Raw genomic sequence first — 71,378 nt, 5'->3', positions numbered from 1 at the left:
AGGCACACAGCAGCAGACACTCTTACCAAGCTGAAGGTAAAATCACACATCCTCAATTTGTGAAAGTTGAGAATACTTCTGCCCCCACCCCACGAATTCTCTCCCCAAGACCTCCCTATGCCCCACCCAATTATCCTTTCCTGAGGTCAATCTCATCTGATCTCAGAAGCTAAGCAGGGTCAGCCCTGGTTAGCACTTGGATGGGAGACTGCCTGGGAATCAGGCTTCCTGCACTGAGCAGGGGGTGGGACTCAATGGTCCTGTGGGCCCCTTCAGACCCTATGACCCTATGGTTCTATGAGGTTCTTCCTGTGCTGTGTGTTTGTTTGCTCTCTAGAAGCATGCCCTTCTCTGGCTACACAGGATTGTGAGTAAACCAAAGTATTACCCTTTCCTTCAATGAAAACTTAGGAAGACCTGATCCACTGTTGAATTTCACTGTCAATCCAGCGCGACTTTCCTACAGAACTGGTTCCAGCTACTCAAACAAATTCAGCAACATGGACAGCCATAAAAAGAATGGGGGGCGGGGGGTAAGGAGGCCAGGCAGAAGTCTGGACTTTTGGACTTGGGAAACAAAGGAAGAACTGTCTTAGCCACAGGCCACCTGCATCTCTTCACAGGTCTTACACGGAAACAGGGTGCTTGTTCTGTACATTAGAATTATGACACAAAGAGCCAATTGTCCTGCAATACAATACATTTCATAGGGAACGAGGACAGCTGCAGCGCGTGAAAAAGCAGCCCGCACGCTGGATGGCACCTTACTGTTGAATGTTGATGCACACCCCAAAGTCTTCCCCCAAAAGCAACACAGCACATGCTCTTTGCCTGGGACAGGCCCCAGGTAATGGGGGAAAGCCCCTGATAATTAAGGGATCACTGGAATTCATGAAATCAGTAAAGAGTGAAGAAAAAGTCAATCCTGTCACCACGCTGTAACTTGCCTGTAAAGAAGACTGCTAGGGGGTGGCTTATCGAAAAAGCCTTCGGATATAAAATCTGAACTTGTTGCAGAGAGGACCCCACTGATGAGGAGGTCTCCTGCCCTGTCGTAACTGAACTGGTCCACTCTCCCCCTTCTCAGAGCCAAGGGGCATTTGGCCTTCATCACCCCACAGCTTCCCTGGGGGAGCAGAAGCAGCATCAGCAGGAGCAGGATCATTCTTGGCGCCCCTAGTACCGCTTCCACATTCTTCCCCTCAGCTAATAAGAAGCAAAAACCCCGTTGCAAGACCAGGGCTTTAGTGGCTGTCCTAGAGATGGAGCCCAGCCAGCCACAGCTTCACTTCTGAAGGGGATGAGAGGAAGGTAACCTCACACCAGCACAGTCCTCCTCACCCACCCTCACCCTCCTCCCAAGCTCTCCGGAGGCATTTATGCACCAGTCCTTTCGGGCTGAGTTGCAAGACGTCACCTCACGTGGCTCTGGATTCTGGTGTTTATGCCAAAGGCTATCTTGGGGGGGGAGGAACCCTGGGGCACTGATGAGAGTAATAATAATAAACCATGGTGATTTTGATAATTATCAGGAAAAGGAACATCCCCTCTGCAACATCGTGAACTCTCTATGTGGCTTCCTGCAGGGCTGGTGGAAACGTTTCCAAACATTCCCAACCGGGGCTCCCTACATGGACTGCCAAGGAGGCAGTTGAGCTTTGCTAAGTTCTCATGAAAAACCACATTCACGAGAGCCAGGATCAAGATATCCTTAGGATGCAGAGTGGTACGAGTCAGAGGGGTCTGGCCAGTAGACACTTAATGGGGTGACATGCCCAGAGAGCTTCAGCTATGGGCGGTAGAGAAATGTAATAAATTAATAAATGGGTTAGGGCCATCTCCCTCTTCATGCTGGAGGAAAATCCCAACTTCACTTGTAGTCGTATGGGATCTGAGCTAGCAGTGGACAGCCAAGACAGGGAAAGAGGAGGTGGCCAGCTCAATGAAAATGGCAACTGAGTGTGTGGCGGCTGCCAAAGAGGCAAATTCCATGTTCAGCGTGATGAGGGAAAGGGTAGAAAATAAAACTGCCAATATCATCCTGCTCTTATGCAAATCTATGGTGTGACCACACTTGGAATACTGTGGACAATTCTGGTTACCATACCTAAAAAAAAGGATATAGTAGAGTTGGGAAAAGGGCAGGAAAGGCAGCTAGAGTGATCAAGGGTATGGAGCAAGTCCCATATGAGGAAAGTTAGAAGTTACAACATCTGGGACTGTTCTGGGAGGGTAAGGCTATCAATGGCTACTAGCCCTGATGGCTGTATGCTGCCTCCAGTATCAGAATCAGTATGGTTAGGCACACCAGTTGAAGGGGAACAAGAGTGAAAAGGTACTATAGCCCTCATGTCCTACTTACAGGTTTCCCACAGACAGCTGGTTGGCCAACGTGAAAACAGAATGCTGGATGAGATGGGCCCTTGACCTGATCCAGTGTGGCTTTTCTTATGTTCTGTTGATCTGTGGTTGTTGACATGATCAGTCCTAAATGTCCTCAGCAGGGATACAGAGCATGGGGTTTGTTTGTTTTTTAAGGAGTTTAGGGCAATGACATGGTTTCGCAGACAACTAGAGCAACAGTGGAGAAGAACTCAGTGTGAATCTCACTAAACATGGGTCAGTGCCTATTGGGGGGGGCTACTCCATTGAGGCAATATAGGGCAGCACAGAAGCCTTTCTTCTTTGCCTCCGTTGCATCAGCAGAGGGTCATCAAACCGAGTTGTTTGGAGTTGTTAAGGGGCATCACACTTCGATCCCCACTCGGGTACTAGGGAGGAGTTGTTTTTTTCTGCTGTTTTATCCTACGTAAATATTTACGTAAGCCATTTCATGATTTAAAAACTTCTTCATCTGACCTTCAGACACAATACAAAGTGTAGCAGGATATTTGAAATCACTGTGATTTTGATAATTATTGAGAGAAGCAGCATCACCTCCACAACATGCTGAATGCTTTGTTGGTCCAAGTGCAGCATGGGCACAGTTGGAGAAAAAACATGTTTGTGAAAACCCATTATTGAAGCTATGCAATATTCTGATAAGGGGTCAGCAAACGTTCAACAATGAAAAGCACATGAATGAAACCTTAGAATCAAGCAAACCAAATGCAATGTGCTAATAAACATACATGAAACCAGCTAACGACTACCAAGTAACGGCATTTGACCCAAGAACTGCTGGATCAGGCCAAGGAGAGTCCATGCAGTGTGTTGCTCTGTGTCCAAGAGCAGCCCACCAAATGCCTCCAAATGCTGAGAAAGGAAAGTATGAAAGCAGTGGCCAGTCAATGGCAGTGGTCAGCAGAGTGTGCACACAGCAGGAGTAAAGAGGAAAAAGCAATGCTGGGAATTATGATGGAAGGGGAAGTGGAATGATGCTGCCAGCACTGTCTAACACATTTGTTCTGTCCCAAGCTGGCCGTGCCCAGCATGGGACCTTCCCGATGTGTTGGCCTACGCCTCCAGTTATCTATAGCCATGGGTCATGCGGGCTGGGAGATGCTGTGAGTTGCAGCTGGGGATGTCCGTCACTTGGAAATCTGGCCCTTTGTGAGTTCGACAGAGTTCTGCGGCATGCCCTGCTTGGCTTGCGTTTGGATGCCACGCCACAGGTTTTCCATGAACTCCGGGGACATTTTCATTGTGCATGCATGCGTGCACGTGCGCACGTGTGTGGGCTGCAATCAGCACAAATAGAGATTTGTGGAAACTGTGGCCCAAATGTTTGCAAACTTGCATAATTTGCTGGAATTGGAGTGATACTTTGCACAGTTTGTGCAATCCATGCAAATTTGTGCAACATTCAGCCGCAATTTGTGGAACCCCCTCTCCCCGGAAAATCTGCTGCTAACTGGGTGGGTTCACTTTTTCTTTTCTTTTCTTTTCTAAGCAGGCAGACTGATTTGGGCCAGTTAGTGGGAAATAGACCAAAGTCCATGAGGGTGAATTGATGAAAACTCATTGAGTTTAACCCCCCAAAGGTATTCCTCCGATGCCCCTCATTGTAGGCCAACACAACTGGAGAGCACTGGGTTAGGGACGGGTTATGCAAGAACTTTGGACAAGACTAAATGTCACTGACTAACCCACAGTCTTGACCTGTGAAAAGAGGTATGTGAGTGAGTGCCCATTTAGTTAAGAGGAGCTACCAAAATAATCCCCTTCATGGATCACTGCCTTGTTGGGGCGAAGCGGCATGTGTAACTCAGTGAAGCCATAAGCTATGCCATGCAAGGCCACCCAAGACGGACAGGTCATGGCAGAGAGTTCTGACAAAATGTGGTCCACTGGAAAAGGAAATTGCAACCCACTCCAGTATTCTTGCCAAAAAAAACCCGTGGAATGTATCACAAGGCTAAAAGAGATGACACCGGAAGATTTGCCCCTCAGGTCAGAAGGTGTCCAATATACTACTGGGGAAGAGCAGAGAGTATTTCCAAGTAGCACCAGAAAGAGTGAAACAGCTGGGCCAAAGCCAAAAGGACACTCAGCTGTGGATGTGTCTGGTGATGAAAAGAAAATCCGATGCTGTAAAGAACAATATTGTTTAGGAACCTGGAATGTCAGGTCGATGAATCAAGGTAAGCTGGAGGTGGTCAAACATGAGATGGCAAGACTGAACATCGACATCTTGGGAATCAGAGAACTCAAATGGACAGGCATGGGCGAATTTAATTCAGGTGACCATCATATCTACTGCTGTGGGCAAGAATCCCTTAGAAGAAATGGAGTAGCACTCATAGTCAACAAAAGGGTGGGAAAAGCAGTACTGGGGTACAATCTCAAAAACGATAGAAAGATCTCAGTACGAATCCAAGGCAAACCATTCAACATCACAGTAATTCAAGTCTATGCCCCAACCACTGAGGCCGAAGAAGCTGAGGGTGATCGGTTCTATGAAGACCTACAACACCTTCTAGAACTAACACCAAAAAAAGATGTCCTCTTCATCATAGGGGATTGGAATGCTAAAGTAGGAAGTCAAGAAATCACCGGGATGACAGGCAGACATGGCCTTGGTGTACAAAATGAAGCAGGACAAAGGCTGATAGAGTTTTGCCAAGAGAACACGCTGATCATAGCAAACATGCTTTTCCAACAGCACAAGAGGCGACTCTACACAAGGACATCACCAGATGGTCAATATTGAAATCAGATGGATTATGTCCTTTGCAGCCAAAGATGGAGAAGCTCTATACAGTCAGTAAAAACAAGACCTGGAGCTGACTATGGCTCAGATCATGAGCTTCCTGATGCAAAATTTTGGCTTAAATTGAAGAACGTCGGGAAAACCACTAAACCATTCAGGTATGACCTAAATCATATCCCTGATGAATATACAGTGGAGGTGAGGAATAGATTTCAGGGATTAGACCTGATAGACAGAGTGCCTGAGGAACTATGGACGGAGGTCCGTAACATTGTTTAGGAGGCAGCAACTCAATCCATCCCAAAGAAAAAGAAATGCAAGAAAGCCAAGTGGCTGTCTGATGAGGCTTTACAAGTAGCTGAGGAATGAAGGGAAGCAAAAAGCAAAGGAGAAAGAGGAAGATATATCCAACTGAATGGAGAGTTCCAGAGAATAGCAAGGAGAGACAAGAAGGCCTTCTTAAATGAACAATGCAAAGAAATGGAGGAAAACAACAGAATGGGAAAGACTAGAGATCTCTTCAAGAAAATCAGAGATCTCAAGGGAACGTTTTGTTCCCAGATAGGCATGATAAAGGACAAAGAAGGGAAGGACCTAACAGAAGCAGATGAGATTAAGAAGAGGTGAAAGAGTACACAGAAGAACTATGCAGGAAAGATCTGAATGTCCCTGATAGCCATGATAGTGCGGTCACTGAATTTGAGCCGGACATCCTCGAGAGTGAAGTCAAGTGGGCCTTAGGAAGCATTAGTAACAACAAAGCTAGCAGAGATGACAGTATTCCAACTGAGCTATTTAAAATCCAAAAAGATGATGCTGTTAAAGTGCTGCACTCAATATGCCAACACATTTGGAACACTCAACAGTGGCCACAAGACTGGAAAAGGTCAGTTTACACCCCAGTTCCAAAGAAGGGCAATGCCAAAGAGTGTTCAAACTACCACACAATTGCGCTCATTTCACATGCCAGCAAGGTTATGCTCCAAATCCTACAAGCTAGGCTTCAGCAGTATGCGAACCGAGAACTACCAGAAGTACAAGCTGGGTTTCGAAGAGGCAGAGGAACTAGACAGCAAATCTCCAACATTCGCTGGATCATGGAGAAAGCAAGAGAATTCCAGAAAACGTCTATTTCTGCTTCATTGACTATGCTAAAGCCTTGGATTGTGTGGATCACAACAAACAGTGGCAAATTCTGAAAGAGAAGGGGGTACCAGACCACCTTACCTGTCTCCTGAGAAACCTGTACGAGGGTCATGAAGCAACAGTAAGAACCAGACATGGAACAACCAATTGGTTCAAAATTGGGAAAGGAGTACGGCAAGGCTGCATATTGTCGCCCTGCTTATTTAACTTATATGCAGAGTACATCATGAGAAACGCCAGGTTGGATGAATCACAGGTCGGAATTAAGATTGCTGGGAGAATTATCAACAACTTCCGATATGCAGACAATACCACCCTAATGGCAGAAAGCGAAGAGGATCTCAAGAGCTTCTTGTTGAGGGTGAAAGTGTAGAGTGCAAAAGCTGGTTTGAAACTCAACATTATACGAAGAACATGGCATGTGGCCCCATCACTTCCTGGCATATGGAAGGGGAAGAAATGGAAGCAGTGACAGATTTTACTTTCTTGGGCTCCAAGATCACCGCAGATGGTGATTGTAGCCATGAAATTAAAAGATGCTTGCTCCTTGGGAGGAAAGCTATGGCAAACCTAGACAGCATAGTAAGAAGCAAAGACATCATCTTGCCGACAAAGGTCTGCATAATCAAAGCTATGGTTTTCCCAGTAGTAACGTATGGCTGTGAGAGCTGGACTATAAGGAAAGCTGAGTGCCAAAGAATTGATGCTTTTGAACTGTGGTGCTGGAGAAGACTCTTACGAGTCCCCTGGACGTCAAGGAGGTCAAATCTAGGGATATCAGAGAATTTCGCCACGAATCTCGGGAAAGGCCGAATGCCGGCGCATTCAGCCCCCCGAAATCGGTGCCGAAACGCTCTGCCCCCCCCGCCCCCCCGGGACGGGACTTACCTTGGGCGAATCCTCCTGGTAGCGGCAGCTCGGGCGGCAGTTCGGCGGCAGTTCAGCGGTGGTGGTGGCGGCAGCGGCGGCCGGTCTTCCGACCAGCTGCCGCCACCTCCATTTCCAAGTTTAAAAATAAACAAACAAAAAAGACGTGATAGGCTATGTAAAGATTTACATAGCCTATCATGGCTAAATTTTAAAAAAACATCGTGATAGGCTATGTAAATGTTTACATAGCCTATCACGGCTGAGTTAAAAAAAAAAAACCGCGCCTACGCAAATGGCGGTGCCCATGGGCGCTGCTATTTGCGTTCCTTATTTTGGCACATGTAGTCTACGTAAACATTTACGTAGACTACGGAGTCACGTCCACACTATTTGCATTCCCCTTATTTTCTCTGTAGTCTACGTAAATGTTTATGTAGACTACATGTGCCAAAATAAGGAACGCAAATAGCGGCGCCCATGGGCACCGCCATTTGCATAGGCATGGTGGGTTTTTTTACTCAGCCGTGATAGGCTACGTAAACATTTACGTAGCCTATCACAGCTGACTACAGGCATGCAAACGGTGGCGGCTACAGCCGCCGCCTTTTGTGTCCCTGCTAGCCAGCGGCCAGGTGTCCAGCTGCTGGCAGAGCTGGCCGGCGGCTCCGCAGAATCCCTGCGGAGCACAGCCAGCCGGCCAGGATTCTGGGGGAGGAGGAATGGAGCACCTCCCCCCATCCAGGATTCCAGGGGGAGGGACGGAGTGCCTCCCCCCCCACCATCAACGTAATCCGCGTAAGGTATGTGACTTTCGTACATCCCTAGAAGAACAACAACACTATTTGCATTCCCTTTTTTTTTCGCCGTAGTAGCCTACATAAACATTTATGTAGGCTAGAATGGTGAAAAATAGGGAATGCAAATGGCGACCGCCATAGCCGCCACCATTTGTGTACACCATTTTTTATTATTATTATTGGCTTGCTGTGAGAGGCTACATAAATACTTTCGTAGCCTATCACAGGAGCCTGGCTGGACACAAATGGCGGCCACTACGGCGGCCGCCATTTGCGTCCGCACCAGGCAGTCCGTGGCCGGAACTCCGGCTGCGGACGAGCCTGGCTGGCTGCTCCACGGAGTCGCTGCAGAGCAGAGCTGGCCGGGTAGGATTCCGGTGGAAGGAATGGATCACCTCCCCCCCGTCAAGGATTCTGGAGGGAGGGACGGAGTGCCTCCCCCCCCCACCGTGAACACAATCCATGAAAAGGTATGTGACTTTCGTATACCCCTAGTGCCTGGATTCAGTGACAGACTGGATGAGGGTCAATAAACTGAGACCCAAGACAAGACGGAGGGACTGTTAAGGGGTGTTTTGTCTCCCTGGCTAAGTGATGTTGGGAGCTGCGTCTTTTCAGCATGTAACTCCTTTGCTGAGGGAACTGCAATGGCTGCCAACCAGCTACTGGGCCAGGTTTAAGGTTTTAGTACTAGTGTACAAAGCCCTAAACAACTTGGGACCAGGATACCTGAGAGAGCGCCTCCTTCCCTACCAACTGCCCGGTCACTGAGGTCATCAGAGGTCTTGCTCCTGGTGGTTCCACATGGACCTCTGGCCCAATTGGATTCCACCAGGAGAAGAGCCTTCAGTGGGGTGGCCACATTTCTTTGGAACTCCCTGCCCCTGGAGGTCAGGCAGGCACCTAAACTGGGTTGTTTCCGGTGCCTCCTGAAAACAGCACTGTTTCAGGAGGCATTCCTTAACTGACCAGTCATGGTTTCTATTTGCATTCTGTGTGTGTGTGTGTGTGTGTGTGTGTGTGTGTGTGTGTGTGTGTGTTTAAAAAGCATGATGTTTTAATCTTTTTATTCTTTTACTGGTTTATCTTTTGTGTTCACCACCCCAAAATCTGTTTTAGATATGGAGCGATATACAAATATTTTAAATAACTAAAAATTAATACACCTGTTCTGGAGGGGGTTGCAACCCCCCTAAAGGATCAGGTTCATCGTTTAAGGGTGCTCATGGATCCAGAACTGTTATTTGAGGCATGGGTGGACTCAGTGGCACGCAGCACTTTTTTCAGCTCAGGCTGTTATAGAAACGACACCCTTCTCTGGACAGAGATAGCCTAGCACAGTCATCCACTCTCTGGTAACCTCTCATCTGGATTACTGCAATGTGCTATGTACAAGGCTGCCTTTGAAAACAGTCCGGAAACTTCAGATGGTCCAAAATAGGTAGCTAGATGGTTACTGGGGACTGGCAAATGTTATCATATCATGCCAGTACTTTTCCATCTGCACTGGCTGCCAGTCTATTTCCAGACTCAATTCAGAGTGGTGGTATTAACTTTCAAAGCCCTGAACTTCTTGGGTCCAGCTTGCCTGAAGGATAGTCTCCATCCATACGGACCTGCTGGATAGGGGTGTTGGAGGAATTTATCGGGGGGGGTGAAGCTCGCCAAGTTTTAGTCAGGTCAGCCCCCCCCCCCCCCGAATATCAGCTCACTTTCCTGCAGGCTGGCCCGACATGAGCTGCGTCAAGTTAGGCCAGCTCATTGATTTTCTTTTTTTTTTTTTTAAGTGCAAAGCAATTTGTGCAAGTCATGGCCACAATTTCCATAAATGATACTACTTTCAGTTGTAATTTGTGCAAATGTTACAAATTGCAGGCATAATATGTGCAATTTGAGAAAATAACTGTAATTTGTGTAAATTGCACAAATTGCAGTTGCAATTTGCTCTAATTGATTTTATGGGTGGGGGGACCTGAAAAAGTTCCTGGATTTGGAAACATCCCCCTGGCTCAGTTCACAAATGCAAGCTGAAATGGGGGCGCCACGGGAAGATGTTGGGCCCCCAAAGGGCCGGATATCATGAAGACAGACATCCCTACTGCCAGACCCTAATATTTTCTTCAGCAGTCCTTCTCCGGGAGCCCCTGCTGAAGGAATTGAGGAGGGTAGCTATGAGGAAGAGGGCCTTTTCTGCTGTGGCACCCAAGATGTGGAATGAGCTTCCCAGAGAGGCTCGTCTGGTGTCTACGTTGTTTTCTTTCCAGCATGAGGTGAAGACCTTATTTTCCCAGCTATTTTAGTCTTTTGGTTTCAGTTTTAAATATGTTACATATTTAAATCTTTGTATTTAGGCTTTATTTTGGCCTCTATTTATATTTTATACTGTGGTTTAAAACTTTTGAACTTTTATAATGTATCTTAAGTTGTATTTTATGTAGGGATGTACAAATCCCTTACCTGGTTCCAGTCGGGGCATCTGCTGGGGGGGGGGGGAGGCGATCCATTCCTCCTCCCGGAATCCTCAATGGGAGAGGAGGGAATCCTGTCCTCCCCCCCCCCCCAGAATCCTGCCTGGCCAGCTCTGCTCCACAGCCATGCCGCGGAGCTGCCGGCTGAGCTGATCCACAGCGGGGCCTCCAGCCGCTGCCGGGCTGGTGCGGACGCAAATGGTGTCCTGCATAGGGGACGCCATTTGCATCCCTACAGTAGCCCATGATAGGCTACGTAAATATTTACGTAGCCTATCATGGGCTAGCATAGGGATGCAAATGGCTGCTGCTACGACGGCTGCCGTTTGCGGCTGCAGAAGCCCCACAGCGGCTGGAGCCGCCGCTGCTTCATCCGCTGCTGGAGCCACCACCACCGCCACCGCCACATCCGCCACCAGGTAAGTCCATCCTGGGGGGATTGCGCGGGGTGGCAGGGGGGCGGGAGGCCATTCCGCCACGGACTCTTGGGGGCCGGATACTTTAGAATCCAGCCTCACTGGAGTCTGTGGCGGAATTCTCCGCCATACCTAATTTTATGGTTGCAATTGTTTTGAACTGCTCAGAGAGCATCAGTTATTGGGTGGTATAGAAATGTCATACATTCATACATACATACATACATAGATGTACATCTGCAAGGCTGGGGAATATTAAAGTGTTCCATCTCTCACTCCTCTAGTGTCATCTGATGACCCCCTGGTACCGTGAAAAAGGGAGGCTGCCACCCAGAAAAGGGCATTCTTCGCTTCAAGGAATATTTGACAATATCAGACCATGCTGGCCAACTGAGAATATTTGTCTAGTCAATTGACTGATGTCCCAGTCCTCAAGATCAGTGATTTCTGAGTGGCCAAGTTTGACATCTTGCAGCCTCCAAAAGAGCAAGAGCAAAATGTACACAGTTCAGTCATGATCACCAGAGTTGCTTCTAAGATATGTTTACATATTATTCAAATTTATTTATTTATGTGTTTGTTTGTTTATAAAAACTGTTTATACCAACATTCATTCATGAAAAAGTCCCCTTAGGGCTTTTACATTGATACAATCTCAAAACAAGTGAAGAACAAAGAGCATAAGAAGCCAGAGTAAGACAGTTAAAACCAAAAACCATGGTTTGCAGGATCTTACAGCAAAAACCAAACAAACGTGTAATCATCCCATGTTTTTCTGAGGTTGGAATGAATCAACTTTTGAAAAACGTAGAATACCAGTTCAAAAGCAGAAGAATATCACAGTGTTTGGTAAAATATTAATCAATTCTATGCTTCTGTTTTTTGTCATGAGGTGATCCTTTGCATTCAGATCAGGCCTCAGTATGATAATGAAGCACTTGGGAAGAAAGATACACCCTGTAGCCCAGCGCTGGAGGGCAAGGCGGACAAGAACTGCACAGCATTGTTAGATTAGAAGTATACAACCATCAATCAGTGTCAAGAACCAGCAAAGTAGCCAGAGCTGAATGTCTGCCTGAAGAAGAAGAATAGCATATCATCTGAAACCATGGTGTGAGGAAGCAAATGCCTGATACACACCTATGAAAGAATTCAATAACAGTCAAATGCCATCTTTGTTTTTTGTTGTTAGATGCTCCTTTGTATTCAGATCAGGCCTCAGTACAATAATGTAGCACTTGGGGAGAAAGATGCAGCCCAGAAGCCCAGCATTGGAGGCCAAAATGGAGAAGACCTGCACGGCTACCATGTATTTCCCCTTCGTGCTCAGATAGGTGGGCACAAAGGAGACCCAAACACTGCAGAAGACCAGCATGCTGAAGGTGATCAGCTTGGCTTCATTGAAGGCCCCAGGCAGCTTCCTGGCTAAGAAAGCCACTGTGAAGCAGATGGCAGCCAGAAGTCCCATGTAGCCAAGGGCACTATAGAACATGGTGACAGACCCTTCATTGCATTGCAGGATCATCTCCCTAGGTAGGGAGTGCATGTCAAAATAGGGGAATGGGGGAGAAATTCCCATCCAAATTGTGCAGATGACAAGTTGGACACTGGAACAGGAAATGACAATAGAGTTGGCCAAACTCTTCCCCAGCAAGTTCCTCACTGTATTCCCTGGCTTTGTGGCCAGGAAGGCCAGCACCACAGTGATTGTTTTGGCCAACAGAGAAGACACAGCCACTGAAAAGATGATGTTGAATGTAGTTTGTCGGAGGAGGCAGGTTGCTTTCCTTGGCTGGCCAATGAAGAGGAAGGAGGACAAGAAGGAAAGCAAGAGAGAGATGAGGAGAATATAGGAGAGGTCCCGGTTGTTGGCTTTGACTATTGGTGTTTCTAAGAATTTAATGAATATTGCTAATACAAAGCCTGTGCTTAAAGACAAGAATAGGGCAAAGGACATTAGTATGATCCCCAACGTTTCTTCATAGGAGAGGAAGCTAATATCCTTTGGGATACATTGATCTTGGTCCTTGTTTGGATGCTGATCTTCTGGACAGTTGGTGCAATATTCTGCATCTGCAAAGAACAAGAGTAACATCTACTTTAGACATCCAAGAGGAGGAAACTTGTAGGGGAGAGGTCAGAAACTGACAATATGTTGCAGGTGATGAGTAGCAAGAAGAGGAGAATGTTCATTGGGAGTGGACATGTTTGGTTTTGAGGAAACCCAATACAGAATAATCTGTTTTCTTTTACATTCCATCATACGTGTGTGTGCGTGTGTGTGTGTGTGTGCGTGTGTGTGCGTGCGTGTGTGTGCGTGCGTGCGTGTGTGTGTGTGTGTAGGGATGTCAGAGAAATCCTCCGCAGATTGAAATGAGGCTGGATTCTTTGGAATCCAGCCTTCGGAATCTGCAACGGGATGGCTTCACTTACCTCCGCCCCAGGAGGTTTCTGTCTGGAATAGCACTCAGCTTGAGGCTGTAACCGGACTCATTCGCCTCCACACTGTTTGCTGTTTTGCTTAAAAAAATGGCGATCAGCAGGATGTGCCCATAGACTTATACGCAAAATAGAGCCATGAATCAAGAGTCAAGAGTCTTGTCAAGCTGCTGCCCCTGCATAGCTGGCCAGGAATGGGACAGGAAGACTGGAATGATCTATGGACACATGGACTTCTATGCAAGATCCATGGCTCTATTTTGCATATAAGTCTAAGGGCACATCCTGCCGATCACCATTTTTTTAAAGAAAAATGGCTATCGGCCTGGCGGTGAACGGGTCCAGGTAAGCCTCCCTCAAACCGGGTGGCTCTGCAGAATCCTCACAGAGTGGCACCCCTCCAGAGGATTCTGGGGGGAGGATGAACAGATCCCTCCCCCAAGTGGATTCCCCACTGGAAATGTAGGTGGGGAATCTGTACATCCCTATGTGTATGTGAAATGTTAATTCAAAGAGGACATGCAGTACCTCCAGTACCAGAGGCAGTGAGTCTACGTACACCAGTTTCTGGGGAACATGGGTGGGATGGTGCTGTTGCGCTTATGCCCTGCTTGTGGGTTCCCAGTTGACAGCTGGTTGGCCACTGTGTGAACAGAATGCTGGACTAGATGGACCCGTGGTCTGATCCAGCATGGCTGTCCTTATGTCCTTATTTCTAAAATTAATTAAAGGACAGCAAACAATAGACCTAATTTAAGCTGTAATCCATTAGAAATCATAACAACAGAAAAAAAGGAAACCTGAAAAAGAAAACAAGTAGCCACTGAATTCAATATAGAAAAATAGAAAAGAAACAAAAACAAAAACAAAAACAAGAAAGGATCTAACTGTGAACTGCCTTTTAAAAACTCCCACAGAAAATGTCAGGGAGATTTTTGTAGGGATGTACGAAATTGCCCTTACCTGGCTCCACCAGGTTCCGCTGGGGGGGGAGGCGCTCCACGCCTCCCCCCCAGAATCCTGGCCGGCCAGCTCCACTCCGCGGGGATTCCACGGAGCTGCCGTCTGGCTCCGCCAGCAGCGGGACATCCGGCCGCTGGCTAGCAGGGACGCAAATGGCGGCGGACGTAGCCGCCACTGTTTGCGTCCCTGTAGTCAGCCGTGATAGGCTACGTGAATCTTTACGTAGCCTATCACTTCTGACTTAAAAAAAAAAAAGCGCGTACGCAAATGGCGGTGGCTACGGCTGCCGCCATTTGCGTTCCTTATTTTGGCCTGTCTTAGTCTACGTAAATATTTACGTAGACTAAGACGGCGAAAATAAGGGGAACACAAATAACGTAGCGGACACTATTTGTGTTCCCCCTTATTTTCGCTGTCTTAGTCTACATAAATATTTACGTAGAGTAAGACGGCCCAAAATAAGGAACGCAAATGGCGGCGGCCGTAGCCGCCGCCATTTGCGTATGCGCGTTTTGTTTTGTTTTTAAATCAGACATGATAGGCTACATAAAGATTAACGTAGCCTGTTACGTCAGGTTTTTTTTAACCTAGCCAAGACAGGCTACGTAAATCTTTACGTAGCCTATCACGTCTTTTTTTTTTTCCCCCAACACTGGAAATGGCGGCGGCGGTAGCCAGTCGGAAGACCAGCCGCCGCAGCCACCGCCGCCCGGAAGATCCGCCCCAGGTCAGTCTCGTCCCAGGGGGGATCTGCGGGGGGCAGGGGGGCAGGCCGTTCCGCCACAGAGTTTGGGGGGCCGAATGCACTGGCATTCAGCCTCACCGAGATCCGTGGCAGAATTCTCTGACATCCCTAGATTTTTGCTCTCTCCCCACTGGCAGCATTTTCTTTCAGAGTCACCCACCTTCCTGGGTGGAGATGGTCCCTTCTGCGCAGGGAGCACAGGCATAGCAGCAAACGGGCCTTCCTTCCTGAACCACCTTGACGAACCCGGGGCGACAGCTTTCCACACATCTGGAATGAGGCAGGGGCTAAGCCCAGAAAAAAAGGACCATCAAGGAGAACGTGTCAGGGATAATTTCTCTATGGACAAGAGACAGGGAAGTGGAAAGGACCCAACAGGAACTCGAGCTGCAAGTTTCACTTGCGCTTGCAGATGAAAAACCTGTTCACCGTGGGGCCTCCCCTTCCTCTGCAGTTTCCCCTTTGTCTAATTTCAGATTGTAATCTCCTCAGGGCAGGGGCCTGCCTTCTTGTACTGTGTAAAGTGCCATGCACTCTGAGCGCACTATATACAGTACATGAATAAATAATTGAACTGCCAAGCGTGTGTTTCAGGGCGGCCCTTTCGACGGATAGCTGAGCAGGTGAGCTGGGAAAAGACCTCTGTCCTGATCTTGAAATGGTGCTGCTTGTTGACACGGACAGCACCGGGCTAAATGGGGTGATGGTCTGATGATGCCTCTCTTCACTTCACCACTTCCTACTCCAGGGACTGGACAGCAGAACCACAGACCAGAGCCACCATTCTATGGGGCATCTTGGTGCCGGCGTGTGGCATCTGGGTGAGGCAAGGAAGAAGAAGCTTTTTCACATTATTCGTTCCTACTGGTGGAAGTAGAAAATGGATCTTTTGTGTATCTTGCTGGCTTTGTTCTTACAGCTCATATAATATTTCATACTAAGTCACACTACTGTCCCAGGTTCAATCCACAGCATCTCCAGGTAGGACAGGAAAACCTCATGTCTGGAATCTTGAAGAGAGTTGACAATACGGGGCTAGATGGAGGAATGGTGTCCCTCAGTATAGGGCAGTGTCACACAATCACAATGCTTGCCACGTGCATTCAGTGTTAATCTTTGCATGGCTTGCTGTGCTAAATAGAACCCCGGTGCCTTAGGGTTAACTGCATGGCAGGGAGTGAGTGAAAGGTGGGAGAGGCTTGTGTGTGTGTGGGAAGACGGAGGTTATAAGAGGCAGGAGCAGACAGAGAGACCGATAGGGTGTGGAGATAGGGCCTTCGGGTTTGATGAAGCTACATCTACATTTTTATTTATTTATTTATTTATTTCTATATAGAGCTGTCATGGGAATAGGAGTTATAAGCAGGGATGGTGTGGGAGCCTGAAGAGGGGGTAGAGTCTGACTGACTCCCCCCGCCCCATCCGGCCTCACGGACCCTGCTTGCTGAGCCTAGGGCGCTGATGACCTGGCCGCCGAGTGCCCCAGAGTTTGGTGAGTGGCTGGCAGCACCACTGAGGAGGACTCATCCTGCCTATGCCAGCTGTCAAGGAAGCCCTTGACAACCAGCGCAAGCAGGAGAGGCCTCAGCAGCGCCCCAGCACTTTCGCCCTGGCCTCCTCGGGAGGAGGCCAGGGATAGAGCACTGGGGGTGTGCCATGCCAAGGACTCCGGCAGTCAAGCCGTTGTATGCATAAAGCTCAAGGGCTGGACTGCTGGAGTCCTTGGCCCAGAGAGGAGGGGCAGGGATGCAGGGAGGCAGGGCCAGCAGGGAGGCTAGCTGGGGGGGTCCAGGATGTGTGAGCAGGGGGGGGCAGCTCGTTGAGCTCCCCTGTGCTCCAGCTGAAGATGGGTCTGTCCATCCCTAGTTAGAAGGGGTAGAGTGTGGGAAGAGTTGTCCCAAAGAGGAGACAGATGGAGCTGAGGGAGGGTGACGTCAGAAGTCTTTTTGTGAACCAGCTGACATTTCCAAGCATTCTTCAAAGGCGGTTCTGCCTAGAGTATACTACTGTTATGAGGACTTAGCAGATGGTCGGTACAACGAGATAAAACAAATGCTTTTCCACACCTTGTTGAGCCGGTCAGGCCACACAATGGCATCCCGGTTAATGGTGAATTTTAAGCCTGGGGATCCCTGTCTTTCTAGACTCCCAAATTTCTCTCTAATGATGGACCTATTGGGAAGCACCATCCAGTTCACAATGTCAAAGTCAGCTGCCAGGTCTCCGTTCTCATCCAAATACATTCCGTCCAGTATAGAAGTATTGTAAAACTGAGGATTTCTCAGGAAAGGGTGAAGCTAGAATGGGAGAGGAAACACCAATATTTAGTCAACAGGAATCCACATTCTATCTCAGTTCTGTTGATTTCAGGCTTGTATCTCCAGTGACTCAGGCCTTTTTCCAGACACTCTGAGTGTCTTCTTAATGTTCTCAGGATACATGGTTTCATTACATAAGAAGAGAAGAAAATCAGATGAGCTGTGCTGGATCAGACGAAGCGTCCATCTAGTCCACCATTCTGTTTACACAGTTGCCAACCAGCTACCTATAGGTAGGGATGGCGGAGAATTTCTCCCCGAAACTTCGGGGGGCAGAGCGCCAATGTGTTCGGCCCCCCGAACATGTTTCGGGGAGAAATTCTCCGCCCCCCCCGCACCCCGCACCCACCCCAGGACGGGACTTACCTTTGCCGAATGTCCCTCCCGGCGGCGGGTCCGGCCAGAGGTTCGGCAGGTCTTCGTCAGGGGCGGGGGCGGCAGCCGATCTTTCGACCGGCTGCCGCCGCCGCCATTGCAATAAAAGAAAAAAAGAATGCCCCCGTAATAGGCTACGTGACGATTAACGTAGCCTATCATGGCTAGATTTGCAAAGTCAGCCGTGATAGGCTACGTAAATCGTCACTTAGCCTATCACGGGTGACTTTAAAAAAAAAGCCCGTACGGATAATGGCAGCCCCCATAGGGAGCCGCCATTCCCGTTCCTTATTTGGTCTCTGTAGTCTACGTAAAGATTACGTAGACTACGGCAAAAATAAGGGCAACGCTATTTGCGTTGCCCTTATTTTCGCCGTAGTCTACATAAAGATTTACATAGACTACAGCGACCAAATAAGGAACACGAATGGTGGCTCCCTATGGGGGCCGCCATTTGTGTACGCGCTTTTTTTTTTTCAAAGTCACCCGTGATAGGCTACGTGACGATTTACGTAGCCTGTCATGGCTGACTTTGCAGATCTAGCCGTGATAGGCTACGTTAATCGTCACGTAGCCTATCACGGGGGCGTTTTTTTTTTTAACTTTTAATTTTGCTGCCGGGCGAGGCGAGGCACCTCCTCCCCGGCCTGAATTTCGGCCGGGTGAGGCGGGAAGCCTCCCCCCCCGGCCTGAACTTTGGGGGGAGAGCAGTGAAGCGCCTCCCCCCCACCATGAAAAGCTGCGAGACCAGGTAAGTGGGTTTCTTGCACCCCTATTCCCAGGGTACATTTTGGCAGCATTAAAAGGCAGAACATTGTCAGTTATGCAATACGCAGCAGAATCAGATACATCACTCTTCATTTACAATCTGCATTCCCTACTTAAGTGACTATACAGTTAACTGTGTATACAGTTAAAGCTGTACAAAATTATGCATGGTGTGGAAAATGTGGACAGGGAGACTTTTTTCTCCCTCTCACATAATACTAGAACTCAGGGTGATCCCATGAAGGTGATTGGTGGGAGATTCAGGACAGGTCAAAGGAAGGACTTCTTCAACCAACGCATAGTTAAACTATGGAATTCGCTACCACAAGACATAGCGATGGCCACCAATTTGGGTGGCTTTAGAAGGGGGTTAGATAAATTCCTAGAGAAGGAGGCTGCTGATGGCTACTAATCCTGATGGCTATGTGTTACCTCCAGAACCAGAGGCAGTGAGCCTCTGAACACCAGTTGCTGGGGAACATGGGTGGGAGGGTTGCACTCGTGTCCTGCTTGTGGGTTCCTGGTTGACAGCTAGCTGGCCTTTGTATGAATAGAATGGACCCTTGGTCCGATCCAGCATGGATCTTATGTTCTTAAATGAAAATGAGTCCCACTGATGAGACATCTCTAATTGGATGTCTGAGGAGATATACATAGGACTGCACTGTGGTGTCATTGTGTCCTTTGATCCCAGGAGTGGCTGTGCAAATCTATCCTTCGATAACAGAAACGTAGATGTCTCACTTGGGAGGGGCTGAAGGGGGGGTACTGCAGCTCAGTGGTAGAGCACACGCTTTGCACACGGAATGTCCCAAGTTCAATTCCCAGCATCTTAAAGTAAGCCAAGGAACAAATTCCTGCCTGAAAACATGAAGAACCACTGCCCATCGGTGAGGACAACACTGGGCTCATAAGACCAATGACAACCTCCTCTATTCCAAACTGGGAACATTTCACCTCGCTACTACATTGGCCTTTTTCTCCTGCTCAGAATCAAATGGCATGATTCTGGGATTGTACCATTGATATGTATGTTCAGCAGGGATCTCTGGGATGGAGAAGGGAATACCTGCCATGGCTGTAGCCTTTGAGCCCCCAGCATGCGGCCGCCTTCCATCCTCTTGGATCTGGACCTATAAGCAGCATCCAAGGCACGGGCCACAGCCTGGATGGTGTTGTAAATGATGTAGCTGTCTAGAGACAGGATCCTCTCTATGTCCTCTTGGGGCAGGGCTTCCAGGGTCTCTTTCTCTGTGCATCGGGTCCAGCCTTTCACAGACAATGCATGTTTTGAATAGGAACAACTGAATGCTTCTTTTCTGAACTGATCGACGAAAGAGAAGAAGGGCCAGAAATCTTCAAAGTATGTCTCTTTTTTGGGTGGGATGAGGAAGGAAAATATACCATGAATGGGCTGGGAAGGAGGTCTATACATTCCCAAAAGCAAGGTGAAGTCCCACACTGCTGTTGTGATCCAGACTTTCGCTACATTGTGTTTTAAGAAGTAATCACTGTTCTTTTGTATCCTGTATATTCCATTTAAGAAGGATGTATTCTCTGCACCATAAATAAAAACACTGACATGTCCTGAATTGTGAAATGAAGCAGAATGGATCTGTTTATTGCCCAAAACTATTCTTGGGAGGCTTAGCATGTAAACAACACAAATGCCATTTGCAAGGAGCTGAGCCATCAATGTCCTCATGAACCTCTCTCCATTATCGGTTTCTGGAGCAATGAGACCGACCAACGTCCATCTGAAATGCAGGAGCAGTTTGACGATCCCCTGGTACTGGGTTGGGTCTTTGGGGACCATTGGATAGAAAAAAGGGAACTGAGCTTTATCATTCAGAACATAAGAAATAAAAGTATAACTGACCTGGCAAGGAAAGGAAGAGGTGAATGTTATATTTTATTTCAGATCAAAGCTCAAATATTTGTTTTCCCAAAATCATTAATAATGATTGGATAGATGCCAGCCATTGTGATGGAGGGAGTTGTCCCATCTCTTGCAAGGAGGATCTTTCCATTTATTTATTTATTTATTTATTTATTTCATTTCTATACCACCCAATAGCTGAAGCTCTCTGGGCGGTTCACAAAAATTAAAACCAAACAGCACACAATAAAACAATTTAAAATATATAGAACATTAAAACCACAATATAACAATACAACCACAATAAAACCTAGCAGTAGTGCAGGAAATTAAAATACAGATTTAAAACAGCAAAGCTAAAAATTTAGAAAGCTAAAATGCTAAAATGCCTGGGAAAATAAAAAGGTCTTCACCTGGTGCCGGAAGGAATACAATGTAGGCGCCAGGCGAACCTCACTAGGGAGCTCATTCCAGAGCCGGGGTGCCACAGCAGAAAAAGCCCTCCACCTAGTAACCACCCACCTCACTTCCTTTGGCAGGGGCTCACGGAGAAGGGCCGCTGATGAAGATCTTAAGGTCCGGGCAGGCACATATGGGAGGAGGCGATCCTTCAGGTAACCTGGCCCCAAGCTGTTAAGGGCTTTGACTGTTAACACCAGCACTTTGAATTGGGCCCGGAAATGGACTGGCAGCCAGTGCAGCTGGAAAAGTACTGGTGTAATATGAGCTCACAGGCCAGTCCCTGTTAACAATCTTGCTGCCCTATTTTGGACCAGCTTCCAAAAGGTTCCAGACCGTTTTCAAAGGCAGCCCCACATATGACGCATTGCAGTAATCCAGACGAGAAGTTATCAGAGCATGGATAACTGTAGCTAGGCTATCTCTGTCCAGATAAGGGCGTAGTTGGTATACCAGCCTAAGCTGATAAAAAGTGCTCCGTGCCACTGAGTTCACCTGTGCCTCAAGTGACAGTTCTGGATCCAAGAGCACCCCCAAACTATGAACCTGATCCTTTAGGGGGAGTGCAAGCCCCTCCAGAACAGGTTGAATATCACCTAGCCGGGCAGACGAACCACCCACTAACAGGACCTCCGTCTTGTCTGGATTGAGCTTCAGTTTATTGGCCCTCATCCAGTCCATTACCGTGCCCAGGCACTGATTCAGAACAGCCACTGCCTCACCTGGTTTTGATGTAAAAGAGAGTTAGAGCTGGGTGTTATCTGCATATTGATGGCACCTCAGCCCACACCTCAAGATAACCTCCCCCAGCAGTTTCATGTAGATGTTAAACAGCATGGGGGATAAAATAGAGCCCTGTGGAACCTCATGGCACAATTGCCATGGCACAGAGCAATAATCCCCCAGCACCACCTTCTGGAATCGGCCATCCAAGTAGCAGCAGAACCACTGTAGTGCAGTGCCTCCAACTCCCAACCCAGACAACCTATCCGGAAGGATACCATGGTCGATGGTCGGGGTGCACGAAAGCCACTTACCTCATCTTGCAGCTTTTCGCGGTGGAGGGGAGGCGCTTCGCTGCTCTCCCCACGAAGTTCAGGCCGGGGGGGGGAGGCTTCCCGCCTCGCCCGGCCGAAATTCAGGCTGGGGGGGAGGCTTCCCGCCTCGCCTGGCCGAAATTCAGGCCGGGGAGGAGGCGCCTCGCCTCGCCCGGCCGCGAAATAAAAAGTTAAAAAAAGAAAAAAAAACGCCCCCGTGATAGGCTACGTGACGATTAACGTAGCCTATCACGGCTAGATCTGCAAAGTCAGCTGTGATAGGCTACATAAATCGTCACTTAGCCTATCACGGGTGACTTTAAAAAAAAAGCCCGTACGGATAATGGCGGCCCCCATAGGGTGCCGCCATTCCCGTTCCTTATTTGGTCTCTGTAGTCTACGTAAAGATTACGTAGACTACGGTGAAAATAAGGGCAACGCAAATAGCGTTGCCCTTATTTTCGCTGTAGTCTACGTAATCTTTACGTAGACTACAGCGACCAAATAAGGAACGTGAATGGCGGCTCCCTATGGGGGCCGCCATTAGCCGTATAGCGCTTTTTTTTTTTTTAAGTCACCCGTGATAGGCTACGTGACGATTTATGTAGCCTATCACGGCTGACTTTGCAAATCTAGCCGTGATAGGCTACGTTAATCGTCACATAGCCTATCACGGGGGCGTTGTTTTTTTTTTACTTTTATTGGAATGGCGGCAGCGGCAGCCAGTCGAAAGACCGGCTGCCGTCCCCGCCCCTGACGAAGACCTGACAAACCACCGCCGGGACCCGCCACCGGGAGGGACATTCGGGAAAGGTAAGTCCCGTCCTGGGGGGGGGCGGGGGGCGGGGGGGCATGGAGAATTTCTCCCCGAAACTTCTTCGGGGGACTGAACACATTGGCGCTTGGCCCCCCAAAGTTTCGGGGAGAAATTCTCCGCCATCCCTAGTCGATGGTATCGAAAGCCGCTGAGAGGTCCAGGAGAATCAACAGGGTCGCTCTCCCCCTGTCCTTCTCCCAGCAGACTTCATCCCACAGGGCGACCCAGGCAGTTTCCATTCCCAAAACAGGCCTGAAGCCCGATTGAAATGGATCTAGATAATCCGTTTCATTCAACAGTGCCTGGAGCTGTCCTACAACCACCCGCTCAAGCACCTTGCCCAAGAAGGGGATGTTGGCTACTGCCCTATAATTGTTAACATCCTCTGGGTCCAGGTTAGGCTTTTTCAGGAGTGGTCTAATTCCCACCTCTTTTAAAGCGTCAGGCACCACTTCCTCTCTCAAGGAGGAATTTACAACCTCCTGGACCCAGCCAGACATCCCCTCCTTGTTTGATTTAATAAGCCATGAAGGGCAAGGGTCAAGCACACAAGTGGTCGATCGGACTTGGCCAAGCACCTTGTCTGCATCCTCGGGCCTCAGTAACTGAAACTCATCCAATAAAACTGGACCAGACGGTGCTCTGAATGCCTCTACCAATAGAACTGCATTAATGGTGGTGTCCAATTCATGACGAATCTGAGCAACTTTATCTTCAAAGTGCCATGCAAACCCGTCGTACCGTGCTACCGAGGGTTCCGCAGTCTCTCTCCCTGCCCCAGAATGTAACAGGCCGCAAACCACTCAGAAAAGCTCTGCTGGACGACACTGAGAAGATGCAATGCTGGTGGAAAAGAACTGTCTCTTTGCCACCCTCACCGCCACAGAGTAGGCTTGACAGTGGGCTCTTACCTGTGCTCGGTCAGACTCAGCATGAGTTTTCTTCCACCTGCGTTCTAGCCGTCTCCCCTCTTGCTTCATTGCCCTCAGCTCAGGTGTATACCAAGGAGCTGGCCGGGCTCTGCTCAGAGGGAGAGGGCGCTTGGGCGCGACCGTGTCAACCGCCCGAGTCATCTTTGCATTCTACAGAGCGACCTGGGCTTCGACAGGAGCACCAGCCATACCAGCAGGAAAATCCCCCAGAGCCCTCTGGAATCCATCGGAATCCATTAATCTCCCCGGGTGGACCATTTTAATAGGTCCCCCACCCTTGCAGAGGGGAAAGGCCGCCAGAAGCCTAAACCTCAGCAGGAAGTGATCTGACCATGACAAAGGGACAGATGTTAATTCCTCCACTTTCAGATCACAATCCTCCTAGGGATGGGGGAGAATTTCTCCCCAAAACTTCGGGGGGCCAAGCGCCAACTCATTCAGTCCTCCAAAGGTTGTTCGGGGAGAAATTCTCTGCCCCCCCGCCCCCCCCCCGGGATGGGACTTAGCTTTCACGAATATCCCTCCCGGCGGCGGGTCCCAGTGGCGGTTCGGCAGGTCTTCGTCAGGGGCGGGGGCGGCAGCCGGTCTTTTGACCGGCTGCCACCGCCGCCATTACAAGAAAAGTAAAAAAAAAACAACGCCCCTGTGATAGGCTACGTAACGATTAACGTAGCCTATCACGGCTAGATTTGCAAAGTCAGCCATGATAGGCTACGTTAATCGTCACGTAGCCTATCATGGGTGACTTAAAAAAAAAAAGCGCGTACGGCTAATGGCGGCCCCCATAGGGAGCCGCCATTCGCATTCCTTATTTGGTCCCTGTAGTCTACATAAAGATTTACGTAGACTACGGCGAAAATAAGGGCAACACAAATAGCAAATAGCGTTGCCCTTATTTTCACCGTAGTCTACGTAAATCTTTACGTAGACTACAGGGACCAAATAAGGAAGGCGAATGGCGGCTCCCTATGTGGGCCGCCATTTGCGTACGCGCTTTTTTTTTTTCCAAAGTCACCCGTGATAGGCTACGTGATGATTAACGTAGCCTATCACGGCTGACTTTGCAGATCTAGCTGTGATAGGCTACGTAAATCGTTACGTAGCCTATCACAGGGCTTTTTTCTTTTTTTTTTTACTTTTCTTTTGAAGTTCGCGGCCGGGGAGACAGGGCGCTTCTCCCCGGCCTGAATTTCGGCTGGGCGAGGCGGGAAGCCTCCCCCCCTGGCCTGAACTTCGGGGGGAGAAGCGAAGCGCTTCCCCCCACCGCAAAAAAAGCTGTGAGACCAGGTAAGTGACTTTCGTACATCCCTACATCCTCCTGCCCAGTCGAGAAAACCAGATCAAGCGTGTGTCCTTTTATATGCATTGGGCCGATAATATGTTGGGACAGCCCCATGGCTGTCCTCTTCCTTCTGTTAACACATTGTGCCCCCTCCTGCAAGGGCCCTGTCAGTGGATGTAAATGCAAAATAGGCAAGCTTCTGTAACTCAGCCGTTCTTCATCTGATATTTCTGAAATCTGGCCAGATTATCCCTCTAAACAGGGATAATTTGTGTACCATATTCCATGATGATGTAAATCCTGAAGATGTAACGCAACTGGGTAGTATATTCACTTGCCCAGCCACCTCTACCCAGGGGAGTCTAATGCCCTTGGGGGGGGGGGAGACCGAGAGAGAGAGTTTGCTTAGTAGCACCCTTTAGATTTAAAGGGGAAAAGAAGGGCAGCTGACACATGACAATGCATGTGACTCCACACACACACACACACACACACAGAGTGAGGGGGGGGGCATAAGGTCAATAGCCTTCTATTCTCAAGCAACTGTGACAAAGTGTTATACTGCCTCTGATGCTGGAGGTAATATATAGCCATAATGACTAATTGTCATTGATAGCCTTCTCCTCCTTACATTTGTCTAATCCCCTTTCAAAGCCATCCAAGCTGATAGCCATCACTGCATCTTACAGCAGTGAGTTCCACAGTTTAACGATGCACTCTGTGCACCAGTAGAACATCTGGTTGGATTACTGCAATGCATTCTATGTGGGGCCAAATTTGAAGATGGTCGTAAACTTCAGTGAGTTCAATGGAGAGCTGCTAGGTTACTAACTGGGACCGGTCAATATGCTCATGTGAAGCCAGTACTTCATCAGCTGCCTTGCAAAGTGTTGGTGTTGACCTTTGAAACCCTAAATGACTTGAGACCAGAGGCTATAAAGAAATGCCTCCTGCCACGGGTACTTTTTCAGAGGCTTAGGTCACCTTCAGACTCCCTTCTCTGGATGCCACTGCCAAAGGAAGCTAGGCTGGTGGCTACAAGAGAGGGCCTTCTCTGTTGTGGCACCCTGTTCTGGAAGACTGTCTGCAACTATGTTTGCTTGACACCTATGTTGCTATCTTTTTGTCACCATGCAAAAAACTTCCTTTTCTCCCAGGCATTTGGGAGACTGAGTTCTAGGTTCTTGCTGTTTGATGTCTTTATTGTATGTTATTATTTTAAATATTTGCATTGCATTCTATATCTTTAACTCTTTATATTGCATTTTAGTCTTTTAACTGCTTGTAATATGTCTGGAGACTGCTTGTTATTGGGTGAATTAAAATATGATAAATAACGTGAGTGCAAAGCCAGTTCTGCTGCTTATTGACCTAGCCAGCCTCTTTGTCCATCCCTCCCTTTGTATTTTAAATAAAATTAAAACATGATGCCCAAGCTTGAAATCCTAAACACACTTACTGAGTAGAAAATCCTATGGAACTCAATAGGATTCACTTCTGAGCAAAACTGCCTAGGAATGTGTTGCACAGATTATTTATGGATCACAGCAGGGGGTAGTTTTTCCAAAGAGTTGAAGGCAGTTTAAAGTTTAAACTTCAAGTGAAATTTGTCTCAGATCTCACACAAGGCACTTAAAAACTGTGTCTCCAGTTTCACTGTGGATTTCAGACACAGAAGTGAAACTGAGGGGTCACAATGACATCTAAAGAATCCATGAAAAAGGGTGAGTAGGAAATGACAAGCACACAATAAATGCCTTGTGTAGAAAAGTTCCAAGTCTCCAGTTTCACGGGGGACACCTATTTCCCATTTTTCCAGTTCTCCGGAGACTGCCAAGTGGAATTAGATTCAGCGTGCCAATGGCCCACCCATCTCCGAACCCACCTGTGGGATTTTGTAGATGCTCAACATGGTTGAAATCTCCATGGACAAGTCAGATTGAGCCCCTTCAACAACAGTCAAAGGATGATGCTCCCTTCCACAGCTGAAGTTTGGAATGTCTGCTTGCCCAGGAGAGAGCAGGCTCAATAAGGCAGCGTAAGTAATTACTTCACTGAAATAGGTGTCATGGATTCTGTAGCCCAGGGTGATGTTGGGTAAGAGCCTGGGATTCTGGTTGATCTCCTGAACAGCAAACAGGACAGACAGGATCTCCCAATCCTTTGTGTGTAGATTCCTTGAAAAAATATTCAATGGAGACGACATTTTCAGATTTTGCTTCTTTGCCCCCTCAAGCCTGTCCAGGCAATGCAGAGCTCTGGATTCAATTTCTAGAACTTTACTTGCTAACACTGATCCAAGACCCAAGCCAGAGGCTCAACAACCAATCCCACTTGATGGGAGCTTGGGGTGGGAGAGCCGGAATATCCTTGTTCCAGGATCAGTAGCCGGATTTTCTGGGCCCTTTGGGCAAGATCCCATGCCATAAGTGGCCCACCTCCTCACTACTGTCAACATTGCTCATAGGTTGCCCTTTCCTTTTATGCCCAGACTTTTGTTGCCCTGGATTTTCCTTTTAAGTGGTCCAGACACCACGTGGCTCTTTTCCTCCCTTTTCCCTAATATTCCACCCCATCATCAACTCCTAAACCCTCCAGCTTTGGAGCTCCTTGCTGATCGTTTAATCCTCCCATCTACTTCTTTCCCAAACCTTTGCATTTGCTATACCTGCCCCACACCAACACTCTCGCATTTCCCAATCCCCAGTTCTCCATCACACAAATCATCCTAGGCTGCAACCTATTCCCTTCCTTCCCCTTTTTCTCCACCCCCCTTTCCTCCTCTTGCTTTGCAAGAAAGGCACCCATGATCGTACATGTTGAGCCGGCTTTTCTCCCCCCCCCCCCAGTTTTTATGTAGATGCCAGCTGGTGTCTTTCTGCTCACTGCTTAAATTAAAACAGTTCTCTTTAAATTGCCACACTTCCATCACCCCTTTTTGAATACACACAGATAAATAAATACCATACACATACGCACAATTTCCTTTGTGGCCTATTGCACCTAGCTTTACTACTGCTTTCTAAATGCTTGCTTTCTTGTAACCTTCTTAATCTCATTGTCTTTCGGACATGTGGTTTTAAATCAAATTCCCCTGATGGGTGATTTTACTTCCTTTTAAATTCTCCTCTTTAAATTACAGAACTGCTGCCAAGGACCTTGTCTGTGGTCTCTGACACTCTCAGCGTTTGGTTTTACTAAGCTTTCAGAATTCAGCACCAAATTGCACGTAAGTAATCTGCACACACCCATGTAAATCAATGGCTGTGTGCACATTACATCCATGAATGCATGGATTAGACACATTCCTCTTAGCACTCAACCTCCACTACACCGAGAGGGGAATTGACGAGGCCGAAAAAGCAAGGAGGAGGAAGAGGAGGAGGGGCTTTGGGGATCAGCTGGGGTCTACCTGCTGGGGTCCGCTGTGTTTCTTACCACAGGCCACAGATGAAGTCATAGCAACTTCAGCTGTCCACTTCTCCCTCCCCCTCTACCTCTCCCTCCCCCTTTCTCTCTCTCTCACACACACAGCACATAGACACACAGCCCTAGCAGAAGCATTTCCCATGCAGAAGTGAAAATCACACATCCAGTTCGTAATATTTGAGAATACTTCCACCGCACACCCACCTAAATTCTTCCACCAAGTCTAGCTGCCTCTCCATGGGGCCTCTGCCCCCACCCCGCCCTGACCCCAGTGTTATCCTTTGCTGAGGGGTCTTCCTCAACTGCATCTTTTCCTTCTTTGAAAACTTAGGAAGATCTGATCCAGTGCTGAATTCCACAGTGAATACAGCCCTACTTTACTACAGGATAGCTGCCTGCAAAACAAACCAATTCAGCGAAGTTTACCATCATAAAAAGCATGTATAAGGCTGGATGGCGGGCGGCATAGGGGGTGAGGAAGGGGTCTGGGCTTGGAAAACAGAGGACGAAATGTCTTAGCCACAGGCCGCCTGCATCTCCTCGCAGGTCTTGCACGAAAAGTGGATTTTTGTTCTGTACATTAACATTATGGCAGAAGGACTTAATTGCCCTATACTAGGCTGATACGCTTTTCAGAAGGACGCTGGTCACGGGAGGCTGAACACTGGATGGCCTTAGTGTTTATCTTGTTTGTTTGTTTATATAACGCCCACTAGCCAAAGCTCCCTGGGTGGTTCACAACAACTAAAACCACAAGGTGCAGCATAAAACAATGTAAAATATGACTGCTTTTAACCACAATATCACAGTGCAAACAGATGCACCCCCAACGTTTTCCCCAAAGGCAGCATAGGACGATGAGTAAACCAAAGTGTTACCATGCTCGCCTCTGAAAACGTAGGGAGACCTGATCCGCTGTTGAATTTCACTGTCAATCCAGCCCGACTTTCCTACAGAACTGGTTCCAGCTACTCAAACAAATTCAGCAACATGGACAGCCATAAAAAGCATGTATAAAGCTGGGATGGGGGGCGGGGGGTAAGGAGGCCAGGCAGAAGTCTGGACTTTTGGACTTGCGAAACAAAGGAAGAACTGTCTTAGCCACAGGCCGCCTGCATCTCTTCACAGGTCTTACATGAAAACAGGGTGCTTGTTCTGTACATTAGAATTATGACACAAAGAGCCAATTGTCCTGCAAAACAATGCATTATTTCATAGGGAACGTGGACAGCTGCAGCGCGTGAAAAAGCAGCCCGCACGCTGGATGGCACCTTACTGTTGATGCACACCCCAGAGTCTTCCCCCAAAGGCAGCATAGGACAAGCTCTTTGCCTGGGACTGGCCCCAGGTACTGGGGAAAGTCCCTGGTAATTATGGGATCATTGGAATTCATGCATCAGTAGAGAGTGAAGAAAAGCCAACTCTGACACCACGCTGTGACTTGCCTGGAAAGAAGACTGCTAGCCGGAGGCTCATCGAAAAATCTTCCATGTATAAAAGTCGAACTGGTTGCAGGGAGGACCCCACTGATGAGGAGGTCACCTGCCCTGTCGTAACTGAACTGGTCCACTCTCCCCCTTCTCAGAGCCAAGGGGCATTTGGCCTTCATCACCCCACAGCTTCCCTGGGGGAGCAGAAGCAGCATCAGCAGGAGCAGGATCATTCTTGGTGCCCCTAGTACCGCTTCCACATTCTTCCCCTCAGCTAATAAGAAGCAAAAACCCCGTTGCAAGACCAGGGCTTTAGTGGCTGTCCTAGAGATGGAGCCCAGCCAGCCACAGCTTCACTTCTGAAGGGGATGAGAGGAAGGTAACCTCACACCAGCACAGTCCTCCTCACCCACCCTCACCCTCCTCCCAAGCTCTCCGGAGGCATTTATGCACCAGTCCTTTCGGGCTGAGTTGCAAGACGTCACCTCACGTGGCTCTGGATTCTGGTGTTTATGCCAAAGGCTATCTTGGGGGGGGGGGACCCTGAGAATAATAATAATAATAATAATAATAATAATAATAATAATACATAAACCATGGTGATTTTGATAATTATCAGGAGAAGGAACATCCCCTCTGCAACATTGTGAACTCCCTATGTGGATTCCTGCAGGGCTGGTGGAAACGTTTCCAATCATTCCCAACTGGGGCTCCCTACATGACTGTCAAGGAGGCAGTTGAGCTTTGCTAAGTTCAAGGGATGTCAGAGAATTCCGCCACGGATCTCGGCGAGGCCGAATGCACCCCGAAATCCGTGGCAGAATGAAGACCCCTGCCCCCCGCCCCGCAAAAGGCGCGCAAAACGGAGCACCTACCTGCTGCCGTTCGCACTGCTTTGCGAATGGCGGCGGCTATGGGGGCCGCCATTCGCTTCTTCATTATAGCCGTGATAGGCTACGTAAATACTTACATAGCCTATCACAGCTAACGCAGGGACGCCATTTGCGTCTCTGCGGAGGCCATGATAGGCTACGTAAATATTTACGTAGCCTATCATGGCAAAAAAAAGGGAACGCAAATGGCGGCCACCGTAGCTGCCGCCATTTGCGTTCGCTGTTTTGTTTTGTTTTTTGCCATGATAGGCTACATAAATATATATGTAGCTTATCACAGCAAAATACAGGGATGCAAATGGCGGTGGCTATGGCGGCCACCATTTGCTTCCCTGTGCAGGCTGCCCAGTGGCCAGATGTCCAACTGTGGGCGGCCCCGGCTGGCAGCTCCGCAGAGTTGCTGCGCAGCGGACCCAGCTGGGGAGAATTGTCACCCTTCAAAAAGGTAATTGACTTTCATACATCCCTACTAAGTTCTCATGAAAAACACCATTCACAAGCGCCAAGATCAAGATATCCTTTTGGGATGCATAGTGTTATGAGTTAGAGGGGTCTGGCCAGTAGATGCTTAATGGGGTGACATGCCCAGAGAGCTTCAGCTATTGGGTGGTATAGAAATGTAACTTAAAAAATGAATGGGTTAGGGCCATCTCCCACTCCATGTTGGAGGAAAATCCCAACTTCACTTGTAGTTGTATGGGATCTGAGCTAGCAGTGGACAGCCAAGACAGAGAAATAGGAGGTGGCCAGCTCAATGAAAATGGCAACTGAGTGTGTGGCGGCTGCCAAAGAGACAAATTCCATGTTTGGCATAATGGGGAAAAGAATATAAAATTAAACTTTCAATATCATCCTGCTCTTATGCAAATCTACGGTGCGACCACACTTGGAATACTGTGGACAATTCTGGTTACCACACCTAAGAGAGGATATAGTAGAATTAGGAAAAGGGCAGGAAAGGCAACTAGGGTGATCATGGGTATGGAGCAACTCCCATATGAGGAAAGGTTAGAAGTTATGATATCTGGGACTGTTCTGCTCAGGGTTTAGGAAAGTGAGGGAAGTTATCATGGTGGTGTACAAAATTATGCATGGTGTGGAGAAAGTTGATAGGGGGACAATTTTCTCCCTCTCTCAGAATAGTAGAACCTGGGTGTCATCCCAGGAAGCTAATCTGTGCAAGATTCAAGAAAGATAAAAGGAAGGATGTCTTCACACAGTGCACAGCTAAATTATGGAATTCACTACCACAAGTTGTAGTGATGGCAACCAATTTGGTTGGCTTTAAAGTAGGGATTTACTTTAATAAGTAAATTATTTACTTTATAATTAAATAAATTATAAAGCAACAGTGGAGAAGAACTAGGTACGAATCTCATTAAACTTGGGTCAGTGCCGATTGTGGGGCCTACTCCATTGAGGCAGTATAAGGCAGCACAGAAGTCTTTTTTCTCTGCCTCCGTTGCATCAGCAGAGGGTCATCAAACTAGGGATGTCGGAGAATTTCTCCACGAATCTCCAGGGGGCCGAATGCCAATGCATTCAGCCCCCAGAAATTGGTGGAGAAATGGTCCGCCCCCCCCCCCAGGATGGGACTTACCTTCAGCGAATGTCCCTCGTGGCGGCGGGTCCCGGCGGCGGTGCGGCGGCTGCGGCCGGTCTTTTGACCGGCCGCCGCCATTTCCAAGTGAAAAAAAACACACACCAACAAACGTGATAGGCTACGTAAAGATTTACGTAGCCTATCATGGCTAGATTTTCAAAAAACTCCGTGATAGGCTACGTAAAGGCTTACATAGCCTATCACGGCTGACTTTGGGGGGGAAAAAAAACCGCGTGTATGCAAATGGCGGCGCCCATGGGTGCTGCCATTTGCGTACGCGCGGTTGTTGTTGTTTTTTCAAAGTCAGCCGTGATAAGCGACGTAAACCTTTACGTAGCCTATCACGGTGTTTTTTGAAAATCTAGCCGTGATTAGGGGTGGACGAAAGTCACTTACCTTTTCTCGCAGCTTGTTCGCGGTGGGGGGGAGCACTTCGCTGCTCCCCCCGCGAAGTTCAGGCCAGGGGGGGAGGCTTCCCGCCTCGCCCGGCCAAAATTCAGGCCGGGGGGGGAGGCTTCCCGCCTCGCCGGCCGAAATTCAGGCCGGGGAGGAGGCTTCCCGCCTCACCCAGCCACGAACACGAAAGTAAAAAAAAAAAACAAAACAACGTCCCCTGATAGGCTACGTGACGATTCACGTAGCCTATCACGGCTAGATCTGGAAAGTCAGCCGTGATAGGCTACGTGAATCGTCACGTAGCCTATCACGGGTAACTTTAAAAAAAAAAAAATTTGCATTGCCCTTATTTTCGCCGTAGTCTACGTAAACATTGACATAGACTACAGCGACCAAATAAGGAAGGGGAATGGCGGCTCCCTATGGGGGCCGCCATTCGCGTACGCGCTTTTTTTTTTTTTTTTAAAGTCACCCGTGATAGGCTATGTGATGATTCACGTAGCCTATCACAGCTGACTTTGCAAATCTTGCCATGATAGGCTACGTGAATCGTCACATAGCCTATCAGGGGACGTGTTTTGTTTTTTTTTCTTTCATTGCAATGGCGGGGGCGGCAGCCGGTCGAAAGACCGGCTGCCGCTCCCGCCCCGCTCGAACACCGGACGAACCGCCAGCCGGACCCGCCGCCGGGAGGGACATTCAGGGAAGGTAAGTCCCATCCCGGGGGGGGGGGTGCGGGGGGCGGGGGGGTGCGGAGGATTTCTCCCCGAAACTTGTTCGGGGGGCCGAACACGTTGGCGCTCGGCCCCCCGAAGTTTCAGGGAGAAATTCTCCGCCATCCCTAGCCGTGATACGCTACGTAAATCTTTACGTAGCCTATCACTTTTTTTAAAAAAAACCTCCTCATTCTTCCCCGCAAAAGAACTTTCGCGGCCGGAGAGGCGGGGCGCTCCCCCCCCGGCTAGAACTTCGGCGGGGAGGGATGGTGCACCTCCCCCCCACCCAGAACTTTGGTGGGGCGGGGTGCCTCCCCCCGCCCAGAATTTCGGGGGGAGGGACAGAGCGCCTTCTGCCCACCACGAAGCAAGCTGCGGGACCAGGTAAGGGACTTTTGTCCATCCCTACATCAAACTGAGTTGTGAACTGCCAAGGAGGCAGTTGAAGCTAAGTTCTCATGGAAAAAGCACATTCACAAGAGCCAGGATCAAGGTATCCTTTTAGGATGTATAGTGTTATGAGTCAGAGAGCTCTTCCAGGAGAGGGTTAATAGGGCCAGAATGAATGCAAATGTCCCTTAATATACAAGGTAGAGCAGCCTTCCCCAACCTGGTTCCCTCCAGATGCAAGTTCTATCATTCCCAGCCAACATGATGAATGAACGAGATAGCAATTCTGTTGTTGTACCATCCATCCCATTTCCCTGTCCATGTTGGGGCAAAAAATCCCAACTTTACATACAAGTTGATGGGATCTGAACTAATGTTGACTAACTAAGGAAGCATTCTTGAAGTTGTGGTGGACAGCTCGATGGGAATGTTGACCCAGTGCACAAAGCATACTGTTCTCCTACATTCTCCTCATCTCTCTCCTGCTTTCCTTCTTTTTCATTGGCCAGCCAAGGAAATCAACATATCTCCTCTGACAAATGGCCATCATCACCATTTCTTCTATTTTGGCAAAAACAATCGCTGTGGTGCTAGCCTTCCTGGCCACAAAGCCAAGGAACAGGTTGAAGAAATGGCTGGGAAAGAGTTTGGCCAACTCCACTTTCATTTCCTGTTCTGGTATCCAAGTTGTCATCTGCACCATCTGTCTGGGAGTAGCTCCTCTGGTCCCTGACCCTGACATTCAGTCACAGCCTGGACGGATCCTACTTCAGTGCAACAAAGGGTCTGTTGCTGTGTTTTATACTGTGCTTGGCTACATGGGCTTCCTGGCTGCCATTTGCTCCACTGTGGCTTTCCTAGCCAGGAAGCTGCCTGGGGCCTTTAATGAAGCCAAGCTCATCACCTTCCGCATATTAGTCTTTTGCAGTGTTTAGGTGTTGTTTTTGCCCACCAACTGAGCATGGAGGGGATGTTGACTGGTAGGTCCCAGAGCCCTGTAGTTCTGACAATGTCCTGTTGGGCAGAGCCATCTTTCCCATGCCAGCACCAGCCCCCTCTTTCTGTGGCTTCCTGGTAGGCAGGGTAACTCGGCTTGGTTTGAATTTTTGCACAATAGTTCAACCCATCAGTTTGACCATGGATAGGGATGTGCAAACCCACCCCGGTCTGGGTTCCCCTGCTCACTGGTCCCCAGACCACGCTTGAGCCTCTGTCACGCACAGCGAACAGCCTACTCACCCTGGGGGCCTTGGCAAGCTCCACAGTTCCCATTTTTTGAAAAATAAAATGGTGATTGCAAAAATGCACATATTTGCATATGTGCAAAAATGCAAATTTTTGTGGATGCACATATTTGCGCATGCAGAAAAATACGGGGATGCCAACTTTCAAGGTATTCATTTGACAGCTGCCAAGACGTCAAACAATTCATTGTACATGGGCACAGCATCTTGGGGGCTATAGGATTTTTGGATGCCTCGACAGGAGGGAAAGGGGACATGCTGGTGGTCAGGGAGGGGAGGGGAGGGGACTGGGGAAGAGGAGATACAAGCTGTCCCCAGCCTCTGTGCCTCCCTTTCCATGACACCTCAGCTAGACAGGCAAAAATGCCAGTCTGGCTAAACTGCAGAGCGGGAGCCACATTATCATACTCAGAAATTAAAAGGGAATTAAATGGTGTTCCCCACACCCTATGATCCCCCCCCAAAAAATGTGATCAATCATCACTGAATATCCAAGGAACTGCTAAGAGATAAGATAGAGTTTGAACAACTGATAATAAGGCATAAATAACATTTTCTATCAAAAATAAATTACTCTTGAAATACGAACCAGAACAGGTTAAAGATTATATAATTAAGTAGGCACAAAATATTGGAAAGAATACTCCAATGGAAATATGGGAATACCTATGTAGAAAGAGCCATACTTTTTCATTAAACATGTCAGGATATTGTCCTGGCTACTGGGCCTTGCCACCTCAGAATCAAAGACTGCTTCAGCTTAAGGATGGCTGAGAATTCCACCATGGACTCCAATGAGGCTGGATTCTAAAGATTCTGGCCCCCCAGAGTCTGTGGCGGAATGGACCACTCACCTCTGCCACCCCGCGAAGTTCGCTCCGTCCGGATCCTACCTACTGCCAGCCAGGTCCAGGTCATCTGCTGCCATCCACTGCCAGTCTGCAGACACAAATGGCGTCCAGCGCAGTGGACACCATTTGCGTCCCTGCTCCTTGCCCTGATAGGCTACGTAAATCTTTATGTAGACTATCACAGCAAAGAGAAGAGGCACAAATAGCATCCACTATGCCATTTGCGTCCCTGCTCTTTGCTGTGATAGACTATGAAAAGATTTATGTAGCCTATCACAGCAAATAGCAGGGATGCCAATTGTGTCTGCTATGCCGGACACCATTTGTGTCCACAGACTGGCACCGGACGGAAGTCTGGCAGCTGATGGACCTGGCTGGCAGCTCCATGGACTTGCTGCAGAGCGGAGCCAGCTGGGGAGGATTCTGGAGGGAGGAATGGATTACCTCCCCCCCCCGTGGACCCCCCAGCGGATTCAGGTGAGTGGGGTTTGTACATCCCTACTTCAGCTTTTAATAAGTATCATGTAGAATTTGGTGATGCCATGGGAAGATGGCTGCCATGAGAGTGTATCACTGTTACATTTCTCAGCTAATTACAGGTGAAGGGGGGGGGGTAAATCCAAAAGAGTCAGTACGGCTTATCAGCCAAATTGTTGTGAACAAAGGAGAGAGGTCTGGCTATTGGGTGGTGTAGAAATTATGGTGATGATGACGATGACAATAATAATGACAACAGCAGCAGCAGCAGCAGCAAGATTTGTGGTAGGGGGGAGGCACTCCGCACCTCCCCCCAAAATCCTTCTCTGGCCGGCTCCTCTCCGTGGACATTCCGCAGAGCCACCGGTTGGGGCCACCCGTAGCCGGAAATTCAGCCGCTGGGCAACTTCCTTCCGGAAAAAAAAAAAAAAGGCGTACACAAATGGCGGCGGCTACGGCATTTGTGTTCCCTATTTTTCAATGATTTATCTTACATAAACATTTATGTAGGCTAGAACAGCAAAAAATAAAGGAACACAAATAGCGCCCACTACGCTATTTGCATTCCCATTTTTTTCGCCGTTTTATCTTACGTAAATATTTACGTAAGATAAATCGGCAAAAAATTGGGAACGCAAATGATGGCCACCATAGCCGCAGCCATTTGCGTACGCTATTTTGTTTTGTTTTGTGTTTTGTTTTTTTATTGGCTTGCCATGATAGGCTACGTAAATACTTATGTAGCCTATCACGGCAAAGACCAGGATGACAATGGCGGCTGTGGCAGCTGGTTGAAAGACCAGCCGCTGCTGCCTCCGCTGCCAGAGCTGCTGCCGGAGCCGCCACCATCCGGAGCATCCACCCCTGGTAAGCCTCGTCCCGGGGGGAATCTGAGGGGGGGCAGGCCATTCCGCCATGGATTTCAGGGGGCCGAATGCCAGTGCATTCGGCCTCACTGAAATCCATGGCGGAATTCTCCGCCATCCCTGCTTAGGGGTGCATTTTAGCTCGCAGCATCAATCCAAGAGGGCAGAGCAGAGATGCCCTGGTTTAATGTACTGGTTATCTGTGGGTCAGATGCAGTTATCAAACAGAATAATTATTAATGAGCATAGCAACCACACCCTGTTTTTAAGCTGCTGCACACACGAGACGGCCTTGCTGGTGTCAATGGCTTTCATTGCCTAGAATTCTCCTTCCTCATCTACCATAATCTTCCATTGCCAAAGACTTTCTGTCCAGTCTGTTTGTGCTTCCAGAAAATCTTGTAATATGAAAACTCCACACTGGCAACTAATGTTACACCAGGAATTTAGGACTTTCATAGAATCATAGAATAGTAGGGTTGGAAGGGGCCTACAAGGCCATCGAGTCCAACCCCCCGCTCAATGCAGGAACCCAAGTCAGAGCATCCCTGACAAATGGCTGTCCAGCCTCGTCTTGAAGGCCTCCAGTGTGGGAGAGCCCACCACCTCCCCAGGTAATTGGTTCCATTGCCGTATTGCTCTGACACTCAGGAAGTTTTTCCTGATGTTCAGTCGGAATCTGGCTTCCTGTAACTTGAGCCCATTATTCCGTGTCCTGCACTCTGGGATGATCGAGAAGAGATCCTGGCCTTCTTCTCTGTGACAACCTTTCAAGTACTTGAAGAGTGCTATCATATCTCCCCTCAGTCTTCTCTTCTCAAGGCTAAACATGCCCAGTTCTTTCAGTCTCTCTTTATAGGGCTTTGTTTCCAGTCCCCTGATCATCTTTGTTTGATGATCAGCCAGACTTTGTCTGGCTCCTTGTCTGAGAACAATCACTCGGCCTTTACTGCCTGTTATACCTTCTGCCTGGACTTCCCATCAATTAGACTAACAAAATGCTCTCACCCCTGGGGTGGTGGGGTGGGTGGGATCTTCACAAGAATGGAATGAGAAGCACGTTGGAGTATTATCCAGATTTTCATGTAATCGGCTTTGGTCCACCAGGGACCTTTATGTGTCCATCAGGAACACATGAAGAAAGAAAAGCCAAGGGTACAATACCTTTAAAGTCTTGTTTTCAGGGGTCATACAGCGTTTGGAAGGAACATACTTCCAGGTGGGGTGGAAGAACACAATGTCATCCAACTGGCAGGGGCTGCTCCACCAATGAGAGAGGCTTGTTTACCACCCCTGCCCCCCCGCTATGTTATTATGAATGGAGAGCAACTAATTCGCAATTCTGAAGGCTCTGCCCTGCTATTACATTATCTTCCCCCATTTCCCAATGTGCACACTTTTGCCTTGAGAAGCCAGACTCCCCAGTTCTGGAGTGCAGCATCTGAAGGCTTCCCATGAGAGCAGCCCTGCCCCCCCCCCAATAAGCCCCATTGAAGGGGCTACCATGCATAGAAATCCTGCATTTGGGACTGTTTCCATTGCCTAGGGCTCCCTGGCCTATTTCACTGTTGAACTCCTGTTTTTAGTCCAGCTTGAACCCCTGCCATATAGCAGTCTTGTCAATGGGGCTAGCCCAGGAACAGGGACTCTGCTTGGTAGCAAACATTCTTGACCCTGAACCCGAGTCAGCTCAAGGCTCCTGAGATTGGAGATCCTACATTTGGGATCTTCTCCATGTTTCCCTGGAGCTCTAGCCATGACTCCTCTTGATGATAGCCTGTTATCGAATCTTGTGTCTTGAACCTGGATTCCTAAGTGCTTTGAACCCCTAATGTTGTTCTAAGGGTGAAGTTTCTGACTGTGACTATGTATTTCCTTCTGGATAGGGATGGATGGACTCATCACTGTCCGTGCTTGCCAGGTGCTGGGTGAACAGCTGCCACCACCCACCACCACTCACCACACCATACGAGCCCCTGGACAGCCCAGCAGGTGCCCAGCAGGTGCCCGGCAAGCTCTGAGCAGCTGCCCAGTCCCCTAGAGAGCTGCCATTTTGCTTTAAAATGACTGCTCATTATTCTGTGTCAAAGGTCTGGTACGCAAATGATGGCCGTAAAGCCGCCATTTGTGCAAGTTTAGAGGTGTGGTGCTGTGAGTGGAGGTGTCCAGCTGGTGGGGTCCATGGAACCCATTCCAGCAGGCTGAGCAGGGGGTGTCTGTCAGACTCCACCCCCATGTTGGCTGTCTGCAACATCCCTACTTCTGGACTGCTCCTTAATTTAAGCCATGGGCCAATAGGTCTTGGGTTTACTGATTTGTAACTTCTAAGATTAAGTGCCGTGCCTTCTGAAGTGTGATCTATGTCACCTGACTCACCTTTGAGTGAAGCTAGGTCATTGAATCTATGTCTCTGTCATCCTGTCCTATGGTGAAGAAGCTAGGCACACCCAGACAACATGTCCATTAGAGAAAACCTGTCTAAGGTGATTATGAGGTGGAATATAACAGTTAAAATAAACAAAATAAACAAGGATTACCTGATTAATTGCAGGAAATATAATAAAGAAATAGGTAATACCTATAATTTATGCCAGGAATGCTCTTTGACCAAAAAAAGAGGAGAATGATTAATAAAAAATATGGAGAAAATACTACGCTGCAAAATATCATTAGATCCCTTGTTTGATCTTCTTACTCTTGGGGGGATGGATTTGTTAGTCAACAACATAAAGAATTAACAGATTATATGTTGGCTGCAGCAAGGATATTGTATGAACAAAGTGGAGAGGATGAGTAACACCTTCGAGGGATGAGTAGGGGTGGACGAAAGTCACTGACCTGTCGTCGAAGCTTGTTCGCGGTGGGGGGGAGGCACTTCGCTGCTCCCCCCGTAAAGTTCAGGCTGGGGGGGGGAGGCTTCCCGCCTCACCCAGCCGAAATTCAGGGGGGAGGCTTCCCGCCTCGCCGGGCCGCGAACTACGAAAGGGGGGGGGAAAAAGACCACGTGGCCGTGATAGGCTACGTAAATTACGTTACGTAGCCTATCACGGGTGACTTTGGGGGAAAAAAAAGCGCGTACGCAAATGGCGGCGCCCATGGGGCGCCGCCATTTGCATTCCTTATTTGACCCCCATAGTCTCCATAAATCTTTACGGAGACCACGGCAAAAATAAGGACAACTTTATTTGCGTTGCCCTTATTTGACCCCCGTAGTCTCCGTAAATCTTTACGGAGACCACGGCGAAAATAAGGACAACTTTATTTGCGTTGCCCTTATTTGACCCCCGTAGTCTCCATAAATCTTTACGGAGACCACGGCGAAAATAAGGACAACGTTATTGTAAAATATTGTAATTGTAAATATTACGTTGTGATTTCCTCCGTAGGGGGGAATCCCCCCATTGCTTCCGCCGTACTCTCGGAAGGTGGATTGCCTTGGCCAGAACTTTTCCACTATTCTCATAATTATTTACCTATTTTTCGTTGCTGCCCGAAATATGTTTCCCACTTTCCCACCTTCTGTGCGCTCCCCCACTGTCTTCTTTTCTCGGACAGGGACAGGGATTTTATTAATTTCTGTGTATTTGTGCTTAATGATCCTCGCGTTTACTGGTCTTGTTGTTAACCTAACCGCCTCACACAGTCACAATAAAAAAAAAACGGGGCTGCAGCTCCGCTTCCGCAAAATCTGTCGTCAACTTCCTGCTAACTTCCTGAATGTCTTCTGCATTTGCACTTGCGTCTGCGTGGGGATTTGTGGGTGGAGTTCTGTGGTGTGGTGGTGGTGGTGTGTTAGTGGTGGTGCTTGCTTATTATTGGATTTCCTCTGTTGTTTGTTCATTGTTGTGGTTTTGTCTGGTCTGTGTGTGTGTGTGTGTGTAGTTGTGCATTGTGGTGTTTTTGTATGGTTTGGTCTGTGTGTGTGTAGTTAAGTGGTGGTTGTGCACGTGGCTGTCTTGGTGTGTGTGTTTGTTTGTGTGCAAATTGCAAAATGGCTGCACCAGTGCGTGGCAGGAGGTGGGACCATGAGGAGACCAAGGCCCTCCTCAGCAACATTAAGCGCAGCGAGGCGGTGGCAGTGCTGTTTGGCAGCTCCTCCTGCCGCAATGAACTTTATTGGGCCCAGATAAAGAGGAGGATGGAGCGAGCGGGCCACTATCGCACAGCTGGACAATTGAGGTCCAAATGGAAGGGGCTCAAGCAGTCCTTCGTCAGAGAGGGGATTGCTGCTGCCGAGCGGAGGGCACCGCTGTCCAACCCCCCCGCCTACTACTGGCGCATCCGCAGAGTGTGGGTCCAAGCAGGCCGGCCCCCATTTTTGCAGAGGTATATGCCTGGTAAGTTATAGTTATCCCATCATCAAGCTCAACTAAATATGAAGACAAGGATGTGTACCGAAAATGAAGCTATCTCTTTGTGGTCTCTCTCATGCAGAAACAAACGAATCCTGACATTTTTAGCCTGCAATCCTATGCTTGCTGAACTTGGACAGAAAAATGTCCCATCATCTTCCAGCCACTTTGGCTGGTTGAAGAAGGATGCTGGGAACTGCGTTGTTTTTCCCTGTACAACCACATGCATAGGATTATGAGGGCCTGGCTACTACAGCTCATATTACACACTGACACACTGTCCATTTCCAGGGAAATGCTGCTGCTGCCAGTCTCTGCAGGGCACACAGGGGGACTGGCACCAGCCCAGCAGCAACAGGGCCAGCCTCTCGGTGTCGTCTTCCTTCTTCATGTAGTGATTGCTGAATGTTTGCACCCCACCCACCCCACTTTCTACCAAGACATTGGCACTCCAGTCAACTCATGAGCAAGTGTTCATCTGAGACCTTGGAGATCTGGGTATAGTCCACTCAGCCATGGAAGCTCGCTGGGTGACTTTGGCCCAGTCAGAAAGCCCCAGCCTACTACCTCAGTGTTGTTGTTGTGAGCATTAAATGGAGAGGGAGAGGCTAATGTGAGCCGCCTTGGGTTCCTTGCGCTAGGAAAAAAGGTGGCATTTATGCAATGCATGACTAGAATGAACAGATACCATGGCATTGCAAATGTAGAAGTGGGGTGACTAGAAGTGCAATCCTGTGCATGTTTACAGAAGTCCAACAGTCCCCATCACACCAAAACTGTCAGTACTGTATAATCTGCCTCCCTAATTATCCCCTCATCATTAGACCTTGTGGTGGGAGGACAGAATCAGTGGTCCTTATGGTAGTGGGGATGGTGATAGACAGATCAGTGACTGTGGTTTTGTTCACTCACCACATATATAAAGGCATTCATTCTGTTACTGTGACATCCCACAGCTGCGCATTGTGCCTTGCTGGTGGAGGAGGCACTGAGGGCCGTGGAGAGGGAGAGGACAGAGGAGGAGGAGGAGGAGGAGGAGGAAGAGGAGGAGGAGGAGGAAGAGGAAGAGCCAGCAGCAAGAGGAGCAGCATCTGTGGAGGAAGGCCACCCTTCTTCCACAGATGAAGCCCCTCCTCTTGTGATCCTGATGCGTCTGTTAAGAGACGTCTGGATGCTCAGGAGGACCTGTAAGTAGTACTACAGAATGGCACCTGACCTGAGCTAACAACTCTGCCTGCAAGATGCATATTACCATTGTGCTTTATTCTTCTCTTTCTTTCTACACACCGGTGACGACCTTCGAAGGAGGGTGGAGGCCCTGGAGCGGGAAAGCCATCCTCCTCCTACGAGCTGAGGCCTGCAGCCACAGCCAGCCAGCCCAACGTTGTTTTTGAATTGTTGAACTGTTGAATTGTTTCTGTGTTTTGTCTTGATCTGTTCTGTTTGTATATAAAGTTCTTTCTAAAAAATAGGTTACAATTCCTTGGTTCAAGTCCACAGATATAATTTCTTAAATCTAGATCATTGTACACAATGATCTCTGTGTTTGCTTACTGTTAACCGCAACAAGAATGCCTCCCCAGAATCCCAGCCAAACAAGAACAGCTTCCCTCATAGGGAGATGGACAGTCCGCATCCCTGATGTTATGAATGAGTGCATTCAAGACGAGGCTGGACAGCCATCTGCCAGGGATGCTCTGACTTGGGCACCTTAATTTGAGCAGGGGGTTGGACTCGATGGCTTTGTAGGCCCCTTCCAACCCCATGATTCTGTGGCTCTACGATTCTATGAAGTATGCTTTGTTTTACGTGTAGGTGCATATCACATACATGTAAACTGGACGCATACCAGAGGGATCTTTTCACATAGAGCTCTCGGTCCTTAGGAAAACCCAAAAGCTGAGGGAGTCCAGGGAGAGACCACAACAAGGTCTTTGAAAGCAATTCCGTGATTTATGAAAGAATTTTAAATGAATTAAAAGCATACATCAACATCAAGAGAAATAGAACTATACATACATTTGGGGAATCAGAATCATACTAAGATTCAGAGGGGTAAAGATACACATATACAGTCGATAGCGGAGTACATCCGCATAGAGAACTCTGTGTGTGTGTGTGTGTGTGTGTGTGTGTGTGTAGTAGGGATGTACGCTGTTGCATAGTCCTCCACACACAGTCGGGCAGCGCAACTGGATTCTGCATGTGAGGTATTATTAAGCTCCGCCACATATCGCCAGTGCTTTGGGCTCTGCCCAGGCCAGACAGGGACTGCAGGTTTGGACAAAGTTCTGAGGGACACCTCCGTGTGACCACTCACAAGTTGTATCATTCTGTTTCAATCTCCCTCAGAACTCTGGCTCACACTAGCAGCAGTGTCATCATCCCAGGGTTCCTCCTCGTCACTTGATGACTGCTCTACTCTGATGACTGCTCTACTCTGCTGCTGACAGCTGGGGGGAGGTGCTCCTTGGGAATCCATCCCCTGTTGGAGCGTGTGAAGGCGAGGGTGGAGACATGTTCTGGCGTGAGTCTGCTTCGGTGGGCGGTGACTATGTTGCCTGTGGTGGAGAAAAGCCTTTCAGAGGCCACACTCGAGGGAGGGCAAGATAGATTCCAAATGGCGACTTTGCTCAGATGTGGCCAAACGCCACGTTTTGTGTCCCAGTATAGGAGAGGATCACTCTCTGGGCTGATCTGTGTTCCCGAGAAACTCTCTCTAGAATAAACTTCAAGTTCCCGGACAAGCACATCATAGGCTGATGCTTTCCTGGCTGCTTTGGCACATTCCCCCCGCCTGCGCCCACTTACACCAAGCTCCACTGCCATTGAGGAGTAAAAGCTGAACTTGAGACAAGATGCCCCTGTGTCTGACTCTGTTGGTGGTGCAGCTGCTGTGGCGTCATCATTGCCCCTCCTGCTAATGATGGTGCTACCGCTGCAGATATTGTCTTCAGGCGAGGTAGTGGTCCTACTAGCCTCACCCAGCTCCTTCTCATCCAGCCCATCTCTCTGGAAGCACTCCATGACTTTCTCTGTCAAATATTTTTTTAAACTTTGGAAGTCAGGGTTGTCGTTTGGAGGCTCCGCACTTGTTGAGCTATCCCTGAACCGTGGTTCAAGGAATGCAGCAGCAACGTATTTCATGTCCCCCCTGATTGAAGTTATGTGTTTGTTGGTGCCCAGCTCCTGCAGAAGGAATTCTGCAAGCCTAACTGCAGGATTGGGGAATAATTGCCTGCCTCCAGCACTGGTGCGTTCACAAATCTCAGAATGGCGTTTTCTCAGCACCCCCTCTATGATCCTTAGCACAGGTAGCACTTGGCCCAGTGTGGCATAGTCTGCACTCAGTACCGCTGTGCATTCATCGAAAATTTTTAACATGTCCACCAGGTCTTGCATCCAGAGCCACTGATGTGGTGTGACAAAAAATTTGGAGTGGTGTTGCTTCTCAGTGATGTAGTCATTTATAGCTGGTCTCTGCTCACAGAGTCTCTGAAGCATATGCAATGTGCTGTTCCAGCATGTGCACACATCCAAAATGAATTTGTGTTCTGGAAGGCCACGTCTACGTTGGATGGCGCCGATTGCCTCCATTGCTGAGCAGGACTGCCGGAAGTGGGTGCAAATGGATCGGGCCACCTTAAGTAGCTTGCCAATTTTGGGGGAGGCGTTGCTCAATCCAGAACGCACCACAAGGTTCAAGCAGTGCGCAACGCACGGAACGTGGTTTAGCCGTGCAATGCAGGCTGCTTTTAGGTAGTTTGAGGCATTGTCTGTTGCTACACAGCCCACTGTAAGATTTAAGGGGGCCAACCAGGACTGAACAACACCACTGATGCTGCTGCTGACGTTTTCCGCTGTGTGTGTCCCTGAGAGCATTGTGAGGGACAATGTCGCTGTTCTACGACTCAGTCGGCTGCTCGCACTGATGGATACCCAGTGCGCGGTGACACACAGATAAGACTTTGTTTGGTTACTTGTCCATGTGTCACTCGTTAAATGTACACTTCCTCCAACTGCACATTTCAAATCCTGTTGGAGCACCCGTCTGATTGCAGAAGCCAGGGCTGGAATGGCTACGCCACTAATGTAGTGACGAGAGGGGACATCCCACCGAGGGCAGATGCTCTTAATGAAGGCCAAAAAGTCTTCATCTTCCACCAGGGAGAAGGGAAGCATACGTGCTGCAATGGCCACTGTCAGGAGGTGGGTCCACAGTCATGCCTGGGCGCTGTCAGAGGGTAATTTCTGTGTCAGCGCGAGGCATTTCTCCAGTGAGACCTGCCTCTTAGCGAAGCTGCCTTCTGTGCCCTTCCCACCCAGACCACTTTGCGTGAGGTCTTTGGAAGATGAGGCAAAGGCGGTACTGTTCTTTTGGGATGGTTGTGGCTTCCCGTTGCTGTCTTTGGGGACAAGAAGCGGATGATGCACCTCCATGTGTCGCCTCATGGCAGACGTGCCCACTCGTGGACAGCCCCCGTCTTTTCCTAGCCGCACACGGCTTCGACAGATATCGCACATCACGACATAGTGGTCGTTCTCTGCATATTTGAAGAAGCGCCACACATAGGAGCTCACCCTGCCACCACCATTTCTTCTTTGGGGAATGGGGCCTTTGGTTCCAGATGAGGTGGCATCGGGAGCTGCACGTTTCCACTCATCTGTGGATGGTGTTGTTGGTGGTGTTGTTGATGGTGCTGACCAGTGCTTGGCAGGGGACTTTGTTCCCGAGGTTTGGGTTTTCTCCCAAAGAACCCAGAAGGCTGGAAGTGGAGAACAGTGTCAGACCCAGTCTCAGCAGGGACATCATTGATCTAGAAGAGCTCCTCATCATCTTCGCTGTCCGGATCACTGATGACGCTAAGTCCTCCAGCCTTTTTTTCAAAATCACCTGAGCCGCCGCCCACGAGGTGATCCTCAGCAGGCAGCTGTGGACCTGGTTCACCTGTCCCACTTCCGCTGTCGGATGCAGGGAGGGCGGTTGTGGGCGTCCCTGTAAAGATTCAAAATACATAGAAGCAGAGTTTCATGAGAAATGTGACTTTTACACATGAGTAATGGCCAAGCGAATAAAACTGTGTTGCTGTAGCAATCTATGAAACATAGCTTGGAGGACTCGCAATCAATCCACATGACACAAGGTGCAGTTGTAAGCTACTCCTGCACTACCGAGCACTGAGAAAACACATTAGGTGCAAAAAAAAGGTACTGTACAGACTGGGAAACTCAACGAGAGTTATCTAAACGTGTCCTCACTGGTGGAAACATGAAAAGCATGGGGGAGGAGATATCTGGCTCCCTTGCAAGGTCCACTCCTTTCATCAGCTCTATTACACCATTGTGTGGGACTCATCCCCCACAGGGCTGGCCCAACGCGTTTTGCTTCCTGAGGCAAAGGGTAAAATGGCGCCCCTCCATCCTACATAGGGCGATAGCTGAATCTTACTTGAACAGTGACAATGGGAGAGCCTCTTCCACCACACCAGAGGACAACAAGCTGGCTGAGGAGCTGCCAGGCTCCCTAACGATAGGGCTGGTCCTGACCTGAGCACATACTTGGCGAATCCCACTGCCTTTTTCCGGGGTGCATTTGTGGTCCCCCAGGAGCACTGCCTGATTAGTCAGGCCCTCTTTTTGTAGTAGCCGTATCGGGGGTCAGACTAAAGGGACTAAATAAGTCTCTGACTCAAGATTTCTGCAACATTTTAAAAACCATCCTCAGAAATGTAATTGCTTAATCAATTCACATCGCAGCTCTAGTTAAAAGAGATCAAGCCCAAACAAGACAGCAAACTATGATGAATGGCTTTGGAAACAAGCGAGCACAAAACACTGAAGTGTTTTCCCACCGAAAAGGTGTATCGTTTGAGAAAGTATTGCAGTTCTTTTAAAGACTTGGGGTTTTCTTTCGTACTGGAGCACCATGTAACATTTAAATAATATGAAATATGTTCACAGCAATGTATATGGATGAATGTAAAACAGTCGTGTATGTTTTGTTGTGTTGAAGAAGAAGATCCCTTCCCCAAAGGCTCCCCTCCAAAGGTTTTGGACTTCAACTCCCATCAGGCCAAGCCGGCATGACCAATGGTCAATAATGCTGGGAGTTGTAGCCCAAAACGTCTGGAAGGCTGCAGGTTGCAGAAGGCTAATGTAGGGACTATTCAAATATTCAAAGACATTTGTTTGTATCCAGATATTCACAAGCACCTGTGGTGACAGAGTCTTACCAGATTCATCCTTTGGAATGAGGTAGATAACTTGACTTTCATCCCGCCACTGCAGAGTCTCCTTGGGGACATTTTCATCCGCTTTGGGTTTGGAGACACTGCCCTTCCGCTCACCATCCAAGAACTTTCTTCCTCTTCCTCTGGAGTTGTGGCTGGTTGTGCCTGTGTCACTTTCTGTAGCGGAAATTGGTGGTGTGCGCTGCTCACGGGTGCGGGGTGGGCTGGGGCTGGGGCCACTGTCGCTGCTGGTGACACCTTGGGCTTCCTCCACTTCCATCTCATTATTAAAATACCGCTGAAATGCAACCTCAGCGGTGTATGTTCTTGCCGGGCGTCCACGCCTCTTTTGAGTGCCGGATTGACCACGGGTTCCTCTTTTCTCCATGTTCATGTCTCTGGGCAGAAGGAGACATAAATGCATGTGGCAAAGCTGAAATCATGTGAACAGCCTAATTGCAGATATAGTACAGTGTAGAAGTAGTCACCCTCCAATCCAGCCATTCAGTGCTAACTAAACAGGGGCATATTGTACAACAGACTAGGCTGAAAAGCCCAGGATGGAGGATGTGGCCAATCCATGCCCAGGAGGATGGGGGATGGATGGAGGCCTTCCAGCTCCCCCCTCCCCAGAAAGAAATACATAGGCAGGCAGGCACATGGGTGAATCCTGGGAAGCCCAGGAGGATGGGGGATGGATGGAGGCCTTCCAGCTCCCCCCTCCCTCCGCCCCAGAAAGAAATACATAGCCAGGCACATGGGTGAATCCTGGAAAGCCCAGGAGGATGGGGGTTGGAGGCCTTCCAGCTCCCCCCTCCCCCCACCCCAGAAAGAAATATATAGCCAGGCACATGGGTGAATCCTGGAAAGCCCAGGAGGATGGGGGATGGAATCCTTCCAGCTCCCCCCCCGCCCCAACCCACTCAGAAATACATAGGCAGGCACATGGGTGAATCCTGGGAAGCCCAGGAGGATGGGGGATGGAGTCCTTCCAGCTCCCCCCTCCCCCCGCCCCAGAAAGAAATACATAGGCAGGCACATGGGTGAATCCTGGGAAGCCCAGGAGGATGGGGGATGGAGTCCTTGCAGGATGCCTTCCCCCCCAGTTCCCCCTGCTCCTCCATCTCACCCCAAAATCACTAAGTATAGGGGCACATTCAGGTAAAGTAAACATATCTTCACTGTAATAAAGAAAAAAGGTTGAACTGCAGTGCCATAGAACGCGGGGCCGCAGAGAAAGAAACACCCTCCTTGCAGCAGCTGGGACGGAGCAGCAGTGGCGCCTGTTCTAGTCTGTCTCTGGACTCTGGAGTCTAGCTTGGAGCAAGTGAGGCTGCTGGACGACCGCCGTCCTATGTGAACTGAAGGTGGGAATCCAGGGGATAAATGGTCGATGAGTTCCCTCCCCTCAATTATCTTCCTGGTGGGGTGGGGGGGTGGCCTGGAGGGATCTCGCTCAGGTGACCTCACCTGACCTGAACCTGACCTCACACATACAATAAAAGTATAAAACAAAAGATGAGGCTATGCAGCTCAGCCTCAGGGCAGGCAGGCTACGTGCACTTCGTGACCCCGTCCCTCCCAGCAAAAGAAAGCCGCGTCGTAGCAGGGAAGGAAACTGCATGTTTATTAAATAGTTTCGTGAAATCCCTTTCGCCATCTTTCGTCCTAATTTGTGAAGTTGCCTTCGTAAATACCTTCGTAAAACTTTCGGCAGATTAAAAAAAAAAAAGGGTCGCGTGAGCTCACGTTCGGGTAGACCTGGGCGCCTCGTCTCGGGAAAGGGTTCGGTAAACCGAAAGTGACTGTTTTCGAGCCCATTTCACTTTCGAGAGAATTTCTCTGACATCCCTACGGCTCCTGGTCAGCCTGGATAGGTTGGGCATTGGAGACGTTGTATTATGGTGGTTCTGGTCCTTCCTCTTGGGCAGGTACCAGAGGGTAGCACTGGGAGAGGAGGGTTCTGGCCTGTGGCCACTCACTTGTGGGGTACCACAGGGTTCCATCCTCTCCCCAATGCTATTTAACATCTATGTGAAGGGCTATCATCAGGAGGTTTGGGGTGTGGTGTCATCAATATGTGGATGACTTGCAGCTCTACCTCTAATTCAAATCATCACCAAGGTTGGCCATAGAATCCCTGTCCAAATGTCTGGAGGTGGTGAGTGGCTGGATGGGGAGGAATAAGCTGAAGCTGAACCTTGACAAGACGAAGGTACGTTTGGTGGCAGACAAGAGGAGGTTGGGGGATGCTGACCTGCTGTTGAATGGCATACAGCTACCCTTGAAAGACCAGGTCCACAGCCTGGGGGTCATTTTAGACTCCCAGCAGTCCATGGAGGCTCAGGTGTCAGCTGTGAGCCGGACAGCGCTGTACCAACTCCATCTGATATGGTGGCTGCACCCCTATTTTCCCAACCATCATCTCCCCTCAGGAATACACCCCCTGCTCTCCTCTCGTCTAGACTACTGTAATGTGCTGTATGTGGGGTTACCCTTGAAGATGGTTCAGAAGCTGTAGCTGGTGCAGAATGAGGTGACTCACCTGATTAAAGGCAGCTGCAGGTGTGATCACATCACTCCTGTGCTGAAGGAGTTACACTGGCTACCAGTTGTTTTCTGGGACCAATTCAAGGTGTTAGTTTCAGCCTTTAAAACCCCCTACGGTTCTGGTTCTGCCAATCTCAAGGAGCGCCTTCAGCAACACCAGCCCGGCCACTCAACAAGGTCAGCCTCAGATGGCTTTCTCTCATCTGAAAGATGAGAGAAAGATGGCTTTCTCTCATCTGTCATCTAGGACAGCTAGTCTGGTGAGGATGAGGGAGAGGGCCTTCTCTGTGTTGGCACCCCTTCTGTGAAAACCCCTCCCTAGGGAACTCTGCCATGCCCCCTCTTTAATGAGCTTCTGCCACGCATTGAAAACTTGGTTTTTCAGGCAGGCATTTGGGGTAGGTTAGGGTATTTTTAGATGATGTTTTAATGTGTAATTTTACTGTTTTAAATTGTGCTGTCGTACGTTGCCCAGAGTGGCTTGGTGACCAGCCAGATGGGAGGTTAAGGAATTTAAGAAATAAATCAATACAAATCAAATGATTAGTTTAAATTTAAACAAGTTGATTAATGATATTTCACTGGATATCGATAGATGGCCAACTTTAAAGTTGAGTTTATGGGGTAAGGTGACTACACGTAAGATGAATACCATACCTCGAATTATTTATGTTATATGTGGGATCCCTATACTTATACCTGGCAAAAATTTCCAAAAATTCAATGCTTTGTTTCGTAAATTTTTCTGGGCTTCCTCTCCACCAAGAATATCTTTCAAAAGGATGCAACATCCAATTAATGAAGGCGGGATCGGTTTTCTGCAGCTAGCTATGTACCTCTGGGCCTATTGGCTGACCTCTACTAAATTTTGGTCTTCCCCACTCAAATTAGATTTTCCTCTGTGGTCAGTATTGGAATCTTCTTCTCTGGAGCCTCACTTTAAATGGAGGGCATTCGGTTCTCAGCATATTAAGGTAGACAGAGCTCCTCCCACAATTTTGGCAGTTAGGGAAGACTGGCATATGGTGTCACATCAATTACAGCTTGAACCATTTCCCCTGCCAAATTGACTTTATGGGGAAATCGAGATCTAAGAATTGGCAAGAAAAGGTTTTTATGGTGGACCTGGACAAATAAGATGATCTTTATTTTACATAGTGGGGGTTGATGATGAGTTTTTGCCGGTATTTTCAATTTAGCGAGATGAATTTGATCTTTTGGCTTCAGCGGAAAGGCCGTATTTGCAATTGAAACATTTGTTGGTATCTAGATTTGGTCCTGCTGCTTTTACTGCCTCAGAGTCTCCTTCACTATTGGAAATACTGACTGGAGCTGATCAGATATATCGACCTACGATTCATGCCTACAAACATTTATTATCAATAAATAAATAGGATACAAGTGGTTTACAGCAGGAATGGAACAGGGAATTGGAACGTCCTATTTTGTTCAATTCATGGAGTGCCATCTTGGCATCCGTATCAGACATTTCAAAAGATCCTCAGTTACACCTTATTCAGCAAAAACGTTTGTTTCGGGTCTATTGGATGCCACAACGTCTTTTTAGTAAAGGCTTGTCAAATTCGGCTAATTGTTGGAGGTGTAATGCAGCCAATACTTCTTGTATTCATATGTTTTGGAAATGCCCAATGGCCACCTCCTTTTGGGAGAAAGTCATTGTATGGAAAATTTCGCATTGAAGAGCTCTTGAATATTTACTAATGTAAATGTTCTCTTAAATTACTTGCCTGCTTCTTGGAACGTAACACATGGTCAGCATAAATGGATTTTTTGCGCCCTGTTGGTTGCTAAAAGACTGATACTACAATATTGGAAAGATAAAAGCTCACCGCCTATCACATAATGAATTGAAAATTTAACAACACTAGCAACATTTGAAAGAGAGGTATATAGGTGTAACTTGCAAATGGACTTATATGCGGATATTTGGTCTGCTTTTACTGAAGTTTATGTGTCCCCCTTTTTTTATCCTTCCCGTTCCCCACCGAAAATTGTAATATTAGAAGATTTTGAATATGTTGTTGGTATTTTTATTTCACTTTTTTTTTCTTTTTAGGTTTTGTAATGTTTTCAGTATGTTTTATTTTGTAAAAAAAAATCACAATAAAAGACAGACAGACAGACAGACAGACAGACAAGACACATTCATAAAATTTGGAGTCCTGGAAGACTGTATGGAGGTGATTGTTGTTGTTCAGTCATTAGGTCATGTCCGACTCTTCCATGGGCCATAGCACGCCAGGCCTTCCTGTCCTGTGCTCTCTCCCGGAGCGTGCTTAAGTCCATATTCATTGCATCGGTGATGCTATCCAGCCATCTCATCCTCTGCTGTCCCCTTCTCCTTTTGCCTTCAATCTCTCCCAGCATCAGGGTCTTTTCCAGGGAGTTTTCTCTTTGCATTAGGTGGCTGAAATATTTCAGCTTCAGTTTCAGTATCTGTCCTTCCAATGAGCAGTCAGGGTTGATTTCCTTTAGGATGGACTGATTTGACCTCCTTGCAGTCCAGGGGACTCGTAAGAGTCTTCTCCAGCACCACAGTTCGAAAGCATCAATCCTTTGGTGCTCAGCCTTCCTTATAGTCCAGCTCTCACAGCCATGCATTACTACTGGGAAAACCATAGCTTTGATTATATGGACCTTTGTCAGCAAGGTGGTGTCTCTGCTTCTTACTATGCTGTCTAGGTTGGCCATAGCTTTCCTCCCAAGGAGCAAGCGTCTTTTAATTTCATGGCTACAGTCACCATATGCAGTGATCTTGGAGCCCAAGAAAGTAAAATCTGTCACTGCTTCCATTTCTTCCCCTTCTATATGCCAGGAAGTGATGGGGCCAGATGCCATGATCTTCGTTTTTGTAATGTTGAGTTTTAAACCAGCTTTTGCACTCTCCTCTTTCACCCTCAACAAGAGGCTCTTGAGATCCTCTTCGCTTTCTGCCATTAGGGTGGTATCGTCTGCATATCTGAGGTTGTTGATAATTCTCCCAGCAATCTTAATTCTGACCTGTGATTCATCCAACCCGGCGTTTCAGCAGCCTTGTGATACTCCTTTCCAAATTTTGAACCACTCGGTTGTTCCATGTCCAGTTCTTACTGTTGCTTCTTGACCCTCGCGCAGGTTTCTCAGGAGACAGGTAAGGTGGTCTGGTACTCCCATCACTTTAAGAATTTGCCACAGTTTGTTGTGATCCACACAATCAAAGGCTTTAGCGTAGTCAATGAAGCAGAAATAGACGTTTTTCTGGAATTCTCTTGCTTTCTCCATGATGCAGCGAATGTTGGCGATTTGATCTCTAGTTCCTCTGCCTCTTCTAAACCCAGCTTGTACTTCCGGTAGTTCTCGGTTCGCATACTGCTGAAGCCTAGCTTGTAGGATTTTGAGCATCACCTTGCTGGCATGTGAAATGAGCGCAATTGTGCGGTAGTTTGAACACTCTTTGGCGTTGCCCTTCTTTGGAATTGGAATGTAAACTGACCTTTTCCAGTCTTGTGGCCACTGTTGAGTGTTCCAGATTTGTTGGCATATTGAATGCAGCACTTTAACAGCATCATCTTTTAGGATTTTAAATAGCTCAGCTGGAATACTGTCATCTCCGCTAGCTTTGTTGTTAGTAATGCTTCCTAAGGCCCACTTGACTTCACTCTCTAGGATGTGCGGCTCAAGTTCAGTGACCACACTATCATGGCTATCAGGGACATTCAGATCTTTCCTGTAGAGTTCTTCTGTGTATTCTTTCCACCTCTTCTGAATCTCATCTGCTTCTGTTCGGTCCCTGTCTTCTTTGTCCTTTATCATGCCTGATTTTGCACTAAACATTCCCCTTATGAAATGTCAGACACATAGGTCTACAAGTTTCTGTGCTAGGCACAGGTAGATTTGAATTTTTCCAGAAAATTTGTCAAACCAACGGGCTATACTATGCTTTTTTTGTGCTTCCACACAAGTTCATGGATTTGGGGACCTGGTAGCTTCTATGCAGTTAACCAAACCTGCCACATTTCAGACAGTTAGGTAAAATGGATGGTGTGCTAGCCATGCCTAAATTTCATTTTCTCAAAAACTAAACAAACAAAACAAAAGCAAAACCCCTGTCAAGCCACACAGGAAATTAGAGGGCCTAATCAGAAGGTGAGGTGACAATTAGGAGGTCACCAACCCTCATCTCTGATGTAGGTTTTGTTAAATTGCAAAATAACCCCTTTTCCCTAGTACTTTCCTTTTGTCTGTCCTGAAACTGCCAATACTTGGCTTCACTGGGTGACCTCAGGCTCTTCTCATTAAGGGGAGAGAAAAGTTATACCTCTCTTTGGCTGTAGTACACATTACTTGTAAGTCACACTGAACTCAGTGGAGCTTGTTTATTGTCCTCCTCCACTTTCGCTACTCAATTCTACAAACTATCCCCCTTCTTTTCTTTTTTTCTAAATTAAATAGCTGAAACATTGAAGTTTTTCCTTACAGAGGAGTTCCTCCAGCCCCGTGATCCTTCCGGCGGCAGCCCTTTTCCCCATTTATGAAAAGGAGGGTGAAATGAAGCCTACATTAATAGAAAATGCATATAGTCCAGCCTGATCACATTCTTCTCATGGCCATTTGATGTACACAAGGGAAAACAAGCGGCTGGCAAAGAGTCTTGGAAAATCAGCAGAAGTGAGTAAGTGTAATGTCTTTGTTTTTAGTCTAAGGATTTGAACTTTCCAGGACATGGGGGCAGCCCCTTCAGAGGTGGTTGACCACCAGGCCAAGTTTCACAGGTAGGTCCAGTGGCTTTTGCCACAGGTACAAGTTTCCCACTGTTTCTTCCAAAAAAAGGAGGGCCAACTTCCAGGGAGTGAAGTCACAGCCACCAGCAGGACTCAGGTGGGCATCTTCAAGGTTGGCACAGTCCCCCTGGCAGCGGGGGAACAGTGCACTGTGTGGCAGAAACTGGTGGCAGAAACTGTGTGGCAGAAACTGGTGGCCGCAGAGGGCAGCAGCAGCAGGAAGGAAGGGGACCACACACTGTTTAGTTGTCCTTCTTCTCCCTGTGCTCAGTAATGTGTATGCTGCACTCACACAGCACACATAGAAACACACACACACACAAACACACACATGACCAAAGGAAATGCAGACCCAAAATGGGGAAAACAAAACTATCGAGACAAGTTAAGGGGTGTAGGAAGAGGACCCCTAAAGTCAGGTGCCTCCCCAGAGAAGGATTTTTCTCTCATAACCCCTGGTAAAACCTCAGTGGATGTAATAGGAAAAGGGCATCCAGTGAAGACTGCAGGGTACAGACAGCTTCCTGAGAAGATGAGCACTCCTGAATTCCCCTATTCCCAAACCATGGAGCGCTTTCAGAGCCTTAGAAGAGCCCTGATGCCAGATCAGACCAAGGGCCCTCCGAATTTAGCATTCTGATCACACAGTGGCCAACCAGCTGCCTGTGGGAAACCCACAAGTAGGACATGAGTGCAACTGCACCCTCCCACTTACGTTCATGGCCACTGGTGCACATGGGCAGACTGCCCCTGATCCTGGAAGCAGCAGAGAGTCATCAGGACTAATAGCCACTGATCGCCTTATCCTCCAGGACTTCATCCAATCCCCTTTGGAATGATACGAAGGGGTCGTCATCACTATGTCTTGTGGAAGTGATTTCCGTAGTGGAACTATGCACAACCTGTGAATACGTACTTCCTTTCATGTGTCCAGAACCTGCTTCTCACTCTCACTGTCTGCGAAATGTTTTGACCACTGAGACGGATGGGCCATTGCTTTCACGGCCTCCTTATGGGTGTCTAGAAGCCTTCTATGGGCTGCACTTGGGCACAGAATGAGGTAGGATATGTGCGCTCCTTGGCCTGGTCCAGCAGTTCTTGGGTCAAATGACTTTCCTGCCTTCAGTTGGTAGTAGTTTGTTTTGGTTTATGGATGATTGTTAGCAAATTGTATTTCGTTTCTGTGCCTCTAAGGCTTCATGTGCTTTTTCTTCTTAAACATTTCTTGGTGTTAAAAAATTGCTGACACCTCATCAGGATATTGATCAGCTTCAGTAATGAGTTTGCACATACATGTTTTTCTACAGCCAGGCACCTGTGCTTGGAACCACGCGGAGTTCAGGATCTGGCAGAGAACGTGGTTCTTCCCCTTATAATTATCCAAATCATAGTGATTAATTCTTATTCTTGCCAAAGCGCCCCCCCCCCCCTCTGGTTACCTGGGAGTCCAAAAACATCAACCTTAGAATCAATGTATTGAACGTGTTACATCTGAAGAACTTCTTACAAAGTTTGCGTCTAAACAACTCCAGTGCCAATGATACCCTTGGCCTTGGCTGAGATTTGGGCAGATGGGGGGCGTTGGAGAAACTGTGCCAGAGTGAGGAGTACTATCATTCCTTTGGGGTCTAAAGCCACGGCTGGACTATATCTGTATGAGTCACGGCCCTGCATTTCAGGCTTCAATGTTAAGGTGTTGCCAGACACCCCGCCCCCCAATATTCTGCTGCCTGTTTTTGACATGGGAAGGAAAATGTCCGTCTTTCTTGGCAAAGCACTGTAGAAGTCTGGCATCATCAAAGCCAGGCCTGATAAAGAAAAATGGCGTACATGATTCATATCCATCGCCCCACACACCACACCACACCCTCTGGCATGACCATTATTTTCCAGACTTAATCCATTGACCTCTTACCTTCCTTGGACCCTATTTTCAATGTACATCAAGGCTCCAAAATGTCCATCAGGAAAAGCCAACAGGCCTTTTCCTGAGCTTATAACTAGGTTTAACGTACCCATTTTAGTTGGGAATATGGAAAAATGGCCAGTTTATTCCCACACCAGCACAGATGACAGTTTCAATGAGCTAACAGAGACACCATTTTTCCATGCGTTGTTTTCACAATTAAATTAGACTTTTGGCCCTATTAGTGACACCTAGGCAGCCCATGGTTAAGACCCTTTGACCCAAAGCCTCACTCTCTCACATACTAGAGGGATCTCATGAACCTCGCTTCCCTCTCCCTCTTCCCCTCTTCCTCTCTCTTGGTTGAAGCAGAGGCACCCCACTGCCTCCAACTTCAGGGCACCCTGCACTGCACTGATGCAGATTCAAAATACTCCTCCCTTTCCTATCCTCTCCACCGCAAGTCCATTAGATTGCCAGATCCCCCTCCTTCATCATTCCCACTTTTCTGGAGAACCCAGAGTTTTTCTACAGGAAGCATTAAGGGCACACATGTAATTCCCTAGTTGTTTTACAGGTTCTTTAGATGACACTGTGACCCTCCAATTTTGCTTCGGCATCTAAAGAGCCCTTTCAGCACATTTGAAATGAGTGGAAGAAGTGTGGTTTTGAATTAAGTGAAAGAAACCTCTTTTCCACTTCTGTATTTGCGCTGTTCAGCCATACCACAATGCCACCTAGAGGTTATGTGGTGGAAAGCAGGAAAAGAAGCACTCCTCAAGTAATGCTTGCATCTCAATTCTGGGATGAACCCAAAAGTAGACACAGGGGATTAACAGCCTCATGCTCGCAGTCGGCTTTACCCTGCTTCTTTTTTTCTAACTCTTCCCTAGGCTTGCACATCTGTAGGAGTACGCAGCTTGTTCACTTCCTCTCCTTGGTCATATGAAATTTAACTTCTTAAAAAAATGAAGTAATAATAATAAAAAAAAACCTATTGCCTCATTATGATCTTTTGAATGTGTGTGTGTGTGTTTGTTTTTTTTTCCCTTTCATCTCAATAAATGAGGCCTGGATGAAGCAACTGTGTCTTCAGTCACCAAATCCCCTCAATGCCTTAGGTGCTGAGCTTTGGGATGCTCTGTGTTAAAGGTCCCCTTCAGGTGTCCAGGTTGCATGTCTGAAGATGCACATTCAGGCATACATGCATGGGAAAAGGGGTCACTAGCTAACCAAGGGCAAGGCTGAAGTCAGTTCCTCGTTCCCAGTTTGGGATGCTCCATTGTCCTGTTCTGTCATTACATACAAGGAGGGTACAGGAAAACATGCCAATGGTACTGGGCGGTGTGAGCATTCTTCGTATGTGCCCAGTATAACATATTCCTGTCATCTTCCACTCACAACTAGCTTTCCCCTCCCTCTGGGGAGGTGGGATAAGGGTGGGCCATCTTCCCTCATCCACTCCTAGCTTTCCTAGGCCATAGGTGCAGAGAGAGTTCAGCTTATTGCAGAGGTCATGTGTCCTCTCCTCATAATTACCAACACCATGGTGATGTATTTTCTTCTTCTTGCCAAACCTCCAGGGATTTTCCCTGTTATTGCCTTGGCCATTAACATCAGAATCAAGAGCAACTGTGGGTGACAACTTGGATGTGAGCCAAAAAGGATGGCATATAAATATCTCCTGCAACACTGAACTCTTGGGCTGAGGCTGAAGGCAGGTGAGGGGGACTCTGTGGGGGTCAGGTTTGCTTCTTCTTACTCCCATCAGATGTGTTGGCTTGGCTGGGCTCCAACTCTATTGGGAAAACCAGGGAACCCTTGGTGTTGCAAGGGGACTCTGGCTTCTTCTAATCATTCTTCCAGTTAGTGGAGAGGTTCAAGGGGGTGGCTGTAGTAGCCATACTGAATGATTCTGCTTTTCCTGCTGCTGCTGCTGCCTCAGGCCACCTGTGGGATGCTCAATGCCAAATGCCCCTTGACTCTGAAAAGAGATAAAATTGAGCCATGGAGTTTTTACAAGCCAGGAGATGTCCTCATTACTGGATTCATTTCTGTACAATCTCCAGAACGCTTAGATGGCAAGACTTTCAACAAGCAACCATCCATCATCCTTTTCCCTAGGCAAGTAATTTTCTGGTAACACTGTTGATTGCTACTTCACTTTCTACTGATTTCGTGAGCACCAATTATCTCTGCATTTCCAGCGACGTTCCCCATTCTCTCCTGCCTGACTCAGGCAAAGAGCTTTTCCTAGAGTGTCTTTTGGTGAACCTTTGGGGTCTGTCTCAACAGGCAGGCCCCATCCCATGCACAGCCTGCCCTGACACGTGCTGCAGCTGACCAGGTTCCTTTTGAAAAGTGTAGCTACACATTGTAGGACAGTGGGCTCTTCGGGCCATAACTTTAATAAGGACAAGGAATATCCAGTTTTCTTGTAAGCCTTAGGAGGGGAGGCAGGAAACCTGTGGCTGAAGTGACTCATTCTTTGTTTTCCAAGTGGAAAAGGCCATATCACTGCTCCTCCCATCTGTAACTCCCTAGTAAGAGGGCAAATATTGATGGATGTGTTGCTCTCGAAGATGGAAAGGGCTGTATTTTGGTCTGCGGACGTGCCTGTGTAGCAAGAGGAGGGCAGGCTGCTGTACAGCAAACAAATCCAACACAGGGAAGGCAGGCAGAACAGAACCAGCAGTGACCAGCGGTGGGAGACAAGGAACAGGGGCTATTACTATTTTCAACTATTTAAAATGGGAGGAAGAGTATTATTAGCTGCTGTATGTGTTTGTGTATGAAGTGCTGTTGTGCATGTGTTTGTGAGAGAAAGAGATGCAAAGTGCAGGATGTGGCCCCCTATGTGGACCTCAGGATGTGGTCCCCTGCTTTTCCCCAAAGCCCTTTGGCCATTTTTTCTTCCTCTTCCTCCACCTCTTCCCCTTCCTCCTTCTTTTTCTGCATCTCCACCTATCCTGTTCAAGTGTGGGAGCAGTGGTAAGTGGAAAATTATTTCCTTGCAAGGCTATTTTCATGTATAAATATAACTGGTAGGTTACCTAATAGGTGAGACTGTAGCTATAATTGTCATTCCAGCTATAAGAAAAGAAAGAAAACTGGATCCAGAAAATATAGACCGGTTAGATATGAAATGTAACCTCTACAGCATATACAAGCTTTCCATTGAATAACTCTATCTAAAATTATTGTATATATTATTTTGTTTTAATGCTTGTAGTTTCCTTTACACTGAAGTTCAACAGGGGATTTTCTCCACACTAGGCTTAGTTCTCTATACCTCTGTCAAGCCTCCCCTTGGTTGCCTTTTCTCTAAAAGCTTACCACAGAGGGGAATTGCTCCAGCCCCTTAATCATTGTAGTAGCCCTTTTCTGCACTTTTCCCGACTCGACAATGTCCTTTTTGAGATATGGTGACCAGAGGTGGGGACAGTATTCCAAGTGTGGTCACATCACAGGTTGGTATGAGGGGACTATGATCCTGGCAGTTTTATTTCCAGTCCTTTTTCAAATCACGCCCGACATGAAATTTGGGAAGAATTAGACATTGTCGTTGAGCTATACATCACATATCAGATTTCTCTTTCAAAGGCTGTGCGTGCCTTATTCCAGCCCTGGAATGTCCACATGCCCTGGTCTTGTTTTCAAATTGTGCCATCCCTTCACCCATCCCATTTCCACCACATCTTCTAGCTGGTGAGGGGCCAAGCCCAGAGTGGCAGCTGCATCTTGGTGGTCTCCTCAGGTGTAACTGACATATGTGGAGAAGCTGCAGTTTGACCTGGGTGTAGTCTGAGTGACCCTCAGCTGGAGGGTGATGGTAGAAATTCAGGGAGAAGAACTCAAGCACTACCATTCAAAAAGCTAAGAGAGCAGACTAGAGGAAGGGGATGGAAGTTCTCAAGGTTCACTCGAGGAATGGGAAAGCAGCAGACCTCAGCCTGTACAAGGAATATGATCACCACAAGACGATACGGAGACTGGAGGAAAGAGAGGCCTACAGAACCACCAGGGAGGAGACTTAAAAGGCACCCTGAAGGTGGATAAATATCCTCAACTGCTTTCAGGGCAACCAGGTACTTCCAAAGGTGTTGGGGACCCATTTCAATCCTTTTGTTCTGAGGGAGAAGGTGGGTGGGGGAGGAAAGGGTAACAGAGCTTGGACAATGGACAAGAGAAGAGTGACTGCAAAAGGGTTTGTTCCTGTAAAGTCTTCCCTGTCAACTGCTGAATAGACTTACATGTCCTTGTCTCAACAGAGAAATAATCTCTGTGGCAGAGAATCTTTCTCATCTGCAAGGAGGCTTTATTCGTGCATTTGTTTGTTTTGCACCTCACATTTCCACCAGAAACTGTCACTCAAGTTGTCCTTCTGTGCCTTGAATTATAGAAATTGTGATAGTGCACCTTCCTGTTGCATTAACTAGAAAAAAAATGCATTGTTTTCTTAAAGATGAAATAAAACACATTTTTTGTTGGGAGGAGTCTACTTTCTTCAGTATTGGAACCAATACAGTTGGGGGGGTGATGTTTCTTTTACACACACACACACACACACACCCTCAGAAACTGGACTGTTGACCCTGGAATAAGGATATGTAGCACGAAAGACATACTGCGCTAACACACAAGCAATTAAGTATGATTGGGGGTTTGGGTCTAGGTTGCACTTTGCATGAGTGCTCTCATGACTACAGTTCATGGGAATCCAGTGGTCTTTATTGCCTGGAATAGTTTCTGGGATCAAAGAAGGAACATCTGAACATGGTATTTCCCTTTCTATGTTCTTGCAGGGAAAAAGGGACAAGATACTGGAGTATTCTGTCTATCCAGTTTGCCATTCAGAACATCAACCAGAATCCCAGCCTGTTACCCAACATCACCTTGGGCTACAGCATCTATGACAGCTATTACGATGGCAGAATGACTTCTGATGCCTTATTAGACATGTTCTCCACTGGGCAGGCAAATGTTCCCAACTACAACTGTGGGAGATGGAATGAACCATTAGTTGTTCTTGAAGGATGCCATTCTGATATCTCCATCCAGATTTCAAACATGTTGGGCATCTACAAAATCCCACAGGTGAGGGTGATGGGATGTTTGCAGGCTGAATCTAATTCCACTTTGCATTTTCTCCAAAGCACTGAAAAAGTCAGCAGTGGCCATCCATAGTGAGACTGCAAATGTAGTTTTGCAAGTGACTGGGTTTCAAATGAGTATAAAGTGCTTTCAGTTGGCTGGAAAATCTAGCCACTGTTGTGATATTTAGATATCCTGTGCAGTGCATTCTTATCTGTGTTTACTCAAAAGTAGATCCTATTGCATTCAAGGGTGTTTTAGGATTGCAGCATTAGGAATCTTCCTTTCATTTTATTAAAAATAAAGAGGGAGGGGTGGACAAGAAGGACTGCTGGATCAGTCACAGCAGGATGTGTTCTACTTCTTGGCTTCAGGAGGACATCTGGTTGACCACTAAGGGAACAGAATCCTGCAGTTGCTGGGGCTTTGGTCTGATTCAACAGGAGCTGCTGATATTCCATGCCCAACAGTGTGTGGTGGGAGGAAAGGGGGGTCCCATTGTTTGCCAGGTGATATATTGGAGTGTCTGCCCATCGTTCCCTCCCATTCTATCAAAGGAATATCCTTTGTATAGTTGGTGGGGCCACAGAATACCAACTGGGCCACTGAATGGCTGGTGCATAGGAATGCGTGAATCAGAAAATGCTGAAGTCCTCCAAATTCCAACTCCAAGCTTCTTCCAACATGAGCCCGTAACGCATTGCGTTTTGCTCTGTTCTTTTTGCATGAAATGCTGTGTACATTTCTGTGCCTATTTTTATTTTTATTTTTGATGTGCATCAATTGTGCACATTTTTGAAATCGACAGATTCTGCTCCCACTGATTAAAGCAGAGTTGGGTGCATTTTGAAAAGTAAGTATGCTGTGCCACATACTTTTTTGGATACAAACAACACCTTGGGAGCTTGGGAGGTGTGAACTGGCTAAATCCTGGTTAAAAATGAACTGAATGAATTTTCCATATGCCCCAACTGGCACCTTAGTGTGTGAGAGTTGTAATGATGCCTGGAAATGTGATTCATCATAAAATTAGGACCAACTGCTCCATCTCCATGAAACCTGGTGCAGACATTCTACCTAGAAAGTGGTAAAATCTGACCAGATTTCTGAAATATCAGAAGAAGAATGGCGGAGTTAAACAAGCTTTCCCATTTTTTCATGGACATCTGCTAATAGGGGACCTACTGGAATAGGTTCAATAGGTAAGAGCAAAGCAAGCAGGGATCTCCTGGCACTGGATGGGATGGCTCCCGGCATCATGATACCCAGCATCTCTCCACAGAAGTCTTTGCACTCTCCACATTTGGCAGGACTCCTGCACCAACCTGCATTATAAGCTGCCTTGCAAATATTCATTCAAAAGGAAGAGTATGGATCTTCCACATACTTCTCTCACAGGTGTTAACTTTTCATAGGGAAACAAAGGATGTATTAAACTGTATTATGGTTTAGAGTTTGAGGATTCAGCTTTTTTTCAGCAGACACATTTGTCCTTACAGACTTTTCCTCGTCTTTGCAAACTTTTCACTAAACTCTCGGCCTGTGAAGTAGAATCAACTCAGAAAAGCAAGGGGTTCAATTGACAATCAGGAGAAATATTTAACATTTAAGACAGTTGGGAAAACGATAATAGCATATTAGAGAATTCTGTGGTAAGCTGAACATGTACATTTCGCTGAGCATGCAGCATCGTAAGAAGTAAACAGAACCAAGGAAAAGAAATGGGGGGCAACCTGTGTTTATGGAAATGTCAAGTTTGCTGAGCTACACAAGTTCTGAATCTCAGCTAAATACATCAATCTAAATCATAGCTAACAACTTTGGAGAAAATAACAACAAATTGCTAGAAACATCCTATTATGTGGGAAACATACGTTAGCAGTTCAAAATGCAACACATAAATAGGGAAGGCTATTGTCTGGCAACCACTTTGTATATTTGTATGTTCAATGCTGTTATGTCATGAAATCCAGACACTGCTTAATATTTTGTAGTAAAAATGTAAAAGAGAAAGAAAGGAAAAGACATGCCTGATCTCAGAGTCCCCAATTAAAAAATCTTGTGTGTAAAATTGATTTTTTTTTAAATGACAATTTCCTTAGAGACACTTTGCTCTGGAAGATGGCATGTGCTCTGTAAGCTGATCCCTGATCAAGCTAAATGCAGAATCCCACATCAAAAAAACCCTGAAGACAAGGACAAATCTGACACACCAGTCATTCTTAATAATGTTAGGGTAACCAATACTTGAGTTTTCATCTGAAACAAATGACAACTCTTCCTTTCCTTGCAGGTCAATCATGCTTTTGTTTCTCAAGTTCAGAAGAATAAAGCGCAGTTCCCGTTTTTCTATCCATTAGTCCCCAAAGAACAAAACCCATATGCGAGGATTGTCCAACTGCTCTTGCATTTCAGATGGACATTGGTTGGTCTTGTCTCTCAGGACACTGACTATGGAGAGAGATTCAAGAAGACCTTGACACCTCTCCTTACTAGGAGTAGCATTTGTGTTGTTTTCATGCAAAGCATCTCAAATGTTTTTTCACACCAAATGAAAGTTCAGAAGCCTTCACTCCACACATCAGGAGACGTCAATGTTTTCATTTATGGTGCAGAGAGCAGGTTCTTCTTAAATGGAATTTATGTCACACAAGCATACAGTGATCACTTTATTAAAAGTAAAGCAGGGAAAGTCTGGATCACCACAGCTGTGTGGGACTTCAATATGGATTTGGTGATTTATGGAAAGCCGAGGAAACCCATTTATATATTTTCCTTCCTCATTGAGCCAAAACAAAGGGTACAAAATGATGGTGTGTCACGCCTTCATGATCAAATCTTGACATTCAAGGAAAAAGCATTGAATTGCACCTATGCAAAGCATAGAACATCTGTGAAAGGCTGGACAAGATGCATGGAGAAACCTAAACCGAAGGCCCTGTCCAATGAAGACATGGAGATAATCCTGTCTGCAGACAGCTACACAAATTACAACACTGTCCAGGCTGTGGCCCATGCCTTAGATGCTGCTCATGCATCCAGATCCAAGAGGAAAGTGCTGGAGAGTAGAGGCAGGCAGGATGGTCAAAGGTTACAGCCATGGCAGGTATTCCCTTTTCTATCTCAGAAATTTCAGCTGAACATGATGCTCAGAATCATTACCTTGGAGGTGGAAAATGACAAAATGTCAAAGGTTGTACCAAAGTGAAATGTTGTGTATTTCTCAAGCAAAAACCCAAATGCAGTTGTAAAATTCCCTGTACTGGAAGAGTGCCTAATGGTCATGTCTGATACAAGGGCCAATTGAAGATTAACTGTAGCTCCTCAGACTGTTAAAGCAGACAGAGGCAATATTCAACCAGATTCCTGGAGAAAGTTGAGAAGTCATCTATGCACTTGAGCCAGGAACCAGTCCTGAGTCCCTGGAGATTAATGCTTGACATTGGTTGGCAGAACTAAGCTATCCAATGTCGTTGCATATTCACGAATGGCTGGTGTGTTTCAGTGTTTGACCTTTCCCTGAGATCCTCCAAGTGCCGCAATACAATAATCAGAGAAGGAATGTGTTTGGATGAGAATGGTGATCAGGCAGTGGAATGAAACCTTGTGAATGATAGCACACAAGCCCTTGAGTCTGGAACCAGTCCCGAGTCATTGGAGATTCAAGTGTGATATGGGCAGAACTGAGATCTTGGCTGGGTTCAGATGTCATGCTAAGCCTCAATGGGTTGTTATCGTTAGTGGTTGCAGAGTGGCTTAGTGTTTATTTAGTGTTTATTTCTATATGAGTTGTTGGGAACAGCTCAACAGCTAGCTGGCTGAGAGGTGAAGAACCCTCTCCACTTCATTGCCCTGCCATGAAATTTATCCGAAGTTTGCCCCTGTTTTACTGCTCTGCCATGAGGTTCATGCAAATGTCCCTTCCATTCTACCACTCTGCCAAGAGTTCTGCATATTTTTGTGATGCTGCTCATTGCTTTGTAACACGCATGTACATCTGACAGCTAGCAACAGAGCTTGTTGCTGCAGGACAGAAGGTAGAATGAAACTGACATTGGCAGCTGACCGTCTGTCTTGAGAAATGGTCAAGTCACCCACCCACTGGGGTTGCTTCTCAGGGTGGATTAGTGTGATGTCTGAATGTGCCAATTGAATCAGTTTTCCTGCTCACTAAAAGCTGCAGTTTCCTCTGCCATTCCAGCTTGACCCTTTCCTGAGGAACCTTCAGTTTTACAATATTTCTATCATAGATGGGATGTATTTGAACAAGAATGGAGACCTGGCAGTTGACTTGGACATTGTGAACTGGGTGGCGTTTCCCAATCATGCTACCGTTAGTGAGAAATTTGGGAGTATAACAAGACAGGGATCCTCAGGCTTCAACTTCACCATCAAGAAGGATGCCATGGTGTGGCCTAAACAGCTCAACAAGGTAGGGAAAATCATTCAGTCCATGTCATTCTATTGACCATCCCAAATCCTGGAATCCAAAATATCCTATGCCCCCTCCCCCCAGATGCTGTGCATAGGAGTGCTTCCCACCACTGCAAGAGAGGAAAGAAGTTTATACCCCTGATTCCGTCTTCTTTACATGAGTCTATGGATTTCATAAATAACCACAATTCTGTAATTATACAGGGAACTCTTAGTGACTATGAAGGAGAGGTGCCCTCATACCAGTTTATGATGCCCTATGGCACCTCAGGTGGGCAAGTTGTATCTGGAAACATATGAAAAAGCAACATTTTCCTCAGAAAATCCCATTTCTATGTACCTTGTGAGTTGGGGGAGAATCGTTGATGATGCCCTCTCTATCAGGAGAATATATGCATTAGAAAGATTTTATGGGATGGGGGAATTCAAATGATGGAAACATTCAGTGTGATACCTGTCAGAATTACATAGAAATCAATTTTCTACATGGGGGAATGAATCCTCTGGATGACAGGCAATGTCTAGCAGGCCATAGGATACTTTGGATTCCTTTCTGAGATCAGAAAGAGGGTTCTGACCTCGGGTCAAGGAATCCACAGTCCCTGCCCTCTCTCCCTCCCAGAGGGCACATACAAAACCATTCCGGCTGCCTCTCCAAGGTCAGAAATACAACCTCCGAGAGGGGGTAAAGGTGTCATTCCAGTGGGCGGTCTGTGTAGAAAATCCTTTGGTGAAAATACTGACTTACTCAGGGCACAATTCAGGATGTGCAGATTGTGTTTAATATGCTCCATCTGTGTCTTGTCAGTTGTCCGGTGTTCTCTGCTCCTTTGTCCAATTTGGATTGTTCAGTTCAGTTTATTGCTTCTTGACCAATCAGGTGATATGCAGACAGAAAAAAGAATAAAATATACATCTTAAGCAACAAGTGGCACCAAAATAGCAAACACAATTTTTAAAGAGGGGGATCATAACTACGTATGGATGGGTACCATCCGTCTGGGTTCTCTGGGGGCTGCCCAGCCCCTCCCCCATCCACTGGTCCCAGGACCATGCTCGAGCCCCTCGCACATTTGGCAATCAGCCTGCAGCTTGGGTATAGACTTATAGGCAAAAAGGTGGTGTGAATTGCACATATACTCAAGTTTCACAGCGCTCTTTGGGTATAAGTCTATCGTCACATACTTTTTTTAAACATAGTAACTGCAGGAGAGGCTGAGGGGCTCGAGCTGGGGGAAGGTCTGGGTGGGTGTGGCTGGATGGGCGCTGGTGGTCTCACGGATTTGCAGTCCGAAACAGGTGCCCATGCCATCCCTAATTGTAACAAAGCCAATTAAAACATTTCATAGGGGACTATTAAACCTTTCAGAGAGTCTAGGCAATATTTATTGACATAGTATAAGCTACTAGCAAGCTTCATCTTCTATACCAGTCAATAGCTTTCATTTCTCCAAGGCAGACTAGAGTCTGGACAAACTTGGTGGTCCTATAGAACGTATTGTAGTCTGTGCCAGCCAGACGTAGTAGAGCGATGCATACAGAGGATCTGGTTCTGGGTCCAACTGTCGGGATTCAAGATATTGCTTGCTCAGCTCTGCATGCAGTGGACATTCTGTAAGAAAGTTAGCGTGCCGTCACCTCCATCAGTTACGAGGAGTTCAGTCCACTTTAATCAGAAGGCATCTCAGCTCAAATGGGCCAATATAGAGGACACATACAGGGCACATTTCCCAGGTAGGTCACGATGCTTTGAGAGAGCATCTTGGAGCGGCTCCCAGCAACATTGGCCATTGCAGTCATAAAATCATAGAATCTAGGGATGTTAGACAATTCTGCCACGGATCCCAGGGGGGCCGAATTCCAGTGAATTCAACCCTCCAGAATCCGCGGCGGGATGGAGCCCCCCACCCCGCAACAGCCCCGCAAAATGGAGCCCTTAGCTCCTTATGACCCTCCTCCATCAGTGGGTGTTTGACGTCTCACACATGGTGAAGGCAAGACTCAACCCCACTCAGGATATGCTGGCAGGGAAGGGTCCATTTGTAGCGGCACCTGTGAACAGCCACCAGTGCCTCAGTATGCAGACCCCTCCCTATCTGCATCTCCCGAGGGGGTTCCAGTCTTCCCTTTGCAATGTGAAACATTGATTTCTTTGCAGAGCAGTCCTTCCTGTGATTCTGCTTCTGGGATGCCAGGATTCAGGACTGTACTGGAGCTCTACCCTATGCCATGGGAGGAAGCCATGTTTCTCTTTGATGTTATGAGTGTTTGTGAATAGCATTCTGTACGTGCTCTAGTATAATTTGATTTTGTATGAATTATTGTATGGAATGTAGGAACAAAACCAGCAAGATTTTCTACTTCCGCCACAAGGAAGCGATAATCTCCCTGCATCAACCAGATCATGGGTCTGGTCTGGGCCAATCCCTGGAGCACTAAGTTCTCAAATGCAGTCAGAAAGGTGCCTTGGAAGGGATCCATGCGCCATCTGGTGCAGGGGTGACACTGCCAACTAGCAGTGCTCCTTTGAGATCGGGAAGGATTTTCCATGATTGCCTGCCCAACCATCCAGCAAAAGGACTGTGGTCAGACAGACCTTAGGAAGTCAAATATGCATTCATAAAGAGGCCAGAGTATGCATGACGTTTCATTCAGAGGAAGGGGATAGGTGGCTGCCCTAAGGAGCTTACAGTCTGAATTAGCCAGGATACAGAGGAAGCCAGCAAGGAAGTGCAGGGAGGGGGAGGAACCAGCAGTAAACAGGTAACCAATATGTCATTGTTGCAGCTGAACATACATAGGTTTACCTATGGGTGCCAAGTCAAACTTGGGCTACAGGTTCTCTTGTGTCCTTTCCAATTCTGTGTCTCCACTGAGAAATTAGTCCTATCCATGTTCCTTGATAGCCCTTGTTTTTGTCCTTAGCCCCTGCCACATTCCAGATGTGTGGAAAGCTGTCGCCCTGGGTTCATGAAGGCGGTTCAAGAAGGAAAGCCGTCTTGCTGCTATGACTGTGTCCCCTGTGCAGAAGGAACCATCTCCACTCAGGAAGGTGGGTCATTCAGAAGGTCATCTTGCCCCTGAGGTGGAGGGCAAAGGTTCACCCAGACATTTTGTGACAAGGATCTGTACAGACATTTCTAAACATGGTGCAAATAATAACCTTGGAGGATGGACTGGGGTGGGGGCAGGCAGTGGATTGGGCATGGAGCAGGGACACCAGCAGCCCATGTGTGGCATCTCCATACACTGAATGGTGACAACACGTCCACCTGGCCGAGCCCTGCCTAAAATGAATGCATGCCTCAGATAGGGGGTGCACAGAAGGTCAATCTGTCTCTGACCACCATGGCCTGTGAAGTGCAGGGAGGCAGAATAGAGGAGAGCAGCAGCAAGGTTGCAGCAAATGTTTCAGGACAGAAGCAGCTCTGTTTGCCTTGTGCAATTTTCAGGCACAAAAACTGTTCAAAATTGCACTCTTAAGGTGTACTCCTACTCCCCCAGTTGTGTCAGGCTCGGCTGTCCGACACACTCTGGCAAATTGTCACAGATCACAACCAAGTTCTTAATTTATCAGCTTATGCAGTTCAGTTTTCCAGAGCTCATGGACTTTATTATCCTCAATAAATCACATGGACAATGCAGAAGCTATCAGCACACTGCTTTCTTCAAGAAGCAGCCTCAAGGCTCAAAATCATGCAGAGTCAGAGTCCCAGCAATATACTGCAGGTCAGAATCTTAGTGGTTGTTGTTGTTGTTGTTCAGTCGTTCAGTCGTGTCCGACTCTTCGTGACCCCATGGACCATAGCACGCCAGGCCTTCCTGTCCTGCGCTCTCTCCCGGAGCGTGCTCAAGTTCATCTTCATTGCATCCGTGATGCTATCTAGCCATCTCATCCTCTGCCGTCCCCTTCTCCTTTTGCCTTCAGTCTTTCCCAGCATCAGGGTCTTTTCCAGGGAGTTTTCTCTTCGCATTAGGTGGCCAAAATATTGGAGCTTCAGCTTCAGTATCTGTCCTTCCAATGAGCAGTCAGGGTTGATTTCCTTTAGGATGGACTGATTTGACCTCCTTGCAGTCCAGGGGACTCGTAAGAGTCTTCTCCAGCACCACAGTTCGAAAGCATCAATTCTTCGGCGCTCAGCCTTCCTTATAGTCCAGCTCTCACAGCCATACATTACTACTGGGAAAACCATAGCTTTGATTAGATGGACCTTTGTCGGCAAGGTGATGTCTCTGCTTCTTACTATGCAGTCTAGGTTGGCCATAGCTTTCCTCCCAAGGAGCAAGCATCTTTTAATTTCATGGCTACAGTCACCATCTGCGGTGATCTTGTAGCCCAAGAAAGTAAAATCTGTCACTGCTTCCATTTCTTCCCCTTCTATATGCCAGGAAGTGATAGGGCCAGATGACATGATCTTAGTTTTTTTAATGTTGAGTTTCAAACCAGCTTTTGCACTCTCCTCTTTCACCCTCAACAAGAGGCTCTTTAGATCCTCTTCGCTTTCTGCCATTAGGGTGGTATCGTCTGCATATCGGAGGTTGTTGATAATTCTCCCGGCAATCTTAATTCCGACCTCTGATTCATCCAATCTGGCATTTCTCATGATGTACTCTGCATATAAGTTAAATAAGCAGGGTGACAATATGCAGCCTTGTCGTACTCCTTTCCCAATTTTGAACCAATCGGTTGTTCCATGTCTGGTTCTTACTGTTGCTTCTTGACCCTCGTACAGGTTTCTCAGGAGACAGGTAAGGTGGTCTGGTACTCCCATCACTTTAAGAATTTGCCACAGTTTGTTGTGATCCACACAATCAAAGGCTTTAGCGTAGTCAATGAAGCAGAAATAGACGTTTTTCTGGAATTCTCTTGCTT

The 71,378-nt window shown here is 47.6% G+C and overlaps 2 protein-coding genes across 2 annotated transcripts; one reads left to right on the top strand and one right to left on the bottom strand.

Annotated features, from left to right (window-relative positions):
• Positions 1-11,379: 11,379 nt before the first annotated feature.
• On the bottom strand, positions 11,380-17,808 carry LOC146356631 (vomeronasal type-2 receptor 26-like). The gene is made up of 4 exons (XM_084832643.1): positions 17,681-17,808; positions 17,063-17,293; positions 15,157-15,283; positions 11,380-12,922 (listed from the first exon to the last, which is right to left on the bottom strand). The coding sequence occupies exons 2-4, from the start codon at positions 17,237-17,239 to the stop codon at positions 12,012-12,014; spliced, it is 1,215 nt and encodes a 404-aa protein (XP_084688769.1). The 5' UTR covers positions 17,240-17,293; positions 17,681-17,808; the 3' UTR covers positions 11,380-12,011.
• A 41,078-nt stretch (positions 17,809-58,886) lies between these two features.
• On the top strand, positions 58,887-69,516 carry LOC146356630 (extracellular calcium-sensing receptor-like). Its single transcript, XM_084830228.1, has 6 exons — positions 58,887-59,101; positions 61,783-61,954; positions 64,365-65,177; positions 66,273-66,503; positions 66,710-66,776; positions 69,431-69,516. The coding sequence occupies exons 1-6, from the start codon at positions 58,887-58,889 to the stop codon at positions 69,514-69,516; spliced, it is 1,584 nt and encodes a 527-aa protein (XP_084686354.1).
• The last annotated feature ends 1,862 nt before the right edge of the window (positions 69,517-71,378 follow it).

The sequence above is a fragment of the Heloderma suspectum genome, chromosome 2 (assembly GCF_057233095.1).
Source record: "Heloderma suspectum isolate Gila_16-S chromosome 2, 16-S_ref, whole genome shotgun sequence".
Classification (NCBI taxonomy): domain Eukaryota; kingdom Metazoa; phylum Chordata; class Lepidosauria; order Squamata; family Helodermatidae; genus Heloderma; species Heloderma suspectum.
This window is presented reverse-complemented; position numbering and strand designations above follow the sequence as displayed.

Excerpts from the sequence above, each read along its gene's own strand:
- LOC146356630 (XM_084830228.1), top strand. The coding sequence starts at position 58,887 with ATGATTCTGCTTTTCCTGCTGCTGCTGCTGCCTCAGGCCACCTGTGGG. Across the intron at positions 59,102-61,782 it reads TCCATCATCCTTTTCCCTAG|GGAAAAAGGGACAAGATACT; the intron begins GCAAGTAATTTT and ends ATGTTCTTGCAG. Across the intron at positions 66,504-66,709 it reads GGCCTAAACAGCTCAACAAG|GGAACTCTTAGTGACTATGA; the intron begins GTAGGGAAAATC and ends GTAATTATACAG.
- LOC146356631 (XM_084832643.1), bottom strand. The coding sequence starts at position 17,239 with ATGTATTTGGATGAGAACGGAGACCTGGCAGCTGACTTTGACATTGTG. Across the intron at positions 15,284-17,062 it reads GGCCTGACCGGCTCAACAAG|CCCCTGCCTCATTCCAGATG; the intron begins GTGTGGAAAAGC and ends TTCTGGGCTTAG. Across the intron at positions 12,923-15,156 it reads GACCATCTCCACCCAGGAAG|ATGCAGAATATTGCACCAAC; the intron begins GTGGGTGACTCT and ends TGTTCTTTGCAG.